Below are 72,089 nucleotides of genomic sequence, written 5' to 3'. Positions count from 1 at the left end.
AGTTCTTCTTCATATGACTCCTGATCTTCCTGTTTCTCCTTACTTTGGGGACTCATTCTATCATGCTGTGATACAACCTGTGTTAGACCTTCTATACCAAATTCTTCTCTTTGTAACAATTCCATCCCCCGGATTTACTAATCTTTCGTGCAGGACTAATCCAGTCCTGCACGGAAGTGGCAGTTTAGGAGGAGGACAGCAGCACCCCATGCATATTAATGAAGATGCGCTGCCTGACCTCCTAATCCTACACAGAGTGTGGACAAGTGCAGGGGGAATGTCTGAGAGCAGAGCTCTCAGAATAAACACACCCCTGCAAAGTAGAACAGCAGAAACTGTAAATAAATGATCAAGACCACTCATAGGTGTCCGCATGTCCCCACCAACAGTCCCCCACGTGTACAACAACAACAGGATATAAAACTAAAAAGGAGAAACCCCTTTATTTTTTTTAAACCCTGCGTACAGCTAACAGTAGATACACGGGTGTGCTCATCACTTAGCTATGGTTAAAGTAGCTTAAAAGGCTGAAGAAGATAACAAAGAAGGTATATGCAAATGAAGCAGCACAGCACTAGTGTAGTGGTAAGAGCATCCATCTAACGCGCAGGCACTCCTGGTTCAAGTCCCACTGCAGCACATGCCATTTTCCATGTAAAATCTGTATATGAACATTTTATTTCATTTTTTATGCTGTATGACCTACTAAAAAACATTTAAATGTGAACTGGAGTACTGTATTAAACGCACATGTGAAGTGTCAGTGTCATAATGAATAAGGCACTAGTAAGCAGGTTTAAACACAAATAAGCAGTAGTAAGCATATATAAGCACTAGTAAGCATGTTTAAGTGCATGTGCACAGGGGTAAGCATTGCCTACACAGGTTAAGCAAAGTAGAAGCTAAATGAGTGTAAGAAACTGTAACTGGAGTTTAGCATTGCTTAGCTCCGCACAGAACCATGCATACCTGCTTACAACTGCTTTAAAGTGACTTAATCACTCTGTACCCAATGGCCTGTGTTCTGCCCAGCAACAAAATAAACAGCGTCTGCAAGGATAGAACTCAGGACCCTGTACACCACAGTCACTGTAGTTAACCACTAAGCCATCACAGCAATACATATAAACGAGGTATCAGCAAACTAATCCTCACCACAGAAAATCAAATCAAACGTGAACCGAATCTATGTACAGTGTGATGTTGTATAACCTGCCACAGAACATAAATATGTGAAATGGAGTACTGCAGTAAGCATAGATTTGAGGTGTTATTGTAATAAAGTGTAGAAGTCCCCAGGTCCCAATACAGTGTATGTGCACATGAATCACGGACACCAGGCACATATATAACCTGTAATGAATAATAAATCCCTGCCAAAAGGCAAATATAGTGCTTATTAACTATTAAGCAATGCTAATCGCAGCACAGCTCAACATAGTAAGTGCAAGCAATGTGTAGGGAAGCCAATTCAATCTGGCCAGTGGTATACCTCTTTAAGCACTGCCAATCGTAGGTAAGCAGGTGTGCCCATAGCTTAGCCTTTTCAAAACTGGCAAATCATGGGAAAGTGCGGGAAACTGGCCGTATTTAAACCGCACAGGTGGGAATACTTCTCATAACTGGTTGTAGCATCCTACTGCAGGCAAAATGGCTGGTGTGGGTGAAGGCACTTGATTTAGGGCACAGCACTGGGGCATCCAGGAGTCAAAATTCATGGTATGGCTCCTGGTAAAACACCATGAGGAGATGCTGCTGCAGGGTCAGTACCAGGGCTCACAGTATAAAACAGAGGTCTGGGACAGTCTCGCCCATGACCTCACCAGTACCACAGGTATCCTCCGGACTGGTGCGCAGGTCAGGCACCACCATGCTGACCTGAAGCGGCGGAGAGGGGATGTACTGGAACAGTGGATCCAGGAATCTGTACTCATTCTACTAAGTAGTTGATATGCCTAGCTTGTGTATACTATGGATAGGTATGGCTAAATATCACTGTATTTCTCTGACAGCTGCAGATGAGCGGGCTGCGAATGAGCAAGTGCATAATGCTAGGTTGCAAAGGCTGCGTCACAAGGCAGGTTAGTAATTATTCTGCATGTACTGTCATAACAAATAAATATAAGAGCCTTATAAAGTGTTGTATCAGTACGAGCACACTGACAAACAGAACAGTCTGTATGGCAGGAGGCAGTAGGCTTGCAGTACCCCAATTCATGTAAGTAATGTCAGTATAGGTGAAGTATACGGTACTGTACATCCAGATACCTTGCGGTAGCTCAACCCTGATACCCCCACATTTTGTAACAGCCTAGGTCATTTATGGTGCTCCCCACCTAGATTCAATAATACAGGCCCATATACAACTGTTACATACACTGGCCTCTGGAGGGCATAAGGGCACACATGTATTGTGTAGGTGACGCCCACACATATATGGCCCCAGCCCCACTGTATGTGTGAGGTATACAACAGCAATGGACTAATGGCAGCAATGGCAGTGTGATATAGTCACAGCCCACTACAGAACAACCCCCAACAGCATGACATATGTACAAAGCTTGGTATGTAGATGGAGGACAGAGGCTGCAACCCAGGCACATATGTGGAACACTGTTGACATACACTAAGCAAATTGCTGGTGTTACAGGATAGTCTGCAATATACCCTTAGTCAGGGAACTGAGGTTAGAAACAAAAATGGATGTAGCCATGTACTGATAGCACGCAACACACACACTGCCAGTTTAATATCTGACACAGGACCTGTGTAGTGGACGGACAACACATGATGGGCATACCTCTGTCCAGCAAGAGGATAGACCCACAGTTGTGAGCTATGCAGACAGACTGCATTCCAAGGTAAACTAGTATGTACACACACAGACCCTGTAACACCAGTAGTATACAAAGCATAACACAACTCTACTCACAGTCTGTCTGTAGTTCCTGATCCTCCTACAAATATGTGGCCACTCTGAGTGTGCAGATTCTCCTGTAAGAGGTATTGCTACCTGCTGTCTGTAACACTGATGCCCACACATAGGAAGGATGTCTATCACACAGGAAATGTAAAGAGACCATGCCCTCATGCTGTAGGGATTTATAGTGGGTGGTTTATGACAGTGGTAATTGGAAGTAGTACACATGGGTAATTTTATATATATATATATATATATATATATATATATATATATATATATATATATATATATGGCTATCTGGATAAGTATATGTTCATATATTTCCACCATATGTCCTGGACATAGAGTGTAGCCCTACCCCAGCCCCTATAGCCCCAAAGTCATAGTGCAAGGGGATGTCAGTTATGTATAGCAGGTATATTACTAGACTATTGCTACTGTCATTGGGATTGTCTTCACAGACATGGTGTGTGTGGAAGGTGACATCTGCTTATAACGTGTGCCTTTGGCTACTGACAGTCATCCTAAGGAAGTCATTGTAACGTACCGCCGCTAGCATGTAATGCCCCTGTGGAGTGCAGCAGAAATATTGGCCAATATGCGTGGAACTTTGGACACACCCTGTACAGTCCAGAGGTATACACATAATCCCTTAGTGCACAACATGTGTACCAGGCCTGACAATATGGATGGAGACAGCCATGTAGATGGGTATAACACATAATGACTGGTATACATTTGCCACATTGGTTTTGGATTTACACACTCCTGTCTGGCCTGACACATAATGATTGCTGGTACAGGGGTGCCATGGACATATACTACCCACTAGATATTGACATACATCTATACAGCATCCCACTGCTCCATCTGACATACATGACTTTTAAGGGAGGACCGGCAGCAGTACACCTGGCAAGTATTTGCACATGACATCTCACTGGGTAAGTACACTAAGCTGCTAGGCATGTAACAATGCACTGTGCAGGCTACAGGCAGACTGGCTCAACACTGGCCTACATCTCGTGTAGGGGAATGCACATGTACCTGCATGTATAGTAGGCTCAACAGCCATGTCACAGCACAGGGTAAGATACACCTGTGTGAAAGTGCATAACCACAACCAATGTGAACACAGCCACAGCCACATATGGTAAGCTAGCATAATATTACAGTATATGGACTATCTGTTCTACACCATCCTCATATGTGCCACTCACAGAATGACCCTACATATACTGGGCTGCTACACAGTTTGGTCTGATGGCTGTCTGTGGTATGGGACATGTGTGTGTATGGCCCTACAAACATGTATGCCTAAACAGTACCATACAGTGGGGCAGCAAGTAACCTCAGATAGAAGGGGAGCTAGAACAATGACATCTACCACAGTGTGTACACAAGCTAAAGTACATATTAACAATACACACATTGCTGACATTCACCATCACTACATAGACCTCAGTACTGTACAAACATCCACAGAATGTCCAGGTTATGTCATGAAATATAAAGCCTACTGTACATGACATGTGTAGAAATCTGATATATCACTGGCTTGTTATCAGATAGGAGGACACTATTTATGGTGTACAGCACATATGCACCATTTCATGCATGACATATGTACAAAGGTTGACAGAGGTGTGGCTGACAGCACATACACAGGGCCAATATAGACATGTTGCTGTGATAACTTCATACATTTACCATTGTAACAGGGTTTGTTGCAACATATGTCCTATGAGGAATATGAAGTCAGTAACTGTCATGGCCTTCACCATCTACAGACTGCAGTCCTCACACTACCCTCTGCATTCCACAGATAGATGCACCATGGCTAACACATGAAACCAAAGGCACAACACTGCCCAGTCTGCAGATGGCCTTGCAGATGGGGATTCCTCATATACATGGAACTGACATGGCAGGTACTGTGACATGTACGACAGGCATATCCAGACAAACACTGTTAAACCAACATTACTCCAAATGCAGTAGCAGTATAGCAGCACTTACAATCTTTAGTCAGGTCAGGCACATCTCCCTCCTGTTTGTTTCCCTCTTTCCACAGTGTATGCTGTTAGAGGTAAATCCCCAATCCATCTGAGATGCTGTTTGCCAAACAACATATCTAGTTCCTGCTCACAGTGACTGAAAAGGGCCAACACCACCATGATGTTCCTAGGTATTGGACTGTGTTTCCATGCAATTGGCTATGGAAATGTTACCTCAGCTGTTCCACATGCAATCAGCTAGGGGAGGGCTGCAATTCATGCAGAGGCTATCAGCTGATCATGAGCATCACTTAAAGTACACATGCTGCTGCCTAAGCAAAGCAGGTGTGGGTCTCCACATCCACCAGAGAGGGAGTGGAGGAGGCATACAGAGGCAAACACATGTCAGGGAGGGGTGGGAAAGTAAAAAAGAAGCACGTTTGTGTTATACACCTACCAGCACAGAGTTAGACCCCCCCCCGACAACTATGTAGTGCTATCACAGTTCAATGTAGTTATTGGATGCACCACATGGGTTACCTGCTGTGGAGCACTCAGAACATATATGTGATGGTGAGTGACATCTGCAACAGAGATACAGTAGATATACGATAGGTGATGTACACGTGCCTGTCCACATGAACAGGTGCCAGCGTCAGCACAGCCACATTCTCACAGGGACACACACATTGACACACTTGGCAGGGCCAGGAGTACAACTCATCGCTAGTGGGATTGCCACAACACATCAATGTGCAGGTATCACATGTACCACATGGGTAATATGGAGGTTGTATGGGCAAAGATTATGAGGAGGTGTCAGACATCAGACAGCATGCTTCAGTATGCCCAGGGGGGTTGTAGTGAGTGTGGATGTGGACATATGCACCATACAACACACACACGAACACACAGGGTGCCAGTTCTGACATGCATGGGTGCATGTCTGCACGGGTGTGTGCTGGTCAACTGTGCCAGCAGGCTATACAAGGGTAGACGATGGGTATACCTTGGCATCAGGCCACATGAAAATGGTCTGCATTGTGGCTCAGGCTTGCAGTTTCTGCATTTGGCCACACAGGTGGTTATTGTATCCCCCAACCAATCACCTGGGTGACTATTGTGTGTGGCCAATGCTGTGCATCACTTGCCATGTATTTGTTCCTTAGTCCAATACATGGATGGTATCTAGGATGTGCACACCTCCCACATGCATGTACAGTGACATGTGGAACTGTACCTGGGGTATCTCGCCCATGCTGTGAACACAAATTATCATCAGATGTGCCAGTCTTGCCCACCTGTGGCAGGAACTGGTAATGGGCAGCAAGCTTATCCTGCACCTACATTGATAGCATGCTAACAGCATTCCCTGATGTCAGTGTCATCTGTCCATACAGGGCATGTTGTCAGACATGGTATGTCCATTGTGGGTCACATGTGAAGGCACCAGAGGTGGTGCAGGTGTCCAGTGGGGAACATGGGGGAGGTGCACTGTCTGCATGTACGTGCATTTTGGACAGATGGGCAGGGTGGCATGCCCTCTGTAGCCCAATGCTATCACTCCATAATTACTATCAGTGGCTCATATGCAGTGTACTACCCACATATTGGTTGTTGCCTAGGCATGTGTGTGCGTATAAAACATAGGTTGAGTGTGTGCTTTGGGTAATAGTGGGGTTGCTAACTGTGATTGCCTGGCCTTAATGTCACATGTATGGGTATGGCTTTGCACCCCAGCCTCTCAGCTAATTTATGTATGTTATTCTTGTATGGTTGACATTGTGACATATAGTAGGGCCACCGTATAAGCAAAACCCCCTCCTGCCCACAGGTGTCACATGCTCACAGCCACCTCTACACAGGATACAAGTTCTACACACTCACACACCTGTCATGTTTGGGAGTAGAACCCCAACCTAACTAGTTTATTACACTATAGCACTACGCAGTTATAGTACACACCGCAGATATTACTGAAGTGTTTCTACCCCAAAGTTGCATTTCACAATGAATGACATCAGCAGGATTACAAAGTAGGGCATTTCAATTGTACTGCGAATGATTAGCCTAAAATGCATTGATCCCTACACAGACAATGAGACACACACAAAACATCCACAATTGACATGTGTGGGTTTAGAACCCCTGACTGAGGTCTACATCATACTACAGCATGGAGCTGTTATAGGACACACCACAGGATTTACTAGAGAAGCACTTCCCCAAAGGTGTATTTCACAATGAATCACATCAGCAGGATTACCAAAGTAGGGCATTTCAACTGTACTGCCAGTGTCTAGCCTAAAATGCATTGCACCCTACACAGACAGGTCATGTGTGGGTATAGAACCCCTGACCAAGGTCTATATCACACTATAGCATAGAACTGTTATAGGGTGCACCACAGGGGTTATTCAAGAACTTTTTCCCCAAAGGTGTATTTCACAATGAATGACATCAGCAAGATTGCCAAAGTAGGGCAGTTGAAATGTACTGCAAGTGACTAGCCTATAATGCATTGCTCCATACGCAGACATTGAAACACACACAAAACATCCAGAACTGCCACAGGTGGTGATGAAACCCTACCACAGTTCTAAATCACACTACAGCAGTACTCAGTTACAGGATGCACTACAGAGAGTACTGAACTACACCCATCCCAGAGGTGCATTTCTAGGTGGGTGACATCAGCAGCCTTGCCAAAGTTGAGTACATGAATTCCAAGGAGTGTGAGTTCCCTAAAAAGCATTGTTCACTACTCAGTCAGAGACAGACACACACACACACAGTAGTCAGGTTTGGGGTTAGAACATCCACCTAATTACTTTATCATACTACAACAGTACACAGTTACATAACGCACTACGGAGATTACTGGGCTGCGCTCTTCCCAGAGGTGTATTTCTAGGTGACTGACATCAGCAGCCTTGCCAAAGTTGAGTATATGAATTCTAAGGAGTGTGAGTACCCTAAAAAGCATTGGTTTCTAATCATTCAGAAACACACAGATTCACATACACACACAGTTGCCAAGTCTGGGGTTGGAACATCTACCTAACTATTTTATCACACTATAGCAGTACACAGTTACAGGATGCGCTACAGAGATTACTGGGCTACACCCTTCCCAGAGGTGTATTTCTAGGTGAGTGACATCAGCAGCCTTGCCAAAGTTAAGTATATCAGTTCTAAGGAGTGTGAGTACCCTAAAAAGCATTGTTCACTACTCAGTTAGAGACACACAAAATCACACACACACAGTTGCCAAGTCTGGGATTGGAACATTTACCTAATTACTTTATCACGCTACAGCTGTATGCAGTTACAGGACGCGCTATGGAGATTACTAGGCTACAATTTTCCCAGAGGTGTATTTCTAGGTGAGTGACATCAGCAGCCTTGCCAAAGTTGAGTATATGAATTGTATGGAGTGTGAGTAGCCTAAAAAGCACTGCTCTCGACTCAGTCAGAAACACACACACAGTTGCTTAGTTTGGGGTTAGAACACCTACCTAACTACTTTATCACACTACAGCAGTACGCACTTACATGACATGCTACGGAGATTCCTGGAGTATAGTCTTCCCAGTGGTGTATTTCTAGGTGAGTGACATCAGCAGCCTTGCCAAAGTTAAGTATATCAGTTCTAAGGAGTGTGAGTACCCTAAAAAGCATTGTTCGCTACTCAGTTAGAGACACACAAAATCACACACACACACAGTTGCCAAGTCTGGGATTGGAACATTTACCTAATTACTTTATCACGCTACAGCTGTATGCAGTTACAGGACGCGCTATGGAGATTACTAGGCTACAAGTTTCCCAGAGGTGTATTTCTAGGTGAGTGACATCAGCAGCCTTGCCAAAGTTGAGTATATGAATTGTATGGAGTGTGAGTAGCCTAAAAAGCACTGCTCTCGACTCAGTCAGAAACACACACACAGTTGCTTAGTTTGGGGTTAGAACACCTACCTAACTACTTTATCACACTACAGCAGTACGCACTTACATGACATGCTACAGAGATTCCTGGAGTATAGTCTTCCCAGTGGTGTATTTCTAGGTGAGTGAAATCAGCAGCCTTGCCAAAGTTGAGTATATGAATATGACGGAGTGTGAGTAGCCTAAAAAGCATTTCTCTCTACACAGTATGACACGCACACAAACACACAGTTGCAAGTCTGGGGTTAGAACTCCTACCTAACTAGTTTATCACACTACAGCAGTGCACAATTATGGGACGTACCATGGAGATTACTGAGCTGCAGCTCTCCCAAAGGTGTATTTCACATTGGATGGCCTCAGCAGGCTTGTCATAGTACTGTTATGGGGAGGGCGGTGTGTGCATGGGCCATAACCCATTCATGTAGGGGTTGACATGCCACATGCAGGCACACATGGAGTCATATCTCACAGGTACATTTATATAGCTACTAAATGACTACTTCCTTGTGCAGTCATGTTGCACAGTTGGCACGTGCACCACATAGTCTGTAATGCTGACAGATACTGGTGGCTAGTATCTGCAGTGAGTGACATCTGCTCCTTATGTGTTTGGGGCCCTTTGACTGTGTGCTGGGTGTGACAGGCCCAGATGGCTCCTTGTCGTGGTCACCCTCTTCCACACATCTATGTTCATCTACCTTTGGTTTATTATAGTGTGTTGTCCTTACATATATGTCTGTATTCCTATCCAGTGTGTGTGCAAGGCAGGAGTGGTGCATACTGACATGTCTGCACTAAGGACTGCGACTGTCAGATACGTCTGGTCCACTGGTGTTTGCAGACATGGCCTTCATGTGTTTAAGTGTGTGAGCATGCCCAGTATGACCTTTCAGTATGTTGTTGACAGACATTGCCTTCATTCCTCTGTGTGTGAGCATGCCCAGTATGGCTGTATTGCATGTGTGGATCAAGTCCAGGTAATTTGTACTCCGGTGCTGACCTTTGTGTTGCACACTGACAGGTAGCATGCTGTGTCTGCAGGGTATCCATCGGTCATTTGGCATTGACTGTTGCTACATTTCTGCATAGCGGGGGGGCACACCTGACTGTTTCTACATTTCTACACAGGTTTGGGGGCACTACACCTGACTGTTATGATATTTCTATGTAGGAATGGGGGGCACACCTGCCTGTTTTTACATTTCTATATGGGATTGGGGGGGGGGCACACTTGACTGTTACTATATTTCTATGTAGGGTGGGGGTGGGCACAACTGACTATTTCTACATTTCTACACAGGAGTGGGGGGCACACCTGACTGTTACTGTAAGTGTACGTAGGATGGGTTGGCACACCTGACACTTGTACACATTTGCTAGGACTGTACTGGTATGTGCTGATGTCTGTGAAATCCCTGTCATATCCCCAGTCGGCCTTTGGAAGGTACCTGTAGCTAGTATTCTTAGGCCTACACATACCTTGGTATCCACTGGGATGGGTTCCCCTCTGTTAGTTCTGTGTGTCAGGTGTGGCCGGCACAGCTCAACAGTTTGCTGTATGAGGTCCCTGTCCACCCTAGAGTGCTCCACTATCTCCAGCTCATGTAGCCCTTGGTAGGTTACCTTGGGTCTGTACACTCTTCTCTGTATCCTCACTATGGGTTGCTCAGCAGCATTCACATCCTCACCATCCTCAGCCTCATGCACATGCTTTTGTATTATAGCAAAAGCAGCCCCTAACATTTTTCTCTTGTTTTCGTTTTGTAAAATTTTCCCATTCGTATACACTGGTGGTGCAGAGTTTTTGGGAAAAAACAAGGGTTAAATGTGTTTGCATAGTTTATAGTGGTGTGCTGGGCTGGGCTGGTCTGCTCCCTTTATAATTGGCTAATTCTGATACATTTCACCTGTCAGCTAAGCTAGTTCTCCTTGATTACCTTCCTACTGCTGTTTTCCCTTCCCATTGCCTTCCTGTTTAAGCCTGTGGGCGCGCCACACAAACAGTGTGCTCAAATGTGCACACTGCTGGTATTTCCTGGTTTAACTTTCTTTTTCATCCTGTAAAACCCGGTGCGTGGTGTGCACACCCACTTACATTTTGTAAAGAGTGCCAGGCAGGTTTAGACATACCCCCTAGCTTAGCTGTCCTAAGCTAGGAGCAATCCCAGGCCACAGGGCTCCAATCCACTTACAGTATGCCTGACACACACCCCAATGATGTCACCTATATCATAGTCTTGCACCCAGCTATTCATACTCTTAACACTCTTGGGACCTGCCTCACACCCTGGGAAAACTGGGATTCACTATCCTTCCCCTCATTTGCATTGGATTGCCTACTAATGCATAGTTACATGTCTCACACTGAGCCTACCCCCTTAGCAACCATTACTCACTGGCCAGTTTGTCTTTTGCCTTGCATGGCAGAAAACTGATTTTAGTTAGAATGGTTATTTTAGGTTTATTTTATTATTTCCCCCTGATCCTTTTTGCGCGGCGCTGCCCTATGCTTAAACAGCCAAGATTGGTGAAAAAAAAAAATAAAAGTTGATTTTTTTTAAACAGTTTGCAATGCCAATGGCCTTATACTTGGCCATTTGCATGCTTACTACATGATATGCAGCCTTTATTTGGAGCTGTCATAGCTCCATTTTGGAATTTGCAGAAATGTACTCGGTTACTGAGTACATTTCTGCAGATTGCACTGGTCTTGCACAGACTATTGCAAGCTTCTTGGATTGCAAAATCACCTCATTTGCATGGATTTCTCTTGCAAATGAGGTGATTTGCATACCAGGGCTTAGTCCATGCAAGATTAGTGCTGGCGTTTTCGTGCAAGCCTCCTGCTGGCTGTTCCTGGTTCACACGGCAGACACATTGCCTGCATGAGCTACTGCACTAATCTTGCACTCCGTGCAGGCTTTTGAGAATCCGGGGGCATAACTTCATCTTTTATTTTTTTTAACTTCTGCTTTACTAATCTTCTTTTATACATTCCCTCTTTGTGATAATATTTTTTTATTGTGAAATTTTCCATATCTAGATGCCTTTGCCTGTATTTCTCATTGAATATCTTTGGGGCTGCCTTTTTTGTATTGATTAATTTGGCTTTTGACTTAGCATAAATATTGCACCATATCAAATCTTTCTTTCTTCATGTCCATATTTCTTTTTTATACTTTACAAAAATCTTTTGTTGTTTATATTTTTGCACTTCCTCAGATGCTTCTTTTTCCAAGCAGATCAAAGTTTCTTGGTCTATATAATGTTTTTCAGAAATCTGTTGTATTAGTGAACATAAAGTTTTATTTGAGGCTTCTGAAAGTTTTTCTTGTGGAAGAATTTTTCTTTCCTCTAATTTCAATCTTAATATTTTTGTATATCTTGTGTCTGGAAATTCTGGGATTTTTGCATAATAGTAACAATACATAATTTCTTTCTTATCCTCAATAGTCCACTCTATCATCCTTATGGCTCTTCTTTGGCCTATCAGTTTTTGTGACTTTTGTGGACTGTTACTTCCTTCTACAACATGGGGGGGGGGGGCATCCACCCCTGACCCTGACCTGGATACATTGTAAGAATGTTTCCATATTTTGAGGATTCTACACTGTCATTTTTTTCCACTCCTAGTACCGGTGCACCTACCAGGATTAGACAATTTTATATCCTGGAACTTGTGCACCCAGCTATCTTTTTTAGTTTTTGACCTACTTCTGTCCATGATATATGCTATCTAAAATATAGTCTATATATCAGTGTAATCTTGGTGCGATTTTGTAAAAAAAAAAAAAAAAAAAAACAGGGTCCACTTTGCGAAGGTAATCACCAAGACCTTTGGATGAATTCAGTTTCAGCAATAGTACTCTCCTTTGCTTGCTGACTTATCTTCTTTCCATTAAGACTCTCTGTGCAAGATGTTTCATGAACACAACAATTATCAATTTCTTCAAGGTGGGGTGGATTATTCATCAAGGGTAGTGGAAAGAAAGACCTTTGAAAATAATGATGGTGTACTGTGAACATCTAGCAGAACCTTCTGTTTGGAATGTGTTCATTAATGACTTCTAGAAATAGGTTTTCCATATTTCAGGTGAGATTGGAGTCCATATTGGCACTGTAATTAGCAGACACAGCATTAAGGAGATGCAGACAAATATTGTCTGTTCCATATGTTGCCCATTACTTATTATCTGACACCAGCACTGAGGTAATCCATTTAGTTTAAAGAAATAAAAACACAAAACCAAGACCTCATCCTGCCACTAGTGAAAAACAAAGCCAACAACTAAAAACACCAAAAGCATACCAACTCAATGGAATAAATAATTTATTGAGCTTTTTATCTCTACAGTCAAAAGACTTCTTCAGAACAAATGACTTAAGATCATCTACAAACATAATTGTGTAATACAAAATACAATTCATTTGTTAAACAATCTATGAAAAGCATGTGACTAGAAATAAAGTCCATCATTCATAAAATTAGGAAAAATATATGAACCACTAAGATAAACTTCCAGGATTTAATAAAATCCATGTAGAACAGTGTAGAGCCTACACAAACTGTTACTGTGTCCGTGTACATGTTTTCCCCTCAGCAATGCACCATGCATATTAATGCTGCTGCATTGCCAAGAAAGAGCTGAGGAACATGAGAATTGAATTGTTGTAGGGGGTGGTGTACAGGTAACCGTGTCCACAGATGGGTAAGAGAATCCCTGGACTGTCTATCAGTGTCATGTTAATATTTTAATTTTTATTAATAAAAAGCATGTTTGTGTGGCACAGAACAGAGCGCAGCAATGCTAAGCAGCACCCAGACAATGTCCTGTCATCTAAAATAGAAACAGGATGTATTTAATTATTTATTTAAATATATGTTTAAGCATAGCTTAGCATGTTTCCGTGGCACGGCACGGTACTCAGCACTGCTTATAGATAGCTCAATGTTACATGTAAAGGTACACCTGATGTCTGACTATCCACAAAGCTTGATGGGCAGAGTCATGACTCCATGTTTAGTAGGTCCAGAGTTTTAATACATGTAAGGCAAATAGGTATTTAATTTTAAAATACACATTTTGCAGAACAACTTAAAATATAGCTCCACTGGGCTCTGCTAAGTTCTGCTGAGATGTACTAAGACCTGCTACTAGTATCCCCTGCACAGGTGAGCAATGTTGTCACCTCCATGATGACCTGAAATGGAGAATGAGGGATCTCTTGGACACCTGGGTCCAAGAAGCTTGTGTAGGGAATGCCCCACAAGTATGTAAGCAATTTTACCTTTGTTTCACCAAGACCTAATCTGAATGTCTGCAAAACTGGTATGCATAATGGTGTGCTTCTCTCCCAACAGCTGCAGAGGAGAGGGCTCAAAATGTTGAGTCACACACCAGGCTGGCTGGCCAGGTTGCACCATTAGTGTGATCAGTACATATGTATTATGCTAACTGTAGTGAAATAAGCAAGAAAGGGTAAAACATTAACTGCATGACAGTATATTTAATAAAGTCTATAGTACAATAAATGTAGAATTAAGGCTGTATTGCAAGCAATGAATAATGCCAACTGCTGTGCAATAAAAACATGAAAATGTCAGGAATTGCAGTAAAGAATAAACAATAAAGTCTGTAGTACAATAATTGTGGAATTAGAGCTATTTTGAAAGAAAGAAATAAATGCAACTATTCTCCAATAAAACATGAATCCATATCAGTAACACCAAGGACAATGTTGTACATCAGGATTGTCTTGTTGGAACCATTGCAGTAGAGCTGTATGCATTTAGGTTATAAGGTAAGGTGCTGCTGTCAAGTATAGCTCTGTAGCAGTTGTAGAATGCAAATGTAATGGCTGCCAATTGTACTTTTTAACACATATAGTACCATTCAATGGTGTCTCTACGCTAATGTTGTACACATAATGCTCTGTCATCCTCAAACATAAGGTAAGCAAGGTATATAGTAGAGGTAGCCCATTCCATGATCTGATATTGTTTGTTGTCTTCACAGATATTTCAACCCACTAACAATAAAGTGTGTACTCAGCATTGTTATACTGATATATAGCATACCTGCAATCTGTGTTATTATTTTATGTCATGCATGTGTGTTCTACTGTCACTTCAGTCTAGTATAACACTGTAGTAGTACTGCCAGGTCATATTTTGTTTCCATGTAAACTCTAGACAGATGTCAGCCCAGGCAACAGTAGCTCAATTTGTTAAATTCTTTGTGTAGAGTACATTTTGCCACACAAAGACCAGGGTTCTAATCCAGTGATAGGTAGCACTAAACATTACAGTAGCAATCATGTAATGCTCACAAATTCTCTTTCCACATGAACTACAGGTAAATGTGTGAGGTAGCCCATATTAGGTGTAATTGTGTGTTTAGATTTCCCAGACTGTCAAAATCATTAGCAAGAATGTGAAACCTCAGCAATGTGCAGTCAGAAATAATAGGTGTAATTCTGGTATGGTTGTATGCTCAGAGTGTCTGTTAAAAGTTGCTATAGTCACAGTCACTGCTATTGGGTTCTATTCCCATGCCTGCTGTTTAGTGTCTGTACTGTACACACACATATCTCTCAAGTGTCACGATTTAATGTTATATAATTAATAGTGTGTAATCTGCCTGTTACAAGAATATCATGGCAATGAGTACCTTGATTGCACAGTATCACTATTTCAGCCCACAAAACACCTTGGTAAGTTATATAGGTCCACCTAATGTGTAAGTGTCCTGTGTAGGTATGTACCTACAGTTCTTACCGTTTGGCCCATAGTGTCCCAGGTATATAACTTGAGAGGTATATAGGTGCTACATCAGCTATGGGAGGCTTGTACTCACTATAAACATAAAGAAAATACAGACCCGTACAGAAGATAGTGGTATTGTTGTCAAGGAAGTAAGCATTAATGTTACTAACAGGTTAATTTTCTCAGTCCCCACCCCTTATCTTCATTTATTTATTACTGTTATTCATTGGTTATTGTTTACTATTAACATATGATGTTACATTAACTGTTTTGTTGGCCTTATACTGTAACTGTTACTAGCATGGCATTATACTGACTGTTCTGTTATTGATTGTTGTGTTTCACATAATTTGCATTGCTATGTAATTTCCAGTGTTCTGCCATGCTCTTATTATTAACAATGTTTTGTTAATAACTGACCTATACTTATTGCTCTACCTCCATTACCACAGTACATTGGGCTAGGCCTGTTCCTGGTGATCCGCCTACCTTGCCTCAACTGGCTGTGGCATCAGGTCCTACAAATCTGGGACCCAGAGTGGTGGTGCCCCCTCCACTGCCCCTGCACCACATGCAGCATTGGGTTATACTGCCTCAGGGGATGGGGCCTGGCCTCCCCCTGAGAGTGGTGGAGGAAAGGTTGCAGTCTCCCAGGATCGACTACCAGTCATGGTGTGCAGGATTGTTCACTGGAGCTATGAACGCCACCTGTGCCTGATTGAGAACACGCTGGCCGACCTGGTGGGGCAGGCTCCCATAGGTGAAGATGTCAGTCATGCTGCTGCTGTCTGGAGGCATGTGCAACTTGTTTCCACAACACCCTCCCCATCCAAGGTGTTTACCCCCCTAATGTGTCATACACTGCTCCTATCTGCTGTCCTGTCTGTCTTGTCTTGCTCTTTCTTTACCTGCTGTTAAACTTAAGCAAAAATGTTCAATATGATGTTTTTTTAGAGTATCCAGATAGTTAAACTCCTTTCCTTTTGGTAACAATGTACATTTCTCTGCCTTTGGTATTTCAATTTTTTGCTCCTTGTTTTTTACACTATGTAATAATATTCTTTATGATCGCATTTAGATTGTATAGAAATTTTTAACTTCTACTCTTGTTTGGATAACAATATTCCTTGTCTAAGTCCTACCAGTCTGTAATCTGTTGTCTCTATATGTGGAGCTTTTCTCCCCGGGCCTCTACTGAAAATGGAAATATATCCAGCTAGACTAGCCCGGTTAACAAATGTAAAATAAATAAAATAAATAAATAAATAAATAAATTGTCTGTCTGCAAACACATTCTCTCCTACACAGCTTACCTCCCCCATGTACCTATGTCCCTTCCCCTACATTCCACTCTAGCCTTAAAAAAATTGGGCACCTGCCCCCCCCCCCCAAAATATCACCCCATACATAGCTCTCCATGTCACACACATGTCCGCTGAACACAACTAATCTGGTCTAGTTGGCTTGGCAACACAATTATGTTCTACTCAATCCTCTCTCAAATTCATTTACACAATCTGTGAAAATGCACAGTTGTTGCTGTACAAGATATGGATAGCTATGGGTCTTTCCTACACGCTTCCTGCACATCGCTAACTGCCTTTAACTATGTTTTCCCCCTACTTGCCCTATTTCATTACTTTCCTAGCATCTTTTTTTTCTTTTTTTTATATATTAAGCATGGGTTTGCGTGGAGCTAAATGAAGTGGCATGATATGGCACGCCTCACTGCTTTACTTAGCTATGCTTAAATTAGCTTTAATGATTAAATGTGTTTATTACATTGTCTGACACATGTACAAAATGAACACCTCTGGCAAGTTTCAAACCCAGGCCCTCTCACCTACTGCATTAACCCACCAGACCACATAGATGTGATGGAAAATCAGTGTTTCCAGCAAATCATACTGATTGCTACTCAGGCATGTAACTGAATTTAAAAACTAATGCAGAAAATGGAAGTGTACCTTGGACTCTGGTGCAATAATACACCAGTAGACACCCAAAGACATACTAATTGATGTAAGTGTGGCCTGTGATAGCAGGTGTATGTGCTCTTTTATCAGCAACTTGTGGAAAGACACCTGCTAAAGCAGCAATGGCAAAATACATGTACAACTGGGACCCTGGTGCAAAAATATAGCCATATACTGATGGATGTGGAAATGTTTCTCAAAGCCTGTATATGTGCACATATATCTTGAAAAACACAAGCTTTTGGTGTGACTCAGTGATGCAGTCTGTTAATTGTCTTTAATGTAGTACATTTTGCCATACACAGTCCTGGGCTCAAATCCAGTGTTGTCTAGCAGTTCAATTAAATTATTGTGAAGACAGCAAGTAATGACTGAGTCATGCAATCCTAATCCGCCCAGGTTACTGATAGTTAGTGAACTGCTATCCACTTTTGCAAGTCAATGGCCTGCAGATAGGGATACACTACACATATCTGTAAAGCCTAACTATATGTTGCCTACTACTTAGTTATTGGCACCATTGCATAACAGATGTACCTTACTCACATGCCTCGATTGGACTGTACAGGGTACCCTTACACTGGCTCTGCCATAATGACAGGGCTGCCATAGCTGCCACAGTTACATGTACATCTTGCTGTCCTCAAAAATGTCCACACTCCACCCTATGTGTACTAGGCTGCAGCAGCAGCTGTAGCCTGTAGCATACACAGCTGTATGTAAAGGTAGCTGCTACAGACCTACCATACCTCCCATCCCCGTATAACAAGGAATCTGGACACAGACAGATGTAATGAGGGAGCTAAGGCCCACAGATAAGGACATGTGTAACAGTTTGTCCCTACAAAAATAGTAGGTTGATAGATTAACAGCTATTGCATTAGCATGCATATTCTGATGGGTATGATGTCTGACACTCAAGTGTGTCACTTTCCTTACTGACCTCAACCCACAATGTTTTAAAGTGAACTGCCAGATGACCACTATGTCATGGGACACTGCCCACACATATGAGGCAAAACTGTGGACATACTCCATAAATATATACAGTTGTCCATCTGAACAACTAAGAAAGGGGCCCAGATCTACATGAAGGCCTTATATATTGCATTGTGGTGGTATGTTATTGGCCAATGACAGTGCAATTCAGCTGTTTTGGTTGCAATTAGCAATTCTGAGTCACAGACTGGTGTAGAAGAAATGATCTGCTAATGAACAGTACCTTAAAAAGGCAAGCAGCTGCTTATGGGTAATAGCTCTGTATGAGACTTCACTCACACAGAGAGTGGGTGCCAAAAAGTATACCAGAAGGAAAGTTCAAAAAAGGAGTATTGCACTCCAGCAGGTATGTAATAGTTTCTCCATATAACAGGATGTGGATGAGAGGATGGAGGTATGGGGAATAGAGATTACAACCGTAAGCCTGTCATAGATCTATAGTAATGATGTGTCAGTGATACTCTGCTGCCCCACAACTACAGGCATGCCTCTCAACTGTCCCTGCTTTTTAATCACATCTTAGCTCTGTCCCTCTCAATACCACCTACGTTGATTGGCTGTTGTAGGAAAGGTAGTGGATTACACATAATACATAGTGACAATGAGTAAGGGTGTACATTCCTGTAATGTCAAATGATGTACTGTAATTCAGCCCCCTCTTTCAGTCACTGTCTCACATACATAGTTCTAACATTTAAAAGTGTCCCTGAATGTCCCTGAGGTACTCTGGCTAAGTCCTTGTTTCTGTTGACATATGTCCCTGTATGGTTGACGGCTATGCCTAATATACCTGCCAACCTCTTACAGCTTAAAACCGGGACAAAGCCATAATTTATGGGGGACAAAGGCCCAAACTCAGTGACAGTGTTTAAATATTTGTCAGAGATCCACAAGTTTGTGTGAAAATGACCAAAATTATGAGGCAAACATCCTGACATTCTGCAAACATCTGTATAGTTGAGAGGTATTTTGCCTACAGGGAACATATACTACAGCAGGTCTGCATTGTTTTCTGTTGTTGTGGCACACTGGTGTTGCTGGAGTGTCCCCATACAGTTGTAATAGCACACTATTAATTATCTGGCAGTTGCCATATGATATATTACTGGGGAGTTTGCCCATAGGCGACACACCACAGTACACTGCACTGCTGGGTGTTGGAACATACAGCAGAATCTGTCCCAGCACACAGGGACATACCCCAGTATTGCTACTATTTGGGTAGTATCCACACATGTAGAGTTTTTCCAGACTGTGGGGTATGATGTGTGAGGGAGCAGTGGATAGTGCAGGCCATTATAGGCGTGCTGGATCTGTACATACTGGATGTCCACATATCTGGTCCTGTAGTGTGTTCCCCTTTTGTTGTCTTTCAGGGACCATGTACTGCTGAAGACATGCCCCCTTCTCAGAAGCAGAGAATGACATGATAGTCAATGGACTGAGACAGCACCATCGGATCTTGTTGTCCAGGGGGAGGCATAATCAGAAGCAGCAGGCAGCATTGTGGTCAGACCTTGTGCGGATGTCAATCTTGTTGCCAACAGGACAGGACCTATGAGCAGGTCTGACAATGAGCCACAGACATGCTGAATGCTGCATGATGAAGGGCAGCAGATGTTGCCAGGCATCGTGTCACCACTGGTTGAGGGCCTGCAACAGAACATCCACTCACAGCCATAGAGGAATTCCTGGTGAATAGCTCCCATGCATTCATCACAATATACATCTTGGAGGTGGATGCCACAGTGTTCACAGCAGAGGAGCATCCAGGCAAGCATACTGTGTTCACCAGTATAATACTGCATCAGTCATTGTGGCAGGCTGTACATACCTGTACTGGGTGTTAGGTCTATCTGCATTGGGGTGAGTTAGGGTTTACGCACAGTTGTGCACACATACTCAGAATGTCAGCAATATAGCCAATATCACAGTAGCCACTGTACAAGTGGATATATGCACATATTACCTTGTAGAGCTACAACATTTGGTGGTACTGACAATACCTCATGCTCACCTTTTCATAGGTCTGTCAGGAGTGGCCTAAGTCCATGGTCCCGTACCTGGTAGGTGTGATACACTTTTTTACAGATCATATATACCCTATGAAAGCTAAGGGCTGCCATATTGCCCTATTTACAAATGTTGTGTTTAGCCAGTGTAGAATATTTGTATGTTCCATTCTGGAACAGATAACTACAGTTCATAGACTGATTAGTCAAGGGTGTGTATTTGAATGACCATCAACACATCTGCATTTATAGCTGTGAGGGGCAACACAGCTTGGTATACATGAAGCAATTACTCCAAGATGCCTGTTCAAACACAAAAGGGAGATGCTACATACCAGAAACAGTGACACTAGTACTAACATAGCATTCTCAAGATAGGTGTACTGGGTTTTATGTGTAGGTCTATCATGTATAGTGTCATATTTCATACCTTACAGGCAAATTGTACTGCCAACTTTACCTGGATGTGACTGATGTGCATGTTATAAAGGGTTGACTTGTCTGTGTATGTTGGTGGGAAGTCGTCTGTTGTGCGTGGGAGCGGAGATGAAAAGATGTGTGACTGGTAATGCAGTTGTGGCTCCTCATTTGTATGAGTCTGTGTGGATTACCATACATAAAAGTTCAGATAGTAATGTATTGATTTTGTTTTCTTTTCACAGGTGACCAGGAGGGTTAAAGTCTGCCCCCCTCACAACCTGATGTCAGTGCCTCCTCCAACTCTGATGATGATGGTGGCCATAGTGAGCCGCAGGTGGGGTTGTCAAGGGCTGAATCTTTCTCATAGGTTGACATCCCTCTTCTGCCCCCATTGTCACTACACACAGTCAGTATGCCCATACATACCCAGTCCTCAGAGGTCACGGATATTGGACAGTCAGGCAGCGGTGACATTGAACAGGATAGTGTGGCAACTATGGCATCAGTGAGTGCAGACACTGGTCATAGCCAGAGAGCTGGTGAGATCTTACACGCAGATTAACAGGGGTGTTCATTGGAGGACTGTTGTCCATCCACCACCTGTTGCAGGTGTCACATCATGGGTCACTTGGCACGTGTTTCTGGCCATCATGGTGGAACAAGCATGTTCTGAACACAACACCAGATGGATGCTTAGGGTTATGGATGCAGCACAGTCTGAAATTTCTGACTGCCTCCACAGTACTGGGGACACCCTGGAATGGTTCAATGATGTAGTGGACAGACAGCATGCTGAGTCAGTGTCTGTCTTGGACCATGCATTGTCTGTGCTGAAACCTTTGGTTGGAGTTAGGCATTGGACACATGGACGTAGGCCAACAACACCAATACTGCTGTGAGTCCACATGGCCACGCTTAGCTGCACTCCTGTAGTGGCAGTACCTCCAGCACTACAGAGTGAAGTGTACTGTCCACCCCATGACATGGAGGGTCATGAGCAAGTGGTCCTGGTCACTTCCATGGGGGACACAACCCCGGCATTTTGCAGTCACTGTCAGGTGCTAGCACCTCATCTGACCTTGGGCATGGTGGTGCCAGTGCTTCTCCTGACAAAGCCAGTTCACATGTTTGTGGCCGGAGATGGTGAACTGTCCATTCTACCATGTACAGTCCACAGCTGTCCAACATACACATGTGCTAGCATTGGACTTGACTGTGTACACACACACTCAAACACCACTGTCACATGCAGGTCACCTCCAGATACACACAGCATCTCTCCATGGCCCATCTAACCCGCACCCCTCCAAACTCACACACATGCTGTCAACTGTTTGGCAGAGCCTAGGCCTTTGGCACCTCTACATCACACCCTGTGCATGTGGTGATCATTGTGCTATGTCCCTGCCATCTGTGCCATCTATACAGGGCAATGTTACTATGTATCTGATGCACAGGGTGTCTATATCACTTGACATGTACTTGTTGTAGTCCAGTATTCTTTTACCATGTCAGTTGCTGTGGACCACTCCAGCTACTGTATGCTGGCATGTGTCATGACTACACAGCACAATCTGTGTATCTTTGTTGCATGATGCTGAACTGGCAGTAGTGTTACAGCATGACAGTTGTGTCATAGACCTGTGTATATTTATGTTCCTGAAGTTTGAGGGGATACACTATGGGCACATGGGGGTAATATAGTGGCATGGAAGCACAGCAGAAATATGACATCAGCAAGGTACAGCAGTACACACATATGGCACCCTAGATGCATATGTGCAGAACAGTCTATCAGGGACAATGGGGGCAGTCAGTGTATTCATGCATTCATAGTTTGTGATAAGGTTTGCTACCCTAGCCACATGTCACTTGGGTTATCTGAACTTACAAATCTAGAAGGTGTGTCTAGGTCAGACAGGTGGTGGACATTGGTTACGATAATGTATAGGAGGGTAATTTAAGGCCAGCAGCTAGTCACAGAGCCAAAAAGTGCATAACCATTGCACAGGGATAGTCCATAAGGCCATCTCATTACTGCTGCACAGGGATATATTTACACACTAAGATGGTTGACATGAGATTAGAATCCATACCTACCTACCTACCTACCTTAAATTGCACACTATGGGTTGCAGTAATTATCACATGCACCACAGAGTTTATCTCAGGCTAGAATGTCAACTAGCATTCTTAAAGTGAATGACATCAGCAGGCATTGTAAAGGAGGTCAATGTAGATGCTAGCAGTCAGTCACAGGGCCATAAAATGCATAACAATTGCACAGAGATAGCCCATACTGCTTGTCCATAGTGCTGCATGGGGATATATTAACACACACTCAGAGCTGGCCGATGTGAGATAAAAACCATACTTATTTACTTTTACACACGATACTGTGCAGTACTTATTGCATGCACCCCAGAGTACATCTACTGCACATGTGATTGCAGGTGCAGTACTTTTGGAGTATGCAAAGTAGCCTTTTGTTAGACAGCGTGTGTGGCCAGCAGAGTGGTATTGCTTGGTACTATAATTGTAACTAGTGTCCTAGGAGTGGGATACCTGTCAGTATCCCTGCTATATGTGTACACTTAACAGTATGGCCATATGTGGCTGGTTGCAGTTAGATAGGCAAACATGTGGCCATGAACATGATAGCCTGTACACAGCATGGGTTGAACCATTGTAAAGAACAACACTTGCTCACCTGTGTCTGTCTACAAGGTGACATTCCACAGGCAGAAGGGTCTGTGGGTGAGTAGATTATGTATTGTTGCAGCCTTGGTTTGGCTCCTTTGGGCAACTGTTTTGATGTGTGAAGTGCGGATAACCTCAGCATTCCAAGGATATGTGGGGAAAATTCATACATCCCCAGATTTATACACACACACACACACACACACACACACACACACACACATATATATATATATATATATATATATATATATATATATATATATATATATATATATATATACATAAATGTGTATAACAGGGATGTCTCTATAAATGTTGCTGTGTGTATGTTATGTATATGACGTCTGTAGATATATGTCAAAATTCTATGTATCATTGTAATATGTATAGCTCTATACATATATATATATATATATATATATATATATATATATACATACATACACATATATATATATATATATATATTGGTTTTATATGTATATGGGGTACATACTGAAAGATGCACTACACATGTGGGAGGGGGATAGTGTCAGACAGATATTTAGAGGTAGCTGTCTGTATGCAGCGATGCATTTTCACATAGCAGGTCTTTATGAGGGAGAGGCACCAGAATTGCACCCGAGATAGCTATGTGTAGGAACATGCCCAGTGGGACTGTCAGTACTTACAAGGTGAGTCCAGACCAGAGCTAGCTGCTCTCCAGGCTGGGATTTTGTGTGCTACAGACATTGGCAGCTACACCTGTTTCCACAGTACAGCACTTCTCTGACATTGCCCATGGCATTCCCCAGCTGTGTACTGTAATTAATATGTGACTGGAGTAAATGTTGCAACACCTCATACAGGATGACTGTCTGCATACCTCTCACCATTCCTCTCAACTTCTTACAACAAGAAATCTGGACAAAGCCATTAATAAAAGTGGTGCAAAGGCCCAAAATAGGGGCAATTATTTAATGTTGCACTTACAAATGTAAAAAGGTGATAGGTTTTGATTTAGCATGAATTTTCTGAATGGTATGAAGACTGAAACTCAAATGCCTGCTATTATTTTCTAATTTCAGTCTTTAATGATTTGCCACTGTTTTGCCAGAAAACCACAACTTTATGAACAACAGACCAAATATATGAGGCAGAATTCTGTGCAGTTGAGAGGTATGTCTCACACTGTACATGTTTTTTCATAATGCTCAGCATTTCACCCCATATGTCCAGCCTATTCCTCATACATTTGTGGTGTTCCAGTAAAATGTTGTATAAGGCAGTCAGTGTATAGTACTAACTACAGACAAACATTTGAGTGTTGGACTTTATATCCTTCAGGTATGCTGTACTGATGCAACCCACTTTCATACTAGCCACCTTCTAGGTGAATCAGAGCACCTAAATGTCTGTCTCTAGTCTTGGCCCTCTGTCCCCCTATTCTCTCTGTCTTTGTCCAGCTTTCATGCAGTAACAGATTGAGGGGTATGACAGTCTGTGAGAACACCACCATGTGACCACCTCACAGGCAAAAGATGTAGATACTGCCCATTCAAACTATCAATACCATTATCCATACTAATGTCCCTAACCTACTGAGCCACACAGGCTGCCAGACAGGGATGTGTCATTCATTAAACAATCAACAGCATACAGACATAAATTGTCATCTCTGTGTTATGTGAGACATAGAATGGGTGGCCAGGTTCTATGTCACAGCCCTGGAATTGGCTGGTCTACTGATATATCATTGCAGATTTACTGTTACAGTAGTTGCATGGGTACACTGATATGTTGGTGGTGGGGGATGACCAGCCCATGCTCTGTTGGCACAGACAGTTGTGCAACTGCCAGGTGACCCCACTGTTTGCCATCTTCCTTGAATAACGTAGTGGACCTTTCAGCCATGTGACCTAGTGCATATTATGGAGCACATACTATTGGACAGAGTACCTGTTGTCCCAAGTGGCTGTTAGATCTTTCCAAGTAACCCAGTAGCCCACTATATTCCCTTGCATACATGCAGAAGGTCCATATATATATGCTACCATATGCTAGTACCCCTTAAAAGTGGTGAATAGCTGTGTGACTTACCATGCAAATGCAGCAGTTGTCAGACCTGTAGTTCGGGAGCTGACACTGTTTGATGCATGCAATACACAGCCAATAGATGGTTAGGTACAGGTTATGTCGACTGCCTGGCATAATTTTTACTAATATGTATGTGAGTTGGAATAAGGTTTCAGTCCCTAAGGCCCTAGGTTGTCAGTACATGTGCTATGCATTGTCTCTTGGCCAAGGCCAGAGAATACTGGGCACTCCTATGTCTGCTTACAGGGACAACCTCAGGGGTTTCCTCCTTGTAGTACCCCTGTGGGTGTAGCTGTGGTGACCTAGGCATTGGTGGGGGCTGTGTATCCCTTCCCTTTGCTGATCCTGTGGCAGCTGTTTCCAGAGGATCATATTGTGCAGCATAGCACATATTGTGAACTTGTGTGCTCATATGGCTGGAGCGATTGATTCAAGAATCTATAAAATGGGCATGGTGCACCACGGCACATATACATTTTTTCTAACAAGAACCACGGTGTGCATGAAGGAAGTGATGCTTGGATTAACAGCAGTGAGAGGTCAGTAGCATCTGTTATTGTTCATCATTGGATCCATTGCCTAGAGTACTGCTTGTCACAGCTATCCTGCCACAATGTAAAAGGTAAAGGCAGCACCTGACATACCATCAGCTCACTGACCAGCAGAACATGAACAATTTCCTTATGGACAGAGAGGCTGTAAGGGAAGCTGATGAGCTTGTAGGACACAAGTGGAATTAGGGTGTGTGTGTGCTATGTCCATTTCTGTAGGTACTAGGTCATGTGTAGCTTTATCCATCTTAGTGAAGGGAACATGTAGCAGGCTACTAGGGACACATTAAGGATATTACAGATTTTCAGCCTCATAAATCCTCATCCAGTTCCTTAGCATTATGCTGCAGCATAAAAATGAACATACTTGGCTCCCCAGGAATGCAGAAGAGAAAACCAGAGTCATGTAATATTTTATGACATTGGTCATTTCATTACCCATTTTCTTAATTCCCTGGAAAACAGATTGCACACACGTTGCATCAAGACTCATCTAATCCAGGTGGACTACATCAAGATGATGGGATTCCACTGCTTTAACTGTCAAGTGGACTGTAATGCCCAAAGCATTATACATAATGTGCTTTATTGCCACCCAGGCAGTTCGCATTATTCACACATCTGGCAGTCATACGATCTACACAAGTGGTTCCTGCAATGGGATTTAGCATAGAGTCATCCAGTTTGTAGATGCATAATCATGCTCTATAACCATGTCTGTACACACATCTACCATGCAAGCAGGGTTGGACAACATGTAATATGTTGTGTGCTGAAGGCTATATTCACTAGAGTCCTAGATGATGACCACTATTTGAAACTCCAGGCAATACAGGAATGGCTTACAATGCAGCACATGCTGAATGGCTAACCAGCTTTTTGACCTATCAAGGGATGCTTCTATTACCTAGACATGCCAGTAGGGGGCACAGAGTACAGTACAGACATCTACAGAAAGATTGTTGCTATGTGTGTGCTATACTGTACAACATGGCATTATGCAAGAGTCAGAGTGACAGGAGATATCTTGGCAGGACTCTACATACCAGTTGCACAAACAGCAGAAGTAGAGAGTAAGTTGACAGTTGAGGAAGACACAGCAGAAATACCATAGCCAATCCAGAGGCAAGCATAATACATTGCAGCACTTGCAAATATGTGGCCTCTGGTCTGCAGCAATCGACCATGATGCCACAAGCAAATAACAGAATGATGCATAGAATGACCATACTGCACATCACCGTTCCCTTACACGGGCATAGTCCTCATCCCTTGTGAAGGAGAGGGGGTACAGAGAAAGTTGATTGCAACACTGTAAGATGGCATAGACTCAGTAGAGGTAAACACAGTATCCATGACTTGGGGAGGTTGTGAGGAGTGAGGGGATCACTTCCTCCTCTGGTGCGATCAAGTAACCATGATGTGACTGTTGGCATTTTCTTGTTTTGGCTGCAGTGTTCAGGATTGATGAGGTCCATGGAAGGGAAGTGATAAAACTTTGGGACCAGAATCGCTCACCCTGACACAGCTTAACATTTGTTGAGCCTACTAAGTACTGTTATTCATGAAGTGGTCTTACCTGGGAAGTAGGGTGAAGGCAGGTTCTATGCTCTTATATGACACAAAAAGGTACTAGTAGTACCTGAACGTATGTGTGTGCAATCCAATGAGGCATCCTTGATCTTTAGCCATAAGACTGTCATTGCACTAACTGTTCAATATTTCTGTACCATAGTCATGAAAGTAGCTTTTCCCCATTGTACAAATGTTAATTAGTTGCATTTAGTGATGTGGACAGCCTCTCTTCAGTTACATACTGTAATAATTCTTCCATATGTATCCCTAAAACCCAAAAGCCCCTGTGGCATGCCCCTCACAAGGTTTCCATTGTACATAATTGCTCCCTCCCTGACAGTCACAGGTAAGTACAGATATAGCTTAGCATGTTCCCAGTTACAAACACATCAAAAAAGTTGCCTCAGACTGACTAACATTCTCCACAGAGTTCATTGTTCTTGCTGAGGTGTTTTGCCAGGCAGGACTCCTTAGTTAACTCTATAAGCTGCATCTACATAGAATCTGTACTGAAATCCCTCTCTTCCACAGATTTACAAGTATGAGCAGTGATTTGTAAAACGGCTCTGACATTTTATATTGTACTAACAAGGGCCAAAAAGCATGGCATACCTATATAAGTGGATGGGAAATAGGAAATACACCCCGGGATCACTTCTGTGGCTCTGCATGACAGGGCCACAGGAGAATAACTTTTTTGGGTGGCGTAAGCCAATAAGCCTTGTTGGCTAGGCTTACTTAGGTGCTTGGGCCGATAGCCTAGTATCTACCTGTGAACCTATATAATAAAGCTACTTAGCACCACTGTTTCTGAATTATTGCCACTGATCATTACATTTACCAGTCATGCTGCCAGAAGTTATGTATGTGGCAGTGACTACAATGTATTTGACCAGTATGCTCATGCATATTGCATCTGTATGTCCACAGAACAGTGGTGCAGCACTATAAATATTCCCATATGGCATGTGTATGTCCACAGAACAGTGGTGCAGCACTATAAATCTTCCTGGCACTGTATGGAAGCATGATTGGTATACAGTAACATCACAATCCAGCACTAATTTGTACAACACATTAATCACAAACATGCATAAGGAAATAACAGTTTTCCTCCTTAAATAAACCTGTGTGAGCAGCCATGTTTACTGCAGGCAGTGTGAAATGCAAGGCTCCAGCCTAATGTGACAGGGAGAAAAGATGTTTTTGTACTTTCTGAACAGGGAATTTGAAAGCACATGTTAGGACAGTATGATGGCCCCATGCAAAAGGTAGATGCCTGGCATGAGCTTGCCAGGATGGCGAGTGGTGCCAGCGACATCATTCGTTTAAGCCTTTTAAAGAGTTGATTATCTGAACTAATTGGGACCTAGGGTAGTTTGGATAATCAAGCTGTTCAGATAATCAAACATATAATTGAACCAAATAAAAAACGTCTAAAATCTTGTTTTTTCTGCGTGCAGGGAATACACTTTTCAAACATTCAGGAATTCCACTGGACAGTAAAGAATATTTTCACACATGAGCATGCTACAAGCTCAAAAGACACAAGCAAATATGTATAAGATTTACATTTTCAGATTTTATGATTTTCCTACCTGAAAAAGTTTTAGAAGGCTGCATTCTGCTAGTTGACATTTCAGATAATCGGCTTTCAGATAATCGACTCTCTACTGTACTACCATTTTCTATTTCTTACCTGTTTTACACTTAGGAGTATATAAATTGCATCTGATGTTGAAAGAGTGTGAGCGTAACATAGCTGGATGTCAAAGAAGTCAGGTGCAACTCTCCCAAGAGTGGGGTACTTATGATGTCTGTGCCAGTCCACTGTACAGCTGTGACTGTGTTTCTAGTGTATGTATGTGTGCTATCATTTTCACATAATGTCATTCTTCTGCAGGTTCACTTATGGACAAGGAGGAGGTGAGCCCAGCTCTGCATTGCCATTAGCCATAATGGCTGCTTTTCAGGAGGTTTAGTGCCTCTTTGGCTCCTTGCCCTCTGTGGCTGCTTCACATAAGGGGTGGTCAAATAACATTTTCTGGAAGTGGCTAGTAGACATCTGCCATAATTTCTCAACATACGTTGAAGAGACTGGTGGCTAGTGTGCTGTTATGACAACTGAATGACTGCATTAGCAATGCAGAACACCTTCTGATATGGCTTGTTGACTCACACAAGTAGCAAATCCCACCCATCTTGCCACCAATGGAGAAACCATCCTATATTTTCATCAGTCCAGCAGAGTGATGCATGGGTTTGTTGTCCACTGTCCTATTGTGTAATCTAACCATGCCAGGACCATACCATATGCTGATCCTGTTTTTCCTCTCCTTATGTGCCCATAATTTGTTATTAATTGTTCACCTCTCTCAACCACTTGCTCCCCTTCTGAATGTCTGTATACACCCACTATCCTGTCAACCTTTTGTGTGTCTAATGACCCTATCTCTCTGTGTCTGCATTTTTTTTCATATGACTGCCCCTCTTCCTCTATTCCACCCACTGCCTTCCTTCGTTTATTTATTTAACATTTGCTGACCAGGAAAGTCCAACTGAGCTAGTGCCCTTTTTCAGTGGATGCCCTGGGAGAAAAGCTCTGCAGAAAAAACAAACATTGTTACAATTCATAGTACTGAATAGAGAATATACAATGTGTGTCAAGTGAAGTGTTAAAGAAGAGTTGTACAATTGAAATCCACAGAAAATGATAATTGCTCATAAAATACAAAAAAAAATGCAGACATACAATTAGGGTTAAATGAAATAATTCTCCCTAGCACAGGGGCAAAAAATGCAGTTAGGTTTAAATCTACACAGTGAAGTAAGATATAAGGTAAAAAAGTATGTGGTAAACTTGTAGGTAGATTCATTTTGACATGGCTGATTTGACATGATTCAGCATTGTGCAGATTAGTTGTGGAAGTTAAGTGAAGTATCAGTTAACTTAAGAGCTAAGAGATATGAGAGTAAGGAAGAGTAAGGAATAGTAAAGTCATAGCAGCGCATAGAAAGGTTGGGAGTTAAGTTAAAAGCAATGTGATATTGAGAGCACAAAGGAGGTAGTAATAGATAATAGTAAAGTGGTAGCAGAAGATAGATAGGTTGGGAGTGAAAAGTAGATGGGGGGTGGTTTGTATTAGACTTACTACCTGCCTTTCACACATTTTTATTTTTTATATATGTCAAAGCAAAGTCTTTTCTGGAAAAAATTCCCTCCCCACCCTTAATACTTTGTATGTGTCTCCATCTGCTTGCTATTACCCTCTTTGCTACTTTTCTGTCTACCTCAGTCCCTTCCTATTTATATAACAAAGAGGTTGACAGTAGGCTTTGGACACCCACAGTGGTCTTCTTGGTGGATGTTATGCTGTCATACTTGTGCCAGATAAATGTGAGATGCAGTTTAACGGCATTACATTGTGCGCATCGGTGTGCACTGCCTCGGCTATGCTAGCCTGCCATCATTTTGACACACATCATCTTAGTCACATGCCCACTGTAGTGCTGCAAAAGTTAAGTTGTAGCTTAACACTGCTTCTTTAATTAGCACTGTTTAGCCATAATTATGTCATTCCCTTTTCAGACAGACACCACTATTAAATGGGTAATACATGTCTGAATAGTTAGGCAGCTCTTCACACAGCAATTGCTTTGAAAATTGTCTGTCTATGAATCCCAGTGTGTTTTTTTTTTTCCTGGAGCCTGGGACTGCCTACATATAAATCAAGTAAAATACAATCATAGAATATCATCATTTGCTTGAAATATCAGAGTATAATTAATACAATAATCAATATATGTACTTTATCTTTCTGCATTCCCTATATATGCATCCACAGATACAAGTGGTTTTGTTGTCCAGATTTTAAAATATGACACTCTTGACCCCCTGTACAAAGACCAAAATTGTTAAAGGTATAAAGTATTGAGTTCTTCAGTTTGTTAAATTATTTGATCAAAGACCAGTACCGAAGATTTTAATGGTTCATTTTCTTTATTAAAGCAAAGAAACCTAAAGCTGATTAAAAGCTGAATCACTTGCATTGTTTCCAAATTCACACATTATCATAAAAAAACTGCCTCACTTGCTTCAAGATTCGCTTAATTAAGTGGATAATTTTGCATTGCTTCAAGATCTGCTTAATTAAGTGGATAATTTTGTATTAGCATTCCATCATTCTGAATTAACAACAGGGAATTATATTTCATGTTGACTGACACTTAAAAAGTCTAATTTTATAAAATTTAAAGAATGAATTAACACTTTTCAATTGACACCCTATATGGCCTTGTTGTTTTAGATGAAATCATATATTTTTCTTCATGTTATTTTTTATTAATTTTGCTTCAAGGATAGTCTTCAACAAAATTTACATTTGGACGCCTAACTTCAACTATTTTTAGTGTGTCAAGTTGTCTGCGTGTTAGTGATATGGACTTGAATCAGTAAAAGATAATCCAAACTCAAAGAATGTTCTTTAATATCTGGGGAAGGCCATGGTCATGTTGTTTTTCTATATTTGTTTTTTGCAATGGAAGTTCAGTTAATTCTTTTTATTATTACATGAGAAGGGAGCAAGAATTAAATCAACCATAGACCTATAATCCTGGCCTAGACAGTAGTGAAGTCTGGAGAAGATACAATAGGAGGCTTGTTGGCTTCCTGCAGAACAAAGTATTGCAAGGAAGTACCATTGTGCGCTTGTGGAAAACAAATCATGTCATTCTAACCTATTTCACTTTTATGACTGGGTTGTGCTGTAAATTGGCAAAGGAAATAAGGGCTATATCTTTTACCTTGTCTTTCAGTAAAGCCTTTGACTCTGTCTCTTGCTACAAACTGATAGGCAGACAGAGGGAACTCTGAGTAGGAGTGATGCTGGGTAACTGATTAGGAGGATGTTTAGGTGTCTAGAAACAGTGTATTATTTACAGGATATTTTGAAAAAAATAAAAAGTGGTTAGTTTGATTTTAGAGGAGTGTCTTGGAAGAGTGATCTTTGGTATCTTTGCATGAGGCATCTCAAGAAATATTGAGTACAGGATTAAACCACCTCCAGGTGGAACTAACAGAAAAAGCAGTGGGGCAATGGGCAAAAAGGTCTAAGGAGAATCGTAGGCTGGGATAACACATGACACTTTAAATGCAGGGGAGTGCACAGTGCTTCACTTGGTTGTAATAATCCCAAATTGAATATCAGCTGGGGAAGTGAACCTAAAAAACATGGATTAGGAAAAAATAAACTTAGTGGAATAGAGTCTTGCATGAGATAGATTATACAAACCCTCTGCAAATCTCTGGTCAGACCTCCGCTGGAATACCTTATTCAATTCCAGTGCCCATATAAGGATAAGGAAGTTAAGCTATCTGAGATGTTAGAAAGAAAGGCTACCATGGGTAATAAAGTAATAGAGATGAAGGGTTATGAAGAAACATTGTGGAAGTCAACTCCATTCTGATATGAGAATAGAGAAAAAAAGTGAGGCTTGATGTGAACCCTCAAAATATTTAAGGGGCATTTAATTTGCTGTACAACTCAAGAGAAAAGAGAATAAATGAAAACAGGAGGGAGAGAGAGAGAGAGAGAGAGAGGGAGCATGCCTACTAGATGAAGGTTAAAAGTTCAGTATAATTTTATAGTATCTATCCTCACACTTAAAATGTTATGAATACTCAACTGTTATGCCAGTTGTGGACTTTTAGAGTGAGGTGCTCCTAGTTCAGGAATATATCACTGTCATCCATACTGGGTAGATGGAAATTTGTATTTTCCAATATTTTTATTTGTAAAGGCAACTTTCAAAACAGAATTAACATAAAATACAGTTTGCTGATACTGTTGTACTGATACATGATGTGAACTTCTATAAGGTAAACTTCCAAAGTTTTGCTATCTTTATTTAGGGAACTGCATATAGTAAAATGATGCCAAAATTTCAGCTTAGGCATTTGAAAGTACTTTTCCATAGGAAAAGAAAATGACAAAAGAAAAAGGTTACCTAAGCAGGTAGTGGACTATATGAACTGGGAGCTGGTCAGCAATACTTTAAATGGGTGGTAGGGTAAAAGAAGTGATATAGGAGGATAAACGTAGACAACATACCTACACAAAGGAGGCAGACTAGTTAAATAGCTTGTCATTTTCTGCATAACAGTTAAGTAATATAATGCAGTTCAAGTGATAGAGGGTTACAAGATACTGTACTAGCCATCCACACTATTGCTGCTCATCTGATACTATCAGACAATCCTCACTCACTGTCAGTCAATCATTTGCCACTGTCATTTAATCATTTAATCATGGTACGCTGTCAGATGATCACTTTATTCTGTCATACTGATGAATGGTGATTGCTAGCAGCCAAGGTTTCCAGTATTCACAGTTGGATGCTTCCACACAACAAATCAACAAATTTAGTGACACCCTTTATCCCTGATAGATGGGTAGGAGTCTGAATACAAATCATAATGTAAACATTCTCTGCTTACATTTTTTTCTGTCTCTGCTCAAACATAGCTACTTACAAATCTGTGGTTTTTAAATTATAGTCCAAAAGCCATCATTCAGGATTATCCTAAATAAACTGAAGAAAGGTATTCTACAAATCAGAAAAATGACTGTTTTCCTTAATTAATTGTGCATTTAATTTGCCTGTTTTACTTAATTAACTGAACACAAGTTAAAACTCTCTTTTTATAACAGTTTTTTTTCAAATGTTGCAGTCAAATTACATGTAATAGCTTGCTTAAGCAAATAATTCATGCATTAAGATTTGTTCACATTTCAAGAACAAGTTAATTAAAGTAATAATTTTAGTAGCACTCAGTTGCTGAATTACCACAAGACAACTATTTTTACTGCTTTTAATATGTACCGTTTTGGAATATGTGAAGGCTAAGCCGGAATGAATAATTTTGTTACTCTTCACAAAATGTAATATCAAATTATTAAACAAAAGATGTATAGATTTTTTTTATTTTATTTCCTTGTACTCTCTGATGTTTAATTACAGGGAGTACAGTAAATATTGCTTTGAACCATTAACTTGGTTAATGTTGCACCCTGTTCTTGCTCACTGATCTTTATATCTGTTTAGAGTAAGAGAAGAAACAAAAGCTGTTGAAATATAGAGCTACACTTTTTTTAGTTTCAAAATAATGCTTTATCAAATCACTGAGCTGCTGAGCTGCAATTTTCAGCCACCAATCATACCTCAACTCCTAAATGAGTTAAATGCATTAGCTACTCACTTAAACATGAGTGCTAAATAAACGTCCTGCACTGAGTTTTCAACTAAGTAAAAATATAAATTATTTTTCTACTTCTCCAATCATACTTTTCTACCTTTCTTCCTCATTATCTTTTAGTGTACTAGTAACTGCTTACTAAGCAAAGCTTGGAACAGATTGCATTGTCTTGACTTCCTCTAGGCAAGCAAATATCAGGAAGGATGTGGTGTTCAGGCTAACTGCGTGTGTGTGTGTGTGTGTGTGTGTGTGTGTGTGTGTGTGTGTGTGTGTGTGTGAGTGTATGGGAGAGTCACGTGTCCATCAGGTCCTGGAAGCAGCCAAACCAGGTCAATCCAGACAAAAAAAGAAGGAACAAATCCAAGGACACATAATGAGGCACTGTCCTGTCAGGCCTGTTTTGACAGGAGTCAGCAAGCAAGCTACAGTTTCAGACCTACTTACTTTGTCCATGACCAGAAGTGCTGGAGTAGAATGTTATATACTGATCTGAGGCCTAGTGTGTTGCAGCAGGAGATAAAGGCATGGAAAGCAAACATATTGTTGTAGACTGTGGTCATGTTATTATTAGGTGATTTACCTTGCTGTGTTATTTGTATTATTTGTATTAGCTGTAAGACAGAACCTGTAATTTGGAGGTTTGTGAAGCTGTTAGCTTGGGCCTAAATCAGGAGATAGATAGGAGTATAATGTTTATTTCTTTGTATACTAAAGTAAAGCTAGAGTGAATATATATATATATATATATATATATATATATATATATATATATATATATATATATATATATTATACGAAACATAGCTGAAACAAGAAATAAAATGATTGTAGCATGGAACTTTTACACAATTTGTGAGATCTTGGCAAGGAAGTAGTAAAAATATACTTCCTGCTGAACTCACCACTGACCTCTCCTTATCCCAATTCAAAAAATCCCTTAGGAAATACATAAAAATGCAGTGGCTTTGTCCCTGTACAAACCCTGACTAACCCCCATTCAAATATAATTCATAAATGAGAACCTCATTACAAGAATAAAACTCTGACTCTCTAACTGTTTAAAATTCTGCCTACTGGAAAGATTTAAAGTTAACACTACACCATGTATGGTAATCACCTTAATATATGTGTTTTCCTTTTTCAGATTAAATCTTTAACTATTTCTTTCTCAGCTACTTGCTTCCAACCTTTGCTGTGTGTATGTGAGAAAAACATATACCTGTGTGTACATATCATTAAACAAATCTCATTTTTGTGGTAACTCACTGTAATAATTTCACTATATTTACACTTGTTTTTGTACATTTAGAGCTTTTCTCCCTGGGCATCCGCAAAAATGGACGTGTATCCAGTCGGACTTTCCCAGTTAACAAATGTAAAATAAAATAAATAAATAACTAAAATAAATATAGCATCTATTACATTCTTGTGTTAGGGGTATTTGTCTGCAGGAATACAATATTTGTAATGTTGTTACTAATTGCAAAGGTAGTATTACGTTATATAAGCAGTTTCTTCTGTGAAGCAAATTACCAATTACTGTGGAGTTTTCACTATAATTTGCAGTGGGGGATGGGTTGTTTTCACAGCATTGGTTGTACTGGTGATAAGGGTTTAAATAAATGAGAAGGAGACACAATTATGATTTTGCTTCCATTTTGTTTTACTTGGAAACTGTTGCCTTCCTTAATTTAGTAGATGTTTTCTATTCATTCTTCAGAACCTTGATTGTATTGGTGTTGAGGGTTTAAATAAAAGAGAAGTGTGGAAACTCACAATTTAGTTCCTCTTTCTTTTTTACTTGCAACTGTTTGGCCACCTTTTTAACTTTAGTACATGTATCAGTTTATTCACTTTTTTACTTGCAACTGTTTGGCCACCTTTTGAATTTTAGTAGATGTTTCAGCTTATTCACTTTGCTTAACTCAGAGTGCTTGCTAGATGTACATGTCAGAACAGTAGCCATCTTGGAAATGCCTGTTATTTGTAGAGGTCAAAGGGATGGCTGCCATCTTGAAGATGTGGCTACTGTTAAGTTTCCATGCCTCAAAGAATTGCCTAGATTGCTAAAATACCAAGAGGGTTTCAAGGAAAATATATGTATTTGTAAACATAAGCAACTACTAAAACAAAGAAAGTAAGGGCCCTGGTCTGAAGTGCTAGGTATTTTATGCTTTCAGCAACTGCCAATCTCTTAGTGAACATGAGTAGGTTATTCCTGGCTAGTTTTGTTTTTTTTTTTGCTCTTTTGGCAGCCACAATTTAGCTACCATACTTTTGATATCATGTTAGTCCTTTGGAAAGATAAAAGGCTTGTCACACGATGCAATATTTAAGAAGAAAGCAATAGTCAGGGGACTCTGACTTCCAGATTAATATCTAAAGAATATATTATGAAAAAAAGTTAATATCTAAAGAATATATTAAGAAAAAATTACATAGAAAGTAAATAGGCAATGTTACTTCATTAAAGTATCATGTTCTGTGTGCAGGCCCTTGCTTAAATGAAACTTAAAAAAAGTGATGGCACATTGCTGGAGATACTGTTATAAAGTTGTTCCCCATTATCTCTTCCACTTTTCTTCATCCTCAAGTGTTTCCATCCTCTACTCCATTGAAGTAGGGCAATGCAATCTAAGCTGAATTCATTCATGTCTCAACCATTTTACAAAATTTGTTAAGGAAATACCCAAGTAGAAAAGCATGTTACTCTCCTCATGAAGTGACATGCAGTGCATATATTTACCTAAGCTATGAGTGAGCCACTAAATGATAGGCTAAATTTCAAATAAACCAGTTAAAAAAAAAAAAAAAAAAATATATATATAAATATATATATATATATATATATATATATATATATATATATATATATATATATATATATATATATATATATATATGTGTGTGTATGTATGATCCTGCCAGGAAATAGTTCGGTACTAAATGGGTAAGTGCATACCAATATCAAAAAGGGAAAGCAGATAAACTTGATATGCACCCTGTTAAAATGTTACCAAGGAATCAGCATGATCCATCAATCTGTTGCCACTTTAATATTCTGTCTGTTATACTATGGTGTTTTCAAGATAAATGAGTAGGGAGACTGAGATACTGGAGACACTAAGCTAGTACCTTGAGTGTTATAACTAGAGTCTAGCTGAAGAAAGGAAATTGTTTTTACTGTTCAGAATGAATACAAAAGCATGGACCTGTATGATAGATGGGTCTTTACAGGAAATGTGTTAGTGGGGACTCACTGGGTGTGGCCCTACTCCTGGATTCAGCAAGCAGCCATGCAGGAAAAAGTTATTCCTGCACAGCAAGAACTATTCCTGTGCAGTACGGCAATGTGCCATGCATATATATATATATATATATATGAAAGTGCACTGGCTTGCTGTAAAACAGGCACAGTTCAATGTACCAGCACAGGGGGTGTGTCTGAGAGCAGAGCTCTCACAATATACACACCCCCTGCACTCCAGAATTGCCTTTTGGCAATTTAAAATGAGCGAGAACACTTGTAACACCTCCAATCCATCAGGGTAAGAAATCTGGTCAAAGTCGTAAAGAAAATTGTCCCTACCAAGGCAAAAGTGGCTAGAATAGCACATGTAGCATAAGCACATAGCACACACCTCCCAACTTGTCAGATTAAGGAATGTGGACAAAGCCAAAAGGGACAATCGTCCCACAAAGCAGAAAGGTGATCGAATAACAGGTTCAGCATTAGCAGGGATATTATAATTACAAATAAAAAAACACAACAAATACATTTTTTTTTTATAAATGCAACAAAGTTTAAGTGTAGTTGCATTGGTTTGCCTGTTGCTTAGCTATGCTTAGTCCAGCTTAAACAGCACAAGAAGTTAAATAACAAAAGATATCCAACATAAGCAGTACTGCAATAGTGTAGTAGTTAGAGCATGCACTTTATAAGCAGCTACTCCTGGTTTTATCCCCACTGTAACCACTTTGCATTTTACATGTGAAAGCAGTACATAAACATTTTTTTTATTATTAGCTAAGAAATACCATATATTTGTTAACCAGAGTACTGTAGTAGGCCCAGATGTGAGGTGTCAGTGTAATAGAGTTGTGAAACCCCCATATAAACACAAGTTCCCCATACAGTATAGTCGTACATGAATAAATGTAATGAAAGCACATTAGGGGGGGTGTCAGGGATAGTAAACAGATTTATAATATGTAATGAATGATGAATCAATCCCATACAGCAGTTAGTCTATAAAATAAAAAAATAAGCAATGCTAAGCATTGCAAAGCTCTGCTTACCAGGTGTAAGCATTGTGTAAATATGACTGCTAAGCAATGAGTAGACCAGCTAAGTGGATTTGCCAATTGGTAAGCAATGCTGAACATGCCCCTTTAAGCACTGCCAACCTTAGCTAAGCAGGTTTGCCCATAGGTTAGCTTAACTCAGCAAATTGAAAACCATCCAATCACACAAGGGTGGGATATCAGCCATATTCAAACCCAGCTGGTGGTAATACAGTGCATAACTGGTTGCACCTTCCCACTGTAGGCAGTATGGCAGGTGTTGGCAGGGGCATATTCTTCCAGACACAGTGCTGGGCCATACAGGAGTCCAAGGTAATGGTAGGACTCCTGGTAAATAACCATGATGAGAGACTGCTGCAGGGCCAGTACCAGGGCTCCCAATATAAAACGAAAGCCTGGACCATCTCACCCGTGATCTCACCAGTGCCACTGGTATCCCTCGGACTAGTGAGTAGGTCTGGCACTACTATGCTGACTTGAAGTGGAGGAAGAGGGAGCTCTTGGATGAGTGGGTCCAAGAAGTAAGGCAGAGGGGTGATGTCCCAGCAGTGTGTAAGTATTCATATCAATAACTGTTTACCAAAGTCCAGCCTGTGTGTGTGATGGATAGGTATACCTAAATATTTCTGTATTCCCTTTACAGTTGCAGCTGAGCAGGCTATGAATCAGTAAGCCCAAGCCAGTAGGTTGCAAAGGCTGCATCGCAAGGCTGGTGACTAACAATCCTGCTTGTAGTAGTCATACCAAGCAAATATAAAGTAGTAGAAATTCACCTGACAGCATAAAAACTGTGTATGGGTTATACTGAATAAACTAGATAATATGGCAGTAATAGTCCCAAGTAGGTGATATTTCAATAAAACTGTAACTGCCTGGCAATATTTTTTTAAATCCTGGACTGGTTGTGTTTACTCTGGTATTGTATGGCATTTAGTGTTGCAGTCTTTGAATAGTAATGTTGTGTTAACCACTGTTACCCATACTGTGCTGCATAAAAAATATGTCTCGGAATGTTTGTATAAAACTGTTGTAATTACAAAGTCTGATTGTACAACCAAGAGAGACTTAGACATAAAACATTGAAAAACTAGAAAGCAGTTTCTGAATAGCTCACTCTGATGAAACTCACAGCACACAAAGCTGTGGTTTGAATCCTGGGAATGGTAGTAAGCTATATGCATAATCATACCTCTCAACTGTACAGCTTTTCACAGAATGTTCAGATAATTGGCTCATATTTTTGGCCTGTTCCTCTGCCTCCCTCACAAATCACTGGGATGATCCCAGAATTGTACTCACTAACTAATGACATACATTTGATTTTCAGACCTCAAATTCTTCAGAAAATGTATATTAATACAAATCCAGTTACTCGAGCAACTCTCCAAGTTTATAAGAGCAGTATTCAAAATGTGTCCCTTTTTGCACCCCTATGTTGTCAAGCTTTGTCTAGAGTGTGTGCTAGGGTTGCGATCTTTCTTTGTGGCTAAAACTGGACTAATGTCACACCCCTCACATCACCCATAGCCTCACCCATTCCCACCCCCTCTCCCATCCCTGCTCCACCCATTTTGTTACATCACTGTGGCATCAGCTGATGGGAATGTCCTCTTTTTCTGTTCCAGATGCCTGCTTTCACACTTAATGAAACATGCACATAAAAAATACAAAATCCAATTGCTGCAACTCACAGCTTTAAAATGGCACATACCAACAGAGCAGAAAATAATATAAACCCAGGTCCTGCAACTCGCAGACTTGAAGTGGTACATGCACATGGAAAGTGCATTAACCCAGATGCTGACTCAATTGCTAAAAGTGTTTTCTTCTTACAATGTGATCACAATCAATAGAAAGGAGAGGGCAAAATATCACTGTAGCAAGCTTTCAAGAGGATGATTGATTTACTGCATTCTCTGATGTTTTTGCTGACATTGCATTCCTTTCCACAGACTTTGCAAAATTAAATTAATTTAAATCCTGCTGCATATCAACAAGTGTACCTCAGGCTCTGTATTTACAGGCATCAAAGTGTATCTTGGACAGATAACACATTTTAAACATTAGCCTTCCCCAACACACACACACACACACACACACACACACACACACACACACACACACACACACACACACACACACACACACACCTTCCAGTCTACAAAAATGGAGCTTCCTTCCAGCATAATACAAAACGGAGCTTTCTTTCAGCATAATACACACACACCACACCTTCCAGTCTACAAAAAACAATCTTCTTTCCAGCATAATTCACACCTTCCAGAATAACAGTCTACAAAAACGGAGCTTCCTTCCAGCATAACAGTCTATAAAACAGAGCTTCCTTCAGCAGAATATAAAATGGAGCTTCCTTCCAGCATAATGCACACACCACACCTTCCAGTCCACAAAAACAGAGCTTGCACAACCTTACTGCAAAAAATACAAGCTTCCTTCCAGGCAGCATAGTACAAAACAGAGCTTGCACCCACACACAACCGAAGCTACCTTACTGCAGAAAATACAAACAAAGGAGCTAACTTACTGCAGAAAATACAAGCAGAGCTTCTAATACCTTACCTTACTACAGAAATGGAGCTTTCAACACTTAAAACATGCAGTTTCACCACTTAATGAATAAAACCAGACCAGCCAGCCATGTTGACTCTGGCAGCAGGTATGCGCACTTTTGTGTTTAAATTATGTCATTGTGCACATGGGTCCTCCATTGGGTCCTCCACTTCCCGTGAAACAAGCAATGAAGAGATAGGATGCACAAGCACAAAGGATGAGGCATCTGCTGCATTATTTTTCGATCTGGTCTGGTGTTCAGTGTCATGCATATTAAAAGACATCTTTGTTTAGTTTTAGATTTGCTAGCAAAGGTAGGAGGATGCTGGTAAAGCATGATTTTGTCCTTCTTCTATGCATACGTAACATAAAATTAATTCTTCTGAATCGGTAAAAACAAATTTGGCAGTGTGGCACAAAACCCAGACTTCACGTGTCTGGTTTTGAATGAAACTGTTAACCAGACAATTTGTCAGAAAACCAGAAAGTCCGGTCAAAAACCAGATAGCTGGCAACCCTAGAGTGTGCATTAAGAGATTGAGAGGTATGTGCATAACATTAACTCGGAATCTGGGAATATGTGTAGAAACATTCAGGTAGTGTTAACAAACATTCCCCCCACAGGTCTTTATGATAAGAAAACTGTAACTGCCTGGCAATAAAGTTTTAAATCCTGGACTGGTAGTGTTTACTCTGGTATTGTATGGCCTGACATGTAGCATTCACCAACATTTGATATCAGAATAATACTGTTGTGTCAACCACTTTTATCACACTGTGCTACATAAAAATATGTCTAGGGATATCTGTATAAGACTGTTGTAATTACAAGGTCAGATTGTACAAACAAGAGAAACTTACAAAGAAAACACTGATAATTTTGGGGAGGTAGTTTGGGGAGATAGCTCACGCTGATAAAACACAAATTGTATTTTTTTAGCAGACACAGCTATGGTTCGTATCCTTGGAGTGGTAGTAAGCTATATGCATCATACCTCTCAACTGTATGGATTTTCCCAGAATGTCCAGATATTTGGCTCATAGTGTTGGCCTGTTCCTCTTTTTTCCTGGGAAATCAGTGAGATGATCTCAGGATTGTAGTCACCAAATAATGAATTGCATTTGAGTGTCAGACTTCAGATCCTTCAGAAAATGTATATTAAAACAAATCCTGTTACTCTAGCAAATGTCTAAAAGTTTATTGGAGCAATATTCAAAATATCTCCCTATTTGTACCCCCATGTTGTCAAGCTTTGTCCAGATGTTGTGCATTAACAGATTGAGAGGTATGTGCATAATTACAACTAGGAATCTGGGAATATGTGTAGAAACAGTAAGGTAGTGTTAACAAACATTCCTTCCACAGGTCTACCAGGTAAGAAAAGTAGAATTTAAAGACAGGACGGAATCCACACTGTGTTGATTAAGCGCTTTCGTTTTTAATAAAAACTTCCTCAGAATACCATGCCAAACAGATACAAAACTTTACAAGACTGACTCAATTTATATCAGACCCATTCATAAAATAAATGACATCATAACTGAAAAATGAGTTAATGAATTAACCCTTTTGTTACATCAAGTGAACCCATAATTTTGTAAAACATTTAAAAACATATATTATATGTTCTAATTATACTGAAAAAAAATGTGGAACAATAACTATTCTCTTTTACCATTAATAACCTTCCATTTTAAAACTAAGGACAGAACTAATAGAAATACTTGTGTTTAATCCTGGAAACTGTGCTGCGTTAGTTCTTAGCTGCCATCTAAGTTCTCTGCATTCCAAATAGTCATTAAGGGGACCCCCTCTGTCTCCCAAAATAACCTGATCGAGCACTGAAAATCTAAACATGTGCCCTATATTGCTCTTAATATGACTAGCCAATACATTTTTCATGTCCTCCTTTTTGATGTCATAAAGGTGTTGGTACATCCTGCTCCTAAGGGCATTGATTGTCTTGCCAATATAGAAACAGGGACACTGGGTACACATCCCTATGTATACATCACCCTTACTACTACAAGTAAATTTCTTCTTGTAGGTATATTTCCCATAATTAGGTATTCTTATTTCCGTCCCTTCCAAGATATACTTACATTGTGAGCAAAACCCACATTTAAACATGCCCCTGATCTCAAAACACCCTTCTTGTACTCTTTCCAACATATTTTTTATAGTTGTATCTTTTTTGTAAACTATATTAGGGCCAATTCCTACAATATCCAAATGTTCCTGATTAGTACCAAACAGGTTCCAATTGTGTTCTATTATGTTACTAATATTTGTAAACTGTTGATTGTATTTAAAGATGCCAGCTCTTTTAAATGTATTGTTTTCCCTTCTATGATCACCTAAGAAAGAGACATCACACCCTTTTCCTAGTAAAGGGACAAAAACCCTTGTTTTCTTTTATTTGTAACCTCTTTCAAAATATTGTTAATGAACCGTAATGGATAACCTCTGTTTGTTAACATTCCCTTTAAATGTGTATTTGATCTAAAAATTCTTGATAATCAGAAATCATCCTAGCCAATCTTACTCCCTGCCCTTTTACCAGTGCCTTCATCTGACGAAGTGGATGGAAACTGGTGAAATGCAGAAGTGAGTTGGAATATGTAGGTTTTCTAAAAATGGTAGTCTCAAAACAATTGTTAAGGTTATTTTTGTAGATAGTAATATCCAAATAATCAATCTTTTCATTTGATATAGTGTGTGAAAATTCCAAAAAAGTTGTACTTTCTTTAATAAATCCCAAAAATTCATTTAATAATTCCAGACTTTTTTTTTTAGATCAAATACACACGTTAAAGGCAACTTAAATGGGTGGGAGGGTGGAAAAATTCTGCCTGACTCCGAACAGAGAGAGCTGTGGTCTCTTTTGAAGTTTTAATATGCTGTTAAAACAGAATGCAAGCAAAACACATACTAGGCTATCTGCCCTAGGGCATTTATAAGCCTAGCCAGAATGTGTTTGGCTTTCGCCACCCATTTTAAATTTATTTTGCTATGCCCTTTTTCGAGGTTAGTATACTGTGCCTCTGTCTAACAGTGACACAGAAGTGATACCCGGGGTAAACCTACGACCTCCCTCTTGAAGAGAGTCAATGAGGGACTCTGCCTAACCTGGACTGGGATTTCATTCCAGAGTGAAGGGTGCCTCTGGGTTATGAATCTGTCCCTCCAGCATGTCCTATTTATTTCAGTGCTGAGGTTCAAGTCTCTCGAGCGTGTAGTTCGATGGGATTTGGATTTTCTGAGGTGCAGCATGTCCATTAATTCCGGGTTGGACACGGCTTTATACGTCAGGCACAGATCGCCTTTGAACAGGCGGTATGCCACTGAGTAGAGCTGGAGTTTCTTTAACCGGGCAGCATATGGCATCTGTTTGAGCCCTTTGATCCTCTTGGTGAGGTACTTTTGGGGTCTTTCCAGTTGCTGCAGGTGTCTGGTAAGGTACATCCCAACAGGGGCATTGTACTCAATTATGGGCCTGATGAGGGATGAGTAAAGAGGCACAATGACGTCCCCTGATCTAGATGTGAATCCCTTCATGATTAGGTGGGCTATATAAAATGTTTTTCTAACCACTTTGGCCACGTAGTTGTCAAATGAGAGTTTGCTATCAACTTGGGTCCCCAGGTCCCTAATTACTTCTTCTGTACTTAATGGATTACCACCTATGTGGTAATTTGTGGGCACTTTGTTTTTGCCAAAGGGGATGACTATACACTTTTTGGCATTTAGCTTGAGGCCATGGCTCTGGCACCAGTTGTCTGTTTCTATGAGGCCCTTTTGGAGGATGCTTGTGTCGGCTGGAGAGTCGATTATGGCACCCAGTTTGCAGTCATCTGCGAACTTGGTCAGCCACAGTCCTTCCGTGTTGGCCTGTACCTCCGAGAAATATATACCGAACAAGAGAGGTCCCAGGAATGAGCCTTGTGGGACACCACTTGTAACTGGTTTGGAGTCTGACATGGCTCCAGCAATTCTAACCATGTGGGTTCTGTCCTTGAGCCAGTTTGCAATCCATCTAGTGACATAGGGGTTTATATTTAAGTTGGTGAGCTTATCTATAATGCCCGAGTGGGGTATTGTATCAAAGACTTTTGCGAGGTCCAGGTAGGCTGTGTGGACCACCTTCCCCTCGTCAATGGCCTTGGTGACTGTTTCAAAGAAATCAACCAGGTTTAAGAGGCAGGATCTGCCCTTAACAAAGCCGAACTGGGTAGGATCCAGTGTTTGTAGGTCCCCAATATCTTTATTTATGAGGTCCATGATGATCCTTTCCATAGCTTTGCAGACCAAGCTAGTCAGGCTTATGAGGTGATAGTTTCCAGGATCCGTTGAGGCACCACCTTTATGGAGAGGGACCACTGTTGCTGTACGCCACTCTTTGGGCACATATCCTGTAGTAAGGCTGAGATTGAACAGTAGTTTTATGTTTGGGTTTAGCTCTTCTTGGAGTTCATGTAGGATGCAGCCCGGGACACCGTCTAGTCCCATTGATGCTGTGTTTTTTGCTTTGGAGAGGCCGGCCCTTACCTGAGCATCTGAGATGTCGGGGGGGGGCAGCACTCTGCTGGGATAGATATTTGCCCTTTTGGTGGGGAGGGGGGGGGGTTTGTGCTGAACCTGTCAGCTAGGATGTTGGCAATGTCTGTGGGTTTGGTGTATTTTTTGTCATTTTGGACTAATTCTGAGCATATCTGGGAATTACCACCCGGGTTCCTAACATAACTAAAGAAAGCCTTGTGATTATCCTTAGTGTCCTGTGCAATTTTTCTCTTGAAGCTGGCCTTAGACAATTTTATGTGTGCCCGTAGTTTTTTGCTAATACTGATCAGTGATGCCTTCCCTTTTTGGGAATTTGCTTTATCATTTAGTAGCTTCCTCCTTCTATTGTATAGTTTGTTTATGGCTGGGGTCCTCCAGACAGGACGTCTGCCTTTGGAGGATTGGGTCTTGGTTTTATTTGGGATCACATGATCCATGCAATCCTGAAGGTGTTCATAGAATGCATTTATAAAGGATTCTGCGGTCTGGGCCGTATTTTCCATAGGCCCGGGGGCTTTGAAGGATATTTTATCCATCACTGTAAATCTGAACCTAGCAGAAGGATGTAAAATCTGATGTTTATATAAGGCATGTATATTTCTATGACATTTAATGTCACTCATGTGTTTTGATATTCTAAGTTTAAATGGACGAGAAGTTTGCCCAACATAAAAAGCAGGGCAAGTACAATTAACCAATTAAATCACCCAGTCACTGCTACAATTTCCAAAAACTTTTATATCAAAAACTTTAGGACAATTAAAGGAAGTGAATGAACTTTGTTTCAGTACCATATTGCAGAATCTGCAATGTCCACAAGGAAAACTACCCATTACTGGGCCACCTATTAAGGTGGTTTGCAAACTTTTATGTGCCATCTTACCCTTTTTATAATAGTTGAAACAGCCCCCCAAATTCTTTCCTCTTCTATATCCAAACCTACATCTAGATGGCAAAAACTGAGATAATCACTCTTCCATATGTAAAATATCACAATGTTTATGTATAATCTCCTGTAACTGCCTGTTATAGACCCCAAATTCCATAATAAATCTAAATAAGGGGTCAGATCTTACATTTTTATCCTTATAAACAAGTGTTTGTTGTCTATTAACTTCATGAACCCTTTTCAAGGCTATATCAACATCAAATTTCCTATAACCGGGATAATAAAATCTGCGGCCCATATAATCTGTTTGGACATTATAACTTTACGTAGTGGAACATATTCTTTTCAGTCTCAAAAACTGAGACTTTGGAATATTCTTAACTACATGTGGGGGGTGGGAACTGGAGGCATATAGCAAATTGTTAAACTGCGGATATTTCCTATAAACATTGCTACTTAATGTACCATATTCAAATACTTTGACCTCAACATCTAAGAAGATCACTATTTCCCGATGATAATTCAATGTAAAATGGATTACCCATTTATCTTTGTTGAGATATTCAATGAAGTCACTAAAATAATCTTCATCTGACCTCCATATTAGCCAACAATCATCCAAATAATGAAGCCAGATATTTATTTCCCCACAAAAAATATTGTGACTCATGTTATAAATTAACTGATGCTCAACATAGCCCATAAATACGTCTGCATAGATGGGAGAGAAAGATGCTCCCATCACAGTACCCTTAAGTTGTAAATAGCAGACATTATCAAAATAGAAAATATTTTTGTTGAGCACGTGCTCCATTTGGCACAAAAGGAATGTATTAAATTCAGGCGAAACATGAGCTAGCCAAAAATCCAATGCTAGTAAACCAGCCCAATGTGGAATATTTGTATAAAGTGCATAATATCCAACCCTTTTCTAACTGTATGTTATTTATGATGTTCAAAAATTGTGTAGTGTCCTGTATACATGCTCTAACATGTGTCAACAATGGTTTCAAATATTTTGTTAGATATTCCGATAATGGTTCAGTTAAAGAACCTCGCCCCAACACTATAGGTCTACCCGGAGGTTTTTTATAGTTTTTATGTATTTTGGGTAGCATATAACAAATCTGTTTAGCAGGATTCACTACCATAAGATGATGTTTATCATGCTTGGATATGATACCTTTATTCACAAGCCAAAGTTAGAAAATTGTCAATTTCAGCTGTATAAATATTGGTAGGATCTAAATCCATACGTTGATAATATTGTTGATGTGAAAGTTGACAAATGGCTTCATTATGATACATATGCCAATCCCAGATGACTACAGCTCCCCCTTTATCCACCTGGTTAATAACTATCTCCTTATTCTGGCTCAAACTACATAGAGCCATACATTCCACCTTAGTAATATTATCTTGAAAATGTTGCACATTTTTGGTATCCGAAAAATGTAGATCTTTCAAAACAAAATTTTTAAAAATCACCACTTTTGTATTCATAGGCGGTACAAAATTAGATGTTCTAAACCTGAAGTTATTTAAATTTCCAACACCTGGCTGCAAATCTGCAAAATGTAATTTTAAATTTATTTTACAGCAAAAATCAATAACATCTTGTGCAAAAGAATATTCTGATATGATAAACTTTGGAACAAAACCCATACCTTGTTTCAACAATTTCTGCTCTGTTTATGTAAGTTCCAGAAACAAAATATTATGGACATTCAGACAGTCATCTGTTTGCGTGTAATACTGCCATCATTGCTTCCAAGCTTTTTCCTCTTTCCTCTATGTTTCCTCCCTCCCCGCCCGGATCTCCTATAGGGAAATTCACATTACCCTTTTTAACAGGTGGAGAGCTATGCAAAACTGTTGCTTCACTATCTGTGTTGAAAGAGAATTCATCCTCTGATGTATCAGATGTAGATTTAGTATTTTTCAATATAGATCTTTTTCTTTTCTTCTTAAAATTGGGCTGAGCTGGCCCTGATTTGTCATTGGTAAACTGAATGTTTTTTAAGTGCAAATGGTTTACCTGTGGAGTAATCTCTGACATCCCTCTGAAACTTCTTAATCATTTTAGCTTTTAAATCTTGTTCTAACTGTATGAAACTGCCTGAGAGTAAGAAAACCTGTTGTTGATACATATCAGGATTTTTATATTCTTGCAAATTAGTGCATAATTCACCTATACCTGCAGTCAAGGTCATGATTCTCCGTTCATAGAATTCTATCAAAATCTTGACAAAAATCATGGAAGAAAAATGTTGTACTTGATGCCAATCAATTAATAAAGTTTCATCTACCCCTTGACAAAAGGTTGTGTCCTTAGTCTCAAACAATGGGGAGTGATGCTATTGTTTTAATATGCTTTAAATAATCTAAGATGCCAAATCTGAATTCACATTTCTTTCATCTCACTAGTTAGTTTAGTAAAAAGACCTTTGCATGAGTCAGATTGAACCAAATCTCCAACTCTCCAATGGTTGATGATATACAAGCATCAAACATTTTTATATCATCTCTATCAGCCAAAAGGCCATGAATAATATTGGTCAGATCCATATTTTTCACTCATGCAAAAGAAAATCAAAACTGCCAAACCATTCAAGACATAAGCTTAGAATATAACTGGCTAATGTGGACTGCAACACACCACTATCATAAACTTCTAATTGTAAATGAAATATTGAGGCCCTTAATATAGTTTGAATATTGAAGGCCTCACATGCCCCCTATCAATACACCCACATAAGTAGCAAAATTATTATGAAAATTCTTCCAAAATAAACATACACTTTTTGGGAATTAATTGTTGTGTACCAAATGTCTATTACACACTGTACTAAAGGGCTCCAAAAAATAATCTGCCTGTGTAAAATCCAAAAACCACCAGATCTTAGTATTCGCTTCTTAGTCCTACCCTAAATAAACATATCACATCATATTGAAATTATATATGAAAAAAATGTTAACCACCAATTGTCAACCAATGAAAAATCCTCTCTCCACCAAAACTTCTGGATGTTAGCCTTCGCTTCTACATCCTATATTACAACCAAAACAAATGATTGTCTAAAAGTATAGAGTCGTATCTCCACCAATGCTTCTGGATGTTAGCCTTCACTTCTACATCCAATATTTCAGCCAGAACAAATGGTACACAACAAAAAAAAAACATATCCTTAAACACATGAACCCGTTAATCACAAACAAATCTAAATGGTGGAATGCCAGAAAAACATATGAAGGCTACAAATCAAACTTGACTATATTAGATTAACAATATGTTCCTGTGCGTTGCAATATCCAAAATAAGTCAGCATATTTCTGCCCCCAAAATGTCCTAAATACCTAATATATTTAACATGAACTATACATCGCCATTATTAATATGACCTAGATAGATCCCAAACAAAACCCTTCCTGATGTGTTAGAAAAACTATATATACAAAGTATGTCACAGATATCCCATATTTATCAGAACAAACACTGTCATATGGTCCCCAAGAGCTAGCTTGATATTTAAATGTGGTTAAATAAAAAGCGTCTAATACATTCCCACCAGTCCTTCAAAATTACACATAAATGGACAAAATTTATGCACTAATAAATGTTGATATTTAAAAATATCTGACGACTCAAAAATTATTGTGCCAACTGCCCACTTTATAAACACACTATGGTTGTCAAAAGACACATATAGTAGTTTCATCATTCATGTAAAAAATCATTTAAATGGTTGACAGCTCCTTTTCTAATCATGTAAAAGAACATTAGAAATCCTAAACAATTTGTGATAAAGGTCAGTATATACTAAGGCCTAATCCAATATTTATAATTGTTCAGCTAATGTCCATAAGACATAAATAAGAAAACCACTATAAGCAAGCAATAAAATACAATGTAAATGTCCATTGATGGTTTTGAAGCAGGGCTCAACACTCATAATATGTCCAATGACAATCTGTCCCCACAAAAGAAGGGTTGAGCCCTTAAAGCACTGCAAACAGTTTTTGTATGATAAATTGGATTTTCTTCAATAGTCATAAACATCCAGTCCCAGATGAAACATATTTCAGCACCAAAAATAAGGCCCATACATCACTGAATGTATAGACGCCATTTTCCACATACAAATCATCGAAAAGTTCCAGACCAAAATGAATATCACTTGCGACCAACTGTATTGTTCCTAAATATCCACCAAATATCCAGAAACCAAAATGTGGAAATCACTGTGGCCAAGCAGAAAAAATTGTTGCGTACATGTATGTTAGCAGTTGTGAAATAAAGTCCCAACTGGTACATATGACAACCTGCACTAATAATAATACAAACAATCATTGATATATCAAAGAACAAAACTGTTGAGGCAAAAAACACCAATGCCAATGACTTAGTCTACTGATAAGTCACATTAATTAAAATAACTCCAGATAGCCAATATCGTGTCCCAAATGAGTCTTATAATAGCCCCATAAATAGTATCTGTAAGTCGCTGATAAAAAATGTCTGTAATCTAATTGTAGTGCACCAAATATCAAGTACATATACAAGTAGCCAGCTCAAAAAAAAAATATTCCAAAGCTAAATAAGCATATTCCTGTGTAGTAAAACATTAGCTCAAATGGGGAACCACCAACAGCAAGGGGAAATAGGAACTATCTTGGAAACAGGAACTACCAGTCCCACACATGTATGGCAATGTGCACAGCCCAATTGAAAGGCGCCAATTTTAAAAAAATGTAAGACAGCACTAGATTCCACTTAGGAGAACAATCATCCAAATAATGACATCAGATATCTATTTCCCCCACAAAAATATTGTGACTCATGTCATAAATTAAGTGATGTTCAACATAGCCCATAAATACTTCTGCATAGATGGGAGAGAAAGATGTTCCCATCACAGTATCCTTAAGTTGTAAATAGCAGACATTATCAAAATAAAAAATATTTTTGTTGAGCACGTGCTCTGTTTGGCACAAAAGGACTGCATTAAATCCAGGTGAAACATGAGCTAGCTAAAAATCCAGTGCTAATAAACCAGCCCAATGTGGAATATTTGTATAAAGTGCATAATATCCAACCCTTTTCTAACTGTATGTTACTTATGATGTTCAAAAATTGTGTAGTGTCCTGTATCCAGGCTCTAACATGTGTCAACAATGGTTTCAAATATTTCTTAGATATTCTGATAATGGTTCAGTTAAAGAACCTCGCCCCGACACTATACGTCTACCCGGAGGTTTTTTTACACTTTTTATGTATTTTGGGTAGCGTATAAAAAATCTGTTTAGCAGGATTTTCTACCATAAGATGATGTTTACCATGTTTGGATATGATATCTTCTTCACAAGCCAAAGTTAGAAAATTGTCAATTTCAGCTTTAAAAATATTGGTAGGATCTAAATCCATATGTTGATAATAAGTTGACAAATGGCTTCATTATGTTACATATGCCAGTCCCAGATGACTACAGCTCCCCCTTTATCCACCTGGTTAATAACTATCTCCTTATTCTGGCTCAAACTATGTAGGGCCGTGCATTCCTCCTTAGTAATGTTATCTTGAAAATGTTGCACATTTTTGGTATTCAAAAAATGTAGATCTTTCAACACCAAATTTTGAAAAATCGTCACATTTGTATTCATAGGAGGTACAATATTAGATATTCTAAACCTGAAGTTATTTAAATTACCAACACCTGGCTGCAAATCTGCAAAATGTGATTTTAAATTTAGTTTACAGCAAAAATCAATAACAACTTGTGCAAAAGAATATTCTGACACCATAAACTTGGGAACAAAACCCATACCTTTATTCAACAATTTATGCTCTGTGTAAGTTCCAAAGATGAAATATTATGGACATTCAAACAGTCATCTATTTGTGTGTTAACACTGCCAACATTGCTTCCAAGCTTGTTCCTGTTTCCTCTATGTTTCATGTCTCCCCACCTGGATCTCCTAAAGTGAAATTCACATTACCCTTTTTTACACGTGGACAGCTATGCAAAACTGTTGTTTCACTATCTGTGTTGGAAGAGAATTCATCCCCTGATGTATCAGATATAGATTTTATATTTTTCAATATTCATCTCTTTCTTTTCCTCTTAAAATTGGGCTGAGCTGACCCTGATTTGTCATTGATAAACTGAACTGTTTTCTTAAGTGCAAATGGTTTACCTGTGGAGTAATCTGACATCCCTCTGAAACTTCTTAATCATTCTAGCTTTTAAATCTTCTTCTAACTGTATCAAACTGCCTGAGAGTAAGGAAACCTGTTGTTGATACATATCATGATTTTTATATTCTTGCAAATTAGTGCATAATTCACCTATACCTGCAGTCAAGGTCGTGATTCTCTGTTCATAGAATTCTATCAAAATCTTAACAGAATGCATGGAAGAAGAATGTTGTACTTGTTGCCAATGAATTAATAAAGTTTCATCTACCCCCAAGATAAAAGGTTGTGTCCTTACTCTCAAACCATGTGGAGTGATGTTATTGTTTGAATATGCTTTAAATAATCTAATATGCCAAATCTGAATTCACATTTCTTTCATCTCACTAGTTAGTTTAGTAAAAAGATCTTTGCATGAGTCAGATTGAACCGAATCCTCAACTTCCCCCTTGGTTGATGATATACAAGCATCAAAAATGTTTATATCATCTCTATCAGCCAAAAGGCCATGAGTAATATTGGTCAGATCCATATTTTTCACTCATGCAAAAAAATCAAAACTGCCAAACCATTTGAGACATAAGGTCAGAATATAACTGGCTAATTTGGACAACAACATACCACTACCATAAACTTTCAATTGTAAATGAAATATTGAGGCCCTTAATATAGTTTGAATATTGAAGCACTCACATGCTCACTATCAATACACCCACATAAGTAACAAAATTATTATAAAAATTCTTCCAAAATATACATACACTTATTAGGAATTTATTGTTGTGTACCAAATGTCTATTACACACTATACTAAAGGGCTCCAAAAAATAATCTGCCTGTGTAAAATCCAAAAACCACCAAGTCTTAGCATTTGCTTCTTAGTCCGACCCTAAATAAACATATCACATCATATTGAAATTATATATGAAAACATTTTTAACCACCAATTGTCAATCAATGTAAAATCCACTCTCCACCAAAACGTCTGGATGTTAGCCTTCACTTATTTTATATTACAACCAAAACAAATGGTTGTCTAAAAGTAGAGTTGTATCTTCAACAGTGCTTCTGGATGTTAACCTTTGCTTCTACATCAAATATTACAGCCAAATCAAATGGTACACAACAAAAAAAAAAATGTATCCTTAAACACATGAACCCGTTAATCACAAATAAATCCCAGTAGTGGTGAAATGCCAGAAAAACATATGAAGGCTTCAACTCAAACTTGACTATATTAGATTAACATGTTTTTCCTGTGTGTTGCAATAACCAAAATAAGTCAGCATATTTCTGCCCCCAAAATGTCCTAAATACCTGATATATCTAACATGAACTATACATCACCATTATTAATATGACCTAGATAGATCCCAAACGAAACACTTCCTGATATATTAGAAAAACTATATATCCAAAGTATGTCACAAATATCCCATATTCATCTGAGCAAACAAAGTTGTATGGTCCCCAAGAGCTAGCTTGATATTTAAATGTGGTTAAATAAAAAGTGTCCAATACATTCCCACCAATCCTTCAAAATTACACATAAATGGACAAAAATCATGCACAAATAGATGTTGACTCTTAAAAGTATCTGACGACAAAAAATTATTGTGCCAACTGCTCACTTTGTAAACACACTATGGTAGGCAAAAGACACATATAGTAGTTTCATCATTTATTTTTATTTATTATTTTTATTTCAGTTTGATTACCGGGGAAGTCCACTGGGCCAAGAACTGCCCATTTTCAGTGGAGGCCTGGGTAGAAAAGCTCCATAAACAATACAATACAATAAGGGTTACAGAGTGTTGAAGGAAAATACAAGAGTAAAATTCATACAATTAGGAGTTTCAAAGCAATACAATACCATAAGGGTTACATAGTGTTAAAGGTAAAATACAAGTGTAAAATTCATACAGTCAGGAAATACAAATACATAAATGTACATCATAAGACACAGTTAACAGTTTTTTTTTTCAATGGCAACATGGCAATACTGATATTTACATACTTGGAGTCAAGTGAGAAATTTGCTTGATCTGTGACAGTCAGCAAGTCTAATTTGGGAGAATAGAAATAAAAGCTTGAGGGAAGAGTGGAGCAGGGAGTATAGAGAGCTCAGTGGGAAAAATTCCCTAGATTTTATGTAGGGTGAAAGCAGGAACATTTCCGTTTGGATGACAGGTATAGGAACAGTTGGGTCTTGAAGGATTCTGGGTTAGGTATTGTCCTAAGTGAGGGAGGGAGAGAGTTCCATTTCTTACCTAGAGAGAAGGAGAGTAGAAGCTGGCCAGCAGGATGTTTGGGTTTGTGGATGGAGATTAGGTTTTGGTGTTCAGATCTCAGAGATTGATTTGGGATGTATGGTGGAAGGATATTTGTTAAGGCTGGGCATTTATCTGGGTAGAATATTAGTTTGTGAGCGGTGGTTAGTTGGATATAGTCTAGGTGGTTGGGAAGCTCTAGCCAGTTCAGGGATTGTAGGGTAAGGCAGTGGTGAGTTGAGGTTTTGGATTTAGTGGCAAATTTGGAGATCTTGTTATAACAAATTTCAAGTTTTGAGGTGTTGGAAGCAGACAGATTGGATAGAAGAGGGGATCCATAAAGTAGAGAGGGTAGCAGGTAGGTAATTGCCAAGGTATGCCTAGAGGAGTTGGAGAGAAAGCGGTTATTCCTGTAGAGCATACCTAACTTTTGGTGGGTTTTCTTTATGTTTTGTTGTATATGGATATTGAATTTAAGTTGTTCATCTATGGTAATGTCAAGAAGTTTTGCAGAAGGGACCACTTCTATAGCAGTGTTGGTTTGGCTTAGGACTTTGAAAGCATTTTTGTCAAAGGAGAAAGCCCTGGAGGGAGGGAAAAGTAGAATTTTAGATTTATTCGAGTTGAGAGAGAGAGAGAGATGATTTTGGTGCATCCAGTTCTCTGTAGTGAAAAAAGCTATTTGTGTTTTAATCAGAAGTTCAGGAAGGTTAGAGGTGGCACAGACTAAGGTAGAGTCGTCAGCATATTGGATAGCTGTGGTATCAGGGATGACAGTGTAAAGGTTATTAATAAAGATGTTGAAGAGCATGGGTCCAAGGATGGACCCCTGAGGAACGCCGGAAGGTGTTGGCAAGAAGGAGGAGGTAGAGTTCTTCCATCTGACAGCTTGAGTTCTGTCTGATAGGTAACTGGAGAACCAGGATAGAGTAGAAGGGGAGAGATTAAGGTTGGCGAGATGAAAGAGAAGGTGTGTGTGGGAGATGGTGTCATAAGCTTTAGAGAGATTTAGCAGTACTGTGGATACTAGTAGTCCAGAATCTCGGGCTCGATTGACTGTTTCTAGGAAGGATAGTAAGGCAGATATGGTGCTGTGGCCAGGGCGGAAGCCATGTTGGGTGGGTGTTAGTAGGTGATTTTGAATTAAGAAAGGCAAAAGTTGGTGGTGGACACATTTTTCTAAAATTTAAGATATTGGAGAGAGTAGGGCAATGGGGCAGAAGTTGGAAATAGCGGTGTTTTTGCCTCCTTTGTGAAGAGGTAGAATGAAGGCTGAACTCCAAAGTTTGGGTACATACAACTCTTTTAAGGATCTGTTAATTAGGATACAGATGGGGAGGGCAATACCTTCGGCAGCACATTTGAGGAAGGATGAGGGGATGTTGTCAGGGGCATTAGAGCATGGCTTTAGTTTGGATAAGAGCCTTTTTATAAAAATGGTTGAAACTGGTTTGAGCTGGAAATTAAAAGGACAGTTATTATGGTTGTTGGGTGTTAAGGAAAGAGAGTTGGGTGGATTATTGCTTGGGAAAGTTTTGGTTAGATTAGCTATGGTTTCAGTAAACAAAGAGTTGAAGTGAGAGCTCAGCTCCATGTCAGTTAAACAAGGGTCAGGGCAAGGATTATTCCTGGACCCTGGATGGAGAAGGGAATCAACAGAATTCCAGAATTGCTTTGGGTTCTTATTATTGTTGGACTAAAGTTTATTGTAGTAGTTTTTTTTTGTCCAAGGTGATTAGTTTTTTTTTTACTTGGTTGTGGAGTTGGGTGTATTGGAGCAAGGTGGAAGACAATTTATTTTTCTGATAAAGCTTCCAGGATTTGTCCCTGTGATGCATGATTTGTTTTGTTTCTTTGGTCAGCCAGCGAGCAGAATTGGCTTTGACTCGTTTGTTTCTTAGTGGGGCTAGGAAGTTAAGAGTATTTAGGAAGACAGAGTTAAAATGTTCTACAGCATTGCCTAGGGGAAGAGTGTTTAGGATTTGCCAGTTAATTTGTTTAAAAATGTTTGAGAAAATTGTGGGGTTAAAGTTGCTAAGATTACGAGTTTGAATGTAGTGGTGTTGATATTGAGTTGAGTTAGCTGACCTATGAATGAAAGCAGGGAGATGGTCACTAAAGGTATCAGGGATAATGCCAGAGAGAATTATTTTGTTAGGATGGGAGACTAGAATCCAGTCTATGGTGGACCCTGGGGGATGTTTTTTGTTAGGACGAGTTGTTGAATGGATTACTTGGGTGAAGTTGTAGAGGTCAATGGATAGGGAGGGGGAAGGTGTGTTGATTTTATTCCAATCAATATTGATGTCGCCTAGAATGTAAGTTTCATATTTTATTTCAGTTGAGGCCCAGTGAAGAATATTTTCAAGGATAGAGATGTTGTCACCTGGGGAGATATATAAGGAAATAATGCCGATATTCTTATGTTTATTTAGTCGTAGGAGACTTGCTGTTAGTTCAGAATTTTTGAATTGACTGGTTGTGATTTGAAGAGGGATTAAGGAGAGAAGGTTAGAGTAGATTAGAGCAGAGCCTCCACCTTTTTTTATTTAATCGGTCGCTTCTGAGGATGTGGAAACCAGGAGGAAAGATTTCAGAGTCAGCAAAATGGGGTTTTAGCCAGGTTTCAGAGATGGCTAAGATGTCAGGTTGGTTGTGGTTAATCCATGTTTGTAGTTGGTGTACTTTGTTGTTAAGGCTCTGGGCATTGATAGTGAAGACCTTAAGAATGTTAAGAGAGAAAGCACAAGAAGAAGGGGAAGGGGGGAGAGGGTTATTTGTAGTAGGAGAAGTAGGGGGTGGGGGGAAGGAGTTGTTTGTAATGAGGCAGGGGCCGGGGTTAGGATGGATATCTCCAGGTAAGGCTAGGACATTACTGGATATAACTTTTAGCCTTTTAGGTTTGTATAGTAGGAAGTTATTTGGGGCTAGCAGTAGTTTAAGAGTGAAAGATTTTGTTGAGGTGGAGAAGGGTTTGGGATGGAATAGATGCAGTAGATTAGGAGGAATGAGAGAGGGGGGTATGGAATGGAAGTGAGTGAATAGAAGAGGTTGCAGTTTAGTGCAAGGGGTAGTTTGACTAGAAGGAAGGCATGGGGGAGCTTTGGAAGAGTAAGAGGTAGCATGGTAAAGAGGAATTAGCAGTATGAGAAGGGAGCAATGGATCTGGAAAGTGTAGAGGATTTGGGAGGGCATGTTTAGAATGGGGAGAAAAGAAGGGAGAAATATAGTGGAAGAGAACAGGCTGTTTGAGGAGGAGTCGTAAAGAAGTAGAAGGGGTTATATTAAATTGCAGAGAGGAGAGGAGGAGATTGTGTGTAGAGAGGGTGTAGGATGGTGGAGTGAGAGGAGTAAGAGTGGGAGGGGTGATAAGAAGAGGACTATGATTAGTTAATTGATTTAGGTGGGAGGGGTAATAAGGAGAGGACTGAGATTGGTTAATTGATATGGGTGGGAGGAGAATGTGAAGAATAGATGTAGAGGTGCAGGGGGCGGGTGAGATTTGAGGGCAGGGTAGGGGAGCGGAGTGAGCCCGCAGGGCGAACAGAGCAGGTAGAGCCAAAGGAAGGAGAATGTGAGGAAAACAATCAGTAGAGTGTGAGAACTAGAAGGTAAGTTTGGAGAGATGTGTAGGAGGATTGAAAGACTTACAGAGAAGTAGAGTAGTGGGTAGATATCTGGATGGAAGACAGTAGAAGAAGGTAAGAGGCTTTATGAAGGCTAGAGAAGGGGAGTTTGTGGAGTAAAATGAGGATAGGTAGTCCTGGGACAGTAGTGGGGTAGTGAGCAGAGGAAGAGATGTCGAGGACTATGTAGGGGAGATAAGGTAAGAGTGGGTGAAGTTATTAGAGACAATAAGCAGGTAAAGGAGCGCCACCTAGTGGCCAGTCAGTTTGAAGTAGCAAGGTCCCCTGAGGGAGATATCAGGTTAGGGGAAGGAGTGGGCTATTGTAGACCGGGATAGGGGTGTAGATATAAAGGGGGGAATAGGGTGTAGATATAAAGGGGGGGATAGGGTTATTAAGTAACAAAGAAAGGGGAGCTTAGGCTGATGGCTAACCTGGCAGGGAAGCGCTCAGCGACCTAGAAGAACTTATGTACTATCTTTAATTGTTACAAAATGTTAAAGCTGTACACATACTTTCACTAAAATTCCTTGCTGGGAAAGACACTCAGGGAGCAGATGGGAGTTCAGTTATTTTGATTTAATTTTCCTTTTCTGAGGGTTCTATCAAGCACGTCCAGTGGGGTACGTTCAGGAGGTTAGAGAAGGATAGGCAGGAGCCCAAGTTGGAACATGCAAGGAGAGAGAGAAAATGTAATAAGCAGGCAGTACAGGAGTCAACAAAAGCAGACAGTTTTTAAGCATATACAGTTGAGTTTGCAAATAAGTAGCTATAGTAGCTAAGCCGAAATAATGAGTTACACTCTTTCAAGGACCTTAATGACACAGACAAAACATAGATAGGTAAATCTATGACTAAACAGTTCCTGTTGCACAGAGTTAATTTAAATGAGCAGACAATTAAACAGCAGGCTAAATTTAAGCGACTAACTAAACACAGATGGGTAAAATTGTGATTATACAGTTCCTAGTGTGCAGAATTAGTTAAATGAGCAGACAATATTAATTAACAGACTAAATTTAAGCAACTGGTACTGCATTGAAAGAGCCTTGGCTAGTGATTATGTTAACGTTTAAACAGTAAGAGTAGGTGCTCATTCATGTAAAAAAATCATTTAAATGGTCGACAGCAGCTCCATTCATAATCATATAAAAGAACACTAGAAATCCTAAACAATTTGTGATAAAGGTCAGTATATACTAAGGCCTAATCCAATATTTATAATTGTTCAGCTAATGTCCATAAGACATAAATAAGAAAACCACTATAAGCAAGCAAAAAAATACAATGCAAATGTCCATTGATGGTTTTGAAGCAGGGCCCAACACTCATAATATGTCCAATGACAATTTGTCCCCACAAAAGAAGCATTGAGCCCTTAAAGCACTGCAGACAGTTTTTGTATGATAAATTGGATTTTCTTCAATAGTCGCAAACATCCAGTCCCAGATGAAACATATTTCAGCCCCAAAAATAAGGCCCATACATCACTGAATTTGTAGACGCCATTTTCCACATACAAATTGTGGAAAAGTCCCAGAATAAAACAAAAACTAAATGAATATCATTTGCAACCAACTGTATTGTTCCCAAATATCCACCAAATATCCAGAAACCAAAATGTGGAAATCACTGTGGCCAAGCAGATTAAATGTAGCATACATGTGTGTTAGCGGTTGTGAAATAAAGTCCCAACTGGTACATACGACAACCTGCACTAATAATAAACCCAACAATCAATAATATATCAAAGAACAAAACTGTTGAGCAAAAAAAACACCAGTGCCAATGACTTAGTCTACTGATAAGTCACATTAATTAAAATAACATCAGATAGCCAATATCGCATCCCGAATAAAGCTTATAATAGCCCCATAAACAGTACCTGTAGGTCGCTGATAAAAATTGTCTATAATCTAATTGTAGTGCACCAAATATCAAGTCCAAAGACAAGTAGCCAGCCCACAAAAATACTCCAAAGCTAACTAAGCTTTTCCTGTGTAGTAAAACTCTAGTTCATACCTGGAACCACCAACAGCGTGGGGAAAGAGGAACTATATTGGAAACTGGAACTACCAGCCCCACGCACATATGGCAATGTGCACAACCCAAATGAAAGGTGCCAATTTAAAAAAAAAAACATAAGCCAGTACTAGATTCCAGTTAGGAACACTTCTGAAAATCTACATTCCCTTTTGGATTATAAAGAAAAGAAGTGGATAATAACATTAGCTTGCCTTTTTTTTCTCCAGGACTCAATGAACATTTGTGATTGGATAATTGCTTGTGCACCATTTAATTGCAAGGCGTATATGTATATATATATATATATATATATATATATATATATATATATATATATATATAAAATGATTGTTATTGAACTGTTGTGTTGCACTGATGAAGGCTTTATGCTGAAACCGGTATGCTGTATCACCCTATAGGGTGTTTGTTTTTTGTATTTTCCTACATAGGTAATCTTTCCCATTTATATTTGTATTAAAATTCTCCTAAGTGGAATCTGGTGCTGGCTTATGTTTTTTAAAATGTATGTTTGAGAAAACATCACACATATCTGCAGCTCAGCTGGCTTAGTGGCTATGGTGTCCTGGTTTCGAGACTTGCAAGGGCTGATTATTTTGTTGCTGGGCAGAGAAAGGGCTGTTGGATACAGAGTGATTAAGGCACTTTTAAGCAGCTGTAAGTGGGTTTGCACAGGTTTGTGTGACGGTAAGCAATGCTAACTGCCGATTAAGTATGCTTACAGACAGTTAGCTGGAAAAGTGTTTAATCTGTGCAGGCATTGCTTAGTGCTGCACAAACAGGCTTAATTCCACTTATTACTGCTTAAAAGAGCTTACTCCCACTTACCCCAGTGCTACTTTCTTTAAAAGAAAAGAAAAAAGGGGTGATAGGAAAGTGGTGAAAAAGGGGGCACAAAGAGGGAAAGACAATAGGGAAAGTAGCTAGGGATGTGCAGGATGGGTGTAGGGAAGGTCCATAGCTGTCTATTTCTTCTACAGCAACAGCTGTGCATATATACTGAATTTGGAGGTATATTTGAACACTCAAACCCCTGAGAGAGGGGTGAGGACAACAATAATGTGTTGTGAAGCCATTTAGACCAGATTATATGTGTCCAGTGGGCACATGTGCGAAATGGACAGTTATGTATGGGGCAAAATATTTTTTTGGGGAACAGATTGCCTTTTTTTTTAAGGTGAGAGTTGGATGTTGGGGAAAGATAGTAGGTATATTTGGGGAGATAGGTTGGGTCAGACAACAGACAAGACAGCATAAAGGGGCAGTATATGACACATGTGGGGGTAAACACCTTGGACAGGGAGGGTTTTTTGGAAATTAGAAGCCCATGAGCCCCCAAATGGAAACAGTGGGACTGAGGTCCCCACCCATGGGCAGCCACCACTGCACCTTCACGGCCCCAAAGGTGGCTGTGCTGGGGGCTGAGCAGGAGGGGCAGGCTGACCGTAATATGTGTTCTAACATTTATGAATATTTTAACCAGATATATGCATATTCAAGATATACTAGAGTGGACCAGGTTAAAGCATTTGTATTTAACATTGTATCTTTAAGACTTAATTTATAGCAGGTGCTTATACTATATAAGGAATGAATTGTTTTTGTGAGTTGTCTGATGAAGGGGCACATCCCTGAAAGCGCTTACCTGTTTTATACTAAACTTCCTAGCTGTGGTACAGTTGGTGTTTGTTTGCTACTTCAACTACATTTCAATATTTGTTTAACAATAGGACATATGTCCCAACAGTAGGTTTGGTGTAAACATACTCATTGATTTGTGTGTTTAGATTATTGTTGCAGATAAGGTGGGGGGGGGAGAGAGATGTCAATTAATAACTTATATATCCTTGCAGTATGAGGTCCTCTGACCTTTATTCCTGTTTGTGTCTTCCAGGTACAATGTCTCGGGAACTTCTCCCCTCATACACACCCCTGTAAAATGATTTAATAATACAGTTTCTCATAGTCCATCATGCCATCCTCTTCAGGTGCACGGCCCAGGATCTGCAGGAGAGGACGGCCCTGTGGAATGAGCTCATCCACAGGATAAATGATGTTGGCCTGCACAACCGCAATTATGAGCAGGTGCAGCAGCGCTGCCCAGATCTGATCCACCATGCCCATCAGCATGCCGCTGCAGTTAGAAGGGACCAGCTAGTCTCAGGTGGGGATCATGCCATCCAGCCCCCACTGACACATGCTGATGAGCTCCTTGCCAGCATTGGGGCACCCGCCTGCCAGCCAAGCCAGCAAGCTGAACACAGCATTGTGGAGGTGGGTGCTACCCTCACAATGGACAAGGAGCATGCAGGGAAGGCCATGGGGCACATTAGTAGACCACTGTTGCTTATCCATCTTCATCTGTAAAGTATCTACATGCATATGTCAAATAAGATAGTCTGTTGCTGCAGTGTAGTAATGAACAGATGTGCATAATCTCTAGCATTATGGGTTTGTACTGTTGATGTGCTTAAATGCTGCTCCACCCTGTACCAACGCCACAGGTGTGGCTACTGACATTACATCTCTCACAAAATTATTTAGGTCCCTCGGGTATACAACTGGGGCAGCAGCCTGTAGTTGGTGAGTATGGAGTTGTTTTGTTCAGGTTTGCCAATACACCCGCCATGTTATGGCCATGCTCTTTGCCATGCACATATTTAACATACCTACCCATAATGCATGCTGTACATGTTCACTTATTGTTGCTATTAACTGCCCTGCATCACAGTGGTCACTATGTTGGCATATCTGAAAGGTATCTAAGAGTCCTGCAGTATACCTAACAACCTGTCAGTGCAATATATGTGGACAGAGATGAGCATAATGGTGGGACAAATGGCCTACAGTAGGGACATGTCTGAAACATTACCCTTATGCAGTGGCTACAACAGTGTATACACCACTATTACAATGGCAACTGTTCCTGATCTAAACAACGGCAAATCACAATACCACATTCCACACCTTTTACAACCTGTAATGTGATCCTAACATGAGCAATGAATGTGTAATATGGAATCCTATGTTAGGACAACAAATATAGGGAATACATACCTTAACAAACACTGGAGGCATATGTGTGTGCACACTCCAAATAACATATTGTGGAAGCAGCTTGTGAGGTACTGACAGCATTCACTATTCTTGAGTACACACCTTCCATCAAGTACAGGGCCTCAATGTCACACCAAGTAATGGTCTGCTGTCCAAGAAGTATGTCCAGGACATTTGCCCACTCACCTGCAACAGAGGCAGCTATGGCTTGCACACATCTTACAAACCATGGAATGGATCCCATATCTGAAAGATAGGACTCAGGATTGGGAAAAGTAAGCTTACCTCACCACTGCATATACCAGAGCAAACAGTGCAGACAAGCATGTATGTGTGTATGAAGTATGGGACAACATTAATATAGAAAATAAACAGATGCCCATCTAAAACAGATGACAACACACGTTGTAAACTGGTCAAGGAGGCTGCCCAGAAACATGCATCAACACTGAGGGACTTTTAGTAATATCTAGCAAGTACTGCCTGTGCAGTACCTGTGTCAACAATCACTTGGAATCTGCATAAGTGTGGCCTATGGGTTAGGGTAATCAGATGGAAGAGTTGTTCCACAGGAAACATCATCCAGGGCTCTCTACAGGTAGCATAAGCATAACATCAAGTCTCCCAAAGGCATGTCTTGCAATGTGTAATTGTGTACTGAGACCAAGGCTGAAACCTACAGACAGTATTCATAAAGATGCATGTGGTGCACAAGCAACAGCTCACTCCACCTCAGGCCCACCATCCCCATTTATACCTTGCTGGTGCTAGTGTACACCTTTAGCTTTGCTGTTCATTAGCAGTAACTAGGCTGACTAGGCTGGTAGACATGGCATTCTGAATTTGGAACATTGCAAAATAACACTTATGTGTGGTCCATAGTTGTCAAGCATCTGCAATAAGGCTGGGAGATGAGGAGGGGTGTCATCCTGAAACACAACAGTGAACAGAAGCATACATCCAAAGCTCACTAAGAATGGCTGTATCTGAGCACAGTCAATGTCATGAATTGTACCAGACATAACCTTGACTCCACAGCAATAGTGAAGGCACTGTATGACCTCCAAGGGCTGTGCACATAAGCTGACCTTGAAATCCGGCAGAGTTGGGTGATATTTGTAGGGCGGAGTGACAAAATAATGGCAAGGAAAGATGGGCCATGCTAGTATACCCCTTCCAGGAATAGTGACTGCTGTAGTTCACTTAACAGGTGCTGCAACAAACCATTGTGTTAAGGGTGTGCCCACTTATGCAGCCCACATATTGTATGCATCTCATTCAGCATCTGCACAACTAACACATTTGTTTGATACTGCATTTGATTACACAGGTCATATGTCACATAGGTGTGTGTAATGTTAACATATGCAGTATTGTGACCCCATTGCATATCATGGAAGAGGCTGGCATGTCAACAAGGGTGTGTACACTCCTCATATCAACATTAAGCATTGAAGGTTGTCAGAGTAATCAAATTTTATTGCTCATACATGCACTGCTGATGATGAGATCTGCAAATCAGAGGTCAGACATTAACTATTGACATCAGTCCTCATATCATCCCAGGTATGTTTCAGGCAAACTAATAGGGACTGGGAGCAACAGAGCAAACATAACTGCAATAGATATACACATTCAGCAATGGTGTGTACACTCGTGAGGTATGGTGCACAGTACATGCCAGTGTGCTGTACAGGTGCACAGGAATACTGTGTCCATGGGTGCAGTGTGTTCTAGGGGAAGGGGCATTACCTACTAACACAACTCATGCATCACAGAGATGTATAATGTTGGTAACAAGGATTGAGCATATCTGCAGTGCATGCTGTTGAGTGCCATATATCATGGATGTTGACTGTTGGGTAATGAGAGGTCTGTGTAATATCTTTGTGCCACCTCGCCTGTAAGTAAGTGTGTGTGTGTGTGTGTGTGTAGTGGTAAGCAATAATGTACAGGTCTTAAATTACATTTTTAGTTTGCCTCTCACAGGTGGCAAGGCAGGTCAGGGTCCCTCCTGCAAGCAAACTGATGTTATTGTCCATACAGACTCTGACAATGATGATAGGCATGGTGAAGCACAGGCAGGGATGTCAGGGGCTGAAGCTGTGCCATCGGTTGACATCCCACTTTTATCCACTCCATCCCCACACACAGTCACAATGCCCATACATACCCCATCACCAGTGGCCATAGATGAGGGACAGTTGGTGAGTGGTGGCATGGGACAGGACATTGTGGGGACTATGGCAAGAGTATCTGTACTCAGCAGCCATAGCCGGATGTAAAGCGAGGTACCACACAGGCACACGTACAGGGGTGCTCATAGTAGGGTTACTGGCCATCATGCACCTGGCAGAAGTGCCACAACAGGTATCACCAGCTGCATGTTTGGACCATCATGGAGGCACAGGCATGTATGGAACATTACACCAGACAGAGTCTGAGACTCCAGAGGGCTACTCATTCTGCTGTACTTGACACCATCCGTGATCTTGCAGGTGCCCACTGTTATTTTGCAGAGGTCCTGGATAGATGTTTGGGTGAGATGGTGGGAATCCTCGACCATGTGGTGTCTGTGTTACAGCATGTGGTAGGAGTAGGTCAGCAACACCAACAGGTAGAAGTCTACATGGACATGCAACAACTCACAGCTGCTCCTGTAGTGGTGGTACCAGCACCAGCACAGCAGTGGGGGGTGCTGTCCATACCACAATGCAGCAGGCCACATGAACATGGTCCTGGCCAGTCCCAACAGGGACACAGATCCAGCAGACAATTGTCATCATCAGGGGAGAGCACCATATCTGGGCTTCTGCCTGGTAGTACCTGTGGAACCCCTGGCAGGCACAGTTCCTATGTCCATGGCCGAACACAGTGAAATGTACACCCTGCCATGTACAGTCTGCAGCTGTCCAACAAACTCCTGTATAGGCAGCCATATGGCAGAACTGTGTGCATACATACACACACACACACATCACCAACACAGCTAGGGTACCTCCATACCTACACACACCACATCTACTCAGCCCATTTGATAAAGAACCCCCTAACACACACACACATGATATCAACCAAACGGCTCAGCCTAGGCCTCTGGCAAACCCACAACATACCCTATGCATATGATAATACCTGCACCACATTCCTGTCATCCATACCATCGATGCAGGGACATGCTAATATGGTTCTGATGCACAGGGTGAATGTAATAAGGTTTGGCAATGTATTGCTGTTTTAACATGTTTTCAGCTGGAATGTTTAATGTTTACAAGTCAGGGTGTGTAGCTGTCTAGCCATGATGCATTATAGCTGTTATTAACACTGACTGATTGTGGTCTCCATAATGTATTCTGTTTGTGTTGTAGGTGTCTATGTGTCAGCAAGATGTTGGACTGCTGTCCTTTTCTACAAGGGGTATGACACTGTGGTGACACATTGATTGTGTCATATCCCGGGTACAGCTGAACACAAGTAACAGGTCTGTATAACAGTTACTGCATGTGCCACATGGCTGATAGGTCTGAGGGGTGTATACAGGTGAGTGCATGGTGGCTGATGTCAGCAGCTCTTCTACAGTGGACAATGGTAAGTGTACTGGGTGGCACACACCAAATGTTTGTGAATAACACACACACACAGAGGTTTTGGTGTTGATGCAATACACAGAGAATTCTATACACATGGATGTACTTCATTTTGCAGTGATCTCATTTTGGTCTATGTAATTTCACCAAGAGCAAATAGCCAAAACATCACATCAGTAAATAATAAGTCTGCCAGTTTAATGTCATTAATGATGGTACTGGCAGGGTATATGTCCTCTTTCCCAGTGTAGTGCAATCCTGGAGTTGGTAAACATATGTTTGCTTGTGTGGGTGGCACAGCCGTCTACTTTTGAAGGTGTGGGGTGGCGTGGAATCACACATAGTGTGATTAACAACCACTTATCCTATTAACATAAACTGTACAGTATAACAGCACACTAAGCAGGGGGATATGCACAACAATAACCCCAATGTGGGTGGTTGTGCCCACAACAACCACACCCAACTATATATACCAACTCCAATATCACTATACATCTGTACAGTTTGGAAGAGGGCATTTACACATCTACTACTAGTTTTGATGGAATGAATTTCCACAAGAGGATTGCTTTGAAATGTTACCTTTTGCCAGTTAGTTCTCAGACAAATGTTCTCCTGGGACATATATTTTCTGCAAACTGATGTAGATCCCTTTACATACACATACACACACACACTTACTTGGCAACACTGAGAGTAGAACCCCTACCTAGGTACTTATTGCTACTAATGTGTTTGGCCTTAATTGCACACACCACAGAGCTTTTAGGATGAAGTGTGTCTCGAGTTTCCTATTAAGTGAAGAACATCACCAGGCCTTGTACAGCATGGTAATGGGGGATGTTCTGGGTGTTAATGAACAATACATAGTATGACATACTGTCATATATACATTGACAAACATACAGTCATAGACACATTTGATAGACCTGGGTTTAGCAGTGCTAACTACCTTGTCAGTGAGCCCATACTTTTATGGAGTTTTTGCACTCAGCACATGCATCATTGGGCTGGATAGTGCAATCAGTTACCTGTATGGTTGATGGTGACAGCTGTCCTCATGCAGTGGACCTTGGGACATGTACTGGGGGTACCATGGTATAAAGACGATATACCAAGCACCCACATCCCACATTGGATATTGTACTCACTGAAACCCATGATAATGCTCTGACATATGCACAATCACACATTGACCCAGTCTGCAATACAACCCATTGTTTATCTAATCAGTGCTACTACAGGGATATGCATTTATTGCACATTCCCCAGGATAGTAGGGTGAGGGTTATCATGGCTATCCTAATGTCAGCAACATCACCATCACTTCTAATGTATGGCAAGGTTTATTGTATTTGGAGAATGTGGCCTCAGAATGCTGTCTACTACAAATATGCACACTCACACAAATTGCACACACATACACACACACACACACACACACACACACACACACACACACACACACACACACACACACACACACACACACACACACACACACACACACACACACACATAATCACATTTGCCAAAAGTCAGAGTGTAATCCATGCCTATCTACCCATTTGTAGAACAGTGTTATGCTGGTACTGGATGCACCAGGTAGCCCACAGGGTGAAGAGTGTAACAACAATTACAGCAGCAGCCATTTCTAAGTATAGCAATGGGGTGTGTAGTGGGTGAGAAGGCCCTCAGAGTATTTTCAACTACAAGTTTACAAACACACATCCACTGTTATTCTCAGTAATGCACACTGACACATTTGTCAGTACTGAGGTCCATAGGTGCAGGTGTTCCTAGGTGTGTACCAGGCTAATGACTATGGAGAGATGAGAAGAGTAGGGCATGTGGGTACACTGGTATCATGCCACCTGACATTTGTCAGCAGGCCATCTATCAACTGATGCCACTTGAGTGATCCTCAGGGTGACTGTTAAATTCAACATCCAATCATCTAGTTTTCTCTTGCAGAGGGCCAGTGAGGTGCTCCAATTGACATGTATGCAACATATATTGCATAACATGGCAAGTGTCTGGGTTAGAGACCTGTACCCAAGCATGTTCTGTTGACTGTGGTAGTCTGGTTAAGGTATCCATGGCATGTGGTGCATACAGGATGGGGTTTCCTAGCTGTGGCATTCATAACACAGCTGGACAGACATCTCAGTGTCAGTCAATCCGAGATTGCCTGTAAGCAGCCAAGATGGGTACCTGACATCTACACATCTGTACAGAGGACAGACAGAAATTAGCTAGCCAACAGGATATGCATTCAGATAAATGTTTTGACTGATAGACGTCTGACACTGATAGGTATGCCATTACTACATGACAGCAGTCCTCAATGACATGTCCTAAACACATAATAGTCTACAGTTAATATCAACATATCAGATCAATATCCAATAGGAGATACTTAAAAACATACAGCTCACACACCAAGAATACAATAGTCAGTACTCCGAGTCCAGCTTTGCATGCAGGGGTGTATGGTTCCAGTACTACAACTGCAATTTACTCTTACTTGGAAAAGCACTGTTAAAAGTAGTAACGTAATGATACAATACATGCAAGTGGGACTGCATATAACCTGGGATATTACCCATGTATGAAACACATACAAAGAGAAAAAAAAGTGGTACTAGCCATGTATACTCAAGTGTCCCATACAGTATACTCATACCTCTTGCTACTGTAATGACAGCACATAGAAACATGTTATGTAATGGGATTAAATACACTTATTAAAGATATCATTACTGTGCTATTTTATTAGACTGGAATGTCATCACTGGTTACCAGGGCTGAGCTATGCTTAGCATTGCTCAAATGTAAATGCTAAGCAGATTTACGCAGTGGTAAGCGAAGCCTACACAGTGTAAAGGCCTATTTGTTTATAACCGTACATTAGTACCACTTACTGTTGGGCAAACCTGGGCAAACAGGGTTAAAGTTACTCAAAACTGCCTTAACCACTCTGGATTTAACAGTCCTTGTTCTGCCTAGCAACAAAACAAACAACCCTTGGAGGCTTTGAACACAGGATCCGATACACTACAGTCATAGCAGTTAATCACTAAGCCACCTGAGCTATGAAGACATCTCTTATTTTTCAAATATATCATTCAGTACACATGCTGAAACATAGTGAACAACTGCGTTGACTATCACAATTGTTTAGTACTTGTAAGTGAAAATGGTGTTGAATCAGTCATGTTCATTAATGTAAATATACACATAGATTAATATGGTGGGATACATCTGAGAAGGTATATAAAACACTTGTTTACACATAAAAGGATATAGATATATGTTTATACATATGTGTGTGTGTGTTTGTATATATATATATATATATATATATATATATATATATATATATGTATATATATATATATATATATATAGATATACATATTCATACACACATATATATATATATATATATATATATATATATATATATATATATATATATATATATATATATATATATTTTTGTTTATATATTTCTCTCTCTCTCTCTCTCTCTCTCTCTCTATATATATATATATATATATATATATATATATATATATATATAACATGCCCATGACATGTAGTGGAGTCATTCCTCAGCACCATAACTCTCAACCTGTTAGTGCAAGGGAACGTAAAGTATGTACTGCAGTTATAAATGTAGAATGTTGCTACAGTGACAGGGGTTGTGTCAACATACATGTTGTGAAGAAAGGCTCTTTTGATACTGACATGTATGCCATCAGTTGCTGACAGTCA

The sequence above is a fragment of the Protopterus annectens genome, chromosome 5.part0 (genome assembly GCF_019279795.1).
Source record: "Protopterus annectens isolate FY-2018-M chromosome 5.part0, PAN1.0, whole genome shotgun sequence".
In the NCBI taxonomy this organism is placed as follows: Eukaryota; Metazoa; Chordata; order Ceratodontiformes; family Protopteridae; genus Protopterus; species Protopterus annectens.
The sequence above is the reverse complement of the archived record's forward strand: the minus strand, read 5'-3'. Positions refer to the sequence as shown.